The 72,089-nt window shown below is 42.6% G+C and overlaps 1 protein-coding gene and 1 long non-coding RNA gene across 4 annotated transcripts; one reads left to right on the top strand and one right to left on the bottom strand.

The window, feature by feature from the left end:
• Positions 1-13,862: 13,862 nt before the first annotated feature.
• LOC119365959 lies at positions 13,863-19,199 on the bottom strand. 3 transcript variants are annotated; one of them, XR_005175838.1, is made up of 9 exons: positions 18,959-19,199; positions 18,686-18,866; positions 18,073-18,226; positions 17,774-17,869; positions 17,299-17,381; positions 17,088-17,211; positions 15,479-16,349; positions 14,556-14,713; positions 13,863-14,139 (listed from the first exon to the last, which is right to left on the bottom strand). It is a non-coding gene; the product is annotated as an uncharacterized LOC119365959 (long non-coding RNA). The 3 variants fall into 3 exon arrangements; XR_005175839.1 differs by having other exon boundaries at positions 15,479-15,596; positions 18,959-19,198; XR_005175837.1 differs by having other exon boundaries at positions 15,479-17,211.
• A 622-nt stretch (positions 19,200-19,821) lies between these two features.
• LOC119365958 lies at positions 19,822-22,839 on the top strand. The gene is made up of 3 exons (XM_037631612.1): positions 19,822-20,039; positions 20,133-20,288; positions 22,559-22,839. Exons 1-2 carry the CDS (start codon positions 19,967-19,969, stop codon positions 20,282-20,284), a joined length of 225 nt encoding a protein of 74 aa, XP_037487509.1. The 5' UTR covers positions 19,822-19,966; the 3' UTR covers positions 20,285-20,288; positions 22,559-22,839.
• The last annotated feature ends 49,250 nt before the right edge of the window (positions 22,840-72,089 follow it).

Here is a 72,089-nt window from a genome sequence, read left to right as displayed (position 1 = left end):
CTCCTTGGCTGGCTCCGTGGGCTCGGCAAGGGGGATCCTGAAGGGCCACGGTTAGCAAAGGGAACGACAAACAAGGAACAATAGGAAGGAGGGACTTACTCGTCCACGGCGAAGTACTTCCTGTGCTTCAATTGGCGGCACGGGCGATCATCTCCAACGGAAGCCTCCTTCCTCTTGCGAAGGGCCTCGAAATCTATGCGGAACCGGCCCAAGCTCGCGACGTGAGGGCCGGGGCACGACATAGGAGCCGGAGCATCAGGGCGGCCTACATCAAGGGCACCAGCCTGAGGGGAGCGATCACGTGCCACTCCTTGGTGGCCTGCCGAGGCCTCAAGGGCTTCGGCCTTGGGAGCCGCAAGTCGCGCCCCCTCATCAGCCACCACCTCGAGGGGGCCCCTGTAAGCTTCAGAGGATGACGCCTCGGGAACCCCGCGCGACATCAGCACCTCGACATCAGGCCCCCCGGCACCTGCCAATGCTTGCCTCCCTGCAACGACTCTTGAGGCAAGGTCGGCGCGGGCGACTGGGGGAAGGACTGCAGCAACCGGGTTCTCGCGGGGCCCCGCGAAGCCCGCCGGGCACAACCCCCATTCGTCGAAGCGGGGTATCTGCCTCACGAACTTGACCCTGTTCGAGCAGAGATACAAGAGGGCGCCTCCATGACGGACGCTGCCAGGAGAGGGGTCGCCACTCAAAACCTGCAGCACCTTCTTCAGCGTCTCAGGCGCAAGATCCCCTTCCTGGATCCTCATACGGTCCTGGCGACCGGAGAAAGCCCACATTGGGCGGGAATGGCGCTGAAGTGGAGCGATGCGGCTCTGGAGGAACTCCTTCACCACCTGGGGCACCGTCACCCCGAGCTTCCTCAGCCTGTCGAAGCGATGCCAGGCGAAAGCAAGCCGAGGGCTCGTAAGCTCCTCGTGACCCCAACCAGGATTGGGGATAGCAGGCAATGTCGGGTGCGCGAGCAGGGGGCTGGGCACCCCAACGTCCACATACAGCCATCGCTCCCGAAACCCGCTCGCAGAAGGTGGGAGGCCAAAATCGATCCCCATGGCAGCCGTCTCCGGCACGGCCAGGAAGCTCACACATCCCGAACATTGGGAAGGGTCAGTCAGGCACAGAGAAAAGAAGTGGTGAAGGAGAGCAATGGAAGGAGGAATCCCCACCATGGCCTCGCAGACGAAGGCGAAGACAACAAGCAGAGTGATGGATTGGGGGCCAAGATGCATCATGTGGATCTGATAATGGGAAATCACCGCATTGAAGAAATCGGAAAAGGGGGGAACCAGGCCCTCCCACAAGGCGTCGGCAAAGAATCGGACCTCTGTGACGATCCTATCGAAGGAGGCATGGGACGCGGGGCAAACCGTCGTCTTCCCACACTCATTGAAGCTGGAGGCGAGCGCGAAGCAGACCTTCTCCAAGGCTTCCAGATTGAGTATGAGTGACTTGCAGACAGCGGGAGCAGTCGTCGGAGGCGCGCTGGATGAAGGCGCAAGTTTCGTCCCCTTCTCCTTTTCCGTTGGCGCCATGGCAACGGAAAAGGGGAAGAACTCAAGATGGATTGGAGGCGGAAGCAAAGACTCGAGGAGGAAAAGGGAACAGGGAGCACGCAGGCAGCAAGGGGAGAATAACTGAGTACAAGCCTCGTGGCCGCCTAGCCAGGTGCATAATGAGGGAGCATGGGGAAGCGGAGACGCCCACGTCCAATCAACTGCCACGCGGCGCCCCAGGCTGCAGGCTGATGGGGCCCGCGGCGCTCTACACTTGACCCTTTGCTTCTCTGCTAAGCCAAGTCCGAGCGTGCCTTAGGCCCGGGGGCTACTGTCGATGTTCTGGGAACGGGGGTCCCCAGACTTGCCTGCCTGTGGCCTGTGGCGTGGCTCGAGGGGTGGCCCAGTACGGCCCATCTTCGTCAACGCAAGACTCAATACCCTCGCAAGGGGCCAAGCCTCACGGGGCGGATGACACGAGGCTTCTTCAGGAGTGGCCTCGCCAGGCAGGCTCGCGAGGAGGTGGAGAGATGAAGGCAAGGGTACCTCGCGAGGTGCTCGTGACGTAAGCCGTGACGATCAAGACCAGGCGGGCACCAGGCAGGCGCCGGCCCATGCAGTGTCCTTGTTTCCTCTTTGGTGCAAAGGGGGCAAGCACAGGCGTGGAGTACCGAGGCATCAGGTGAAGGTTGCCATTTCAGTGGAACGAGACCAAGACCAGCAGGACGGCAGGATGGAGGTCACCATGGGCCCAAGACGGTATCATCGCCAGTGCCTTTGGCAGACGAAGACCAACTTTAGTCAGGATAACTTGTACTAGATGTTCCCCTTCAAAATGGCCGTTGTTGGCGCCCTTCCTGCTCAATATTTGGGAAGAGGACCAGGGCCTCTATATATAGGGCTAGCCACCACAACAGGAGAGAGGATCGAGTACTCATCTCATCGAGGTTCCCATTAGATAGACAGGCGATCGAACTCACCCAAGCAGTTCATCGCACCAGCTCAAGAACACCTCTCGCGAGGTTGTTCGTCCTTTGTACTGTTCATCATCAGCCCCTGAGGCAATCCACCACACCACATACTGGAGTAGGGTATGACACCACAATGGTGGCCCAAACCAGTATAAATCTTGTGTCCCTCGTGTTGTCCTCCGTTTAGCTTAGATTCTTGCAAGGCGATCAGACGTTGGGTGGTAGGGGGAAGATCTTCGCGCGCTCCCCAGAGTTCAAACCTTAAGGGTCTGCCGGAACCCAACATCCGACAAAAGTTGTTCGGAGTCCCAGATGAGATCAGGGACATGACGAGGAGTCTCGAAATGTTTGAGACATAAAGATTGATATATTGGAAGGTGATAACCCACAAGTATACGGGGTCAATGTAGCCTCTTTCGATAAGTAAGAGTGTCAAACCCAACGAGGAGCTAAAGGTAGAACAAATATTCTCTCAAGTCCTATCTGCCACTGATATGACTCTATGCATGCTTAGTGTTTGCTTTACCTAGAACAAGTATGAAACTAGAAGTAATTTGTAGGTGTTGTTTGATAGGTTTGCTAGATAACAAAGAACACGTAGATAAAAAGTAGGGGTTGTTTAGATAAAGACACAACTAAAGTAAATATAGCGAGTGTGGAAAAGTGGTGGTAGGAGTTGTGAAATTGTCCCTGAGGAATTGACTACTTTACTAGACCGATATCAAGTTTTATGTGGGAGAGGCATAAGCTAATATACTTTCTCTTCTTGGATCATATGCACTTATTATTGGAACTCTAGCAAGCATCCACAACTACTAAAGATTCATTAAGGTAAAACCCAACCATAGCATTAAAGTATCAAGTCCCCTTTATCCCATACACCACAACCCCCTTACTCGGGTTTAAGCTTCTGTCACTCTAGCAACCCACTATAAGTGAATCATGAACGTATTGCAACACCCTACAGCGGGAATCCCTCACGCTTGCGCGACACGGAGGGCACAATAGGACAAGAACATAACCACAAGCAAATTAAACCAATCATAGCAATTCATCAATCACCGATAGGACAACGGAAATCTACTCAGACATCATAGGATGGCAACACATCATTGGATAATAATATGAAGCATAAAGCATGCACCATGTTCAAGTAGAGGGTACAACAGGTTGCGGGAGAGTGGACCGCTGGATATAGATGGGGGAAGGTGATGAAGATGTTGGTGAAGATGGCGGAGGTGGTGGTGAAGATCACGGTGATGATGATGGCCCCCGGCAGCATTCTGACGCCACCGGAAGCAAGGGGGAGAGGCCCCCCCTTCTTATTATTATTGCTTGACCTCCTCCCTAGATGGGAGAAAGGTTTCCCCTCTGGTCCTTGGCTCCCATGGCGTGGGAGGGGCGAGAGCCCCTCCGAGATTGGATCTATCTCTCTGTCTCTCTCTATTTCTGCGTTCTGGAATTCTGCCCTGACACCGTTTCTTTTTATATCTGGAGATCCGTAACTCCAATTGGATAGAAACCTTTGCCCAGATCTTTTTCCAAAAATTAGCTTTCTTGCGGCCAAAGTAGAGCATCAACTGACTTACGGGGTGCCCAGGAGGGTGGGGGCGCGCCCACCTAGAGTGGGCGTGGGCCCCTGTCTTGTGGCCACCTTGGGCATCGTCTCGCGTTGATTTTACTTCCCAAAAATCACAAATATTCCAAAATAGTTCTCCGTCCGTTTTTATCCCGTTTGGACTCCTTTTGATATGGGGTTTCTGCGAAACATAAAACATGCAACAGACAAGAACTGACACTGGGCACTGGATCAATATTTTAGTCCCAAAAATAATATAAAGAGCTGCCAAAAGTATATGAAAGTTGAATAATATTGGCATGGAACAATCAAAAATTATAGATACGACGGAGACGTATCAGCATCCCCAAGCTTAATTCCTGCTCGTTCTCGAGTAGGTAAATGATAAAAAAGATAATTTTTGATGTGGAATGCTACCTAGCATAATCTTGATCATATATCTAATCATGGCATGAATATTAAGACACGAGTGATTCAAGGCAATAGTCTATTATTTGACATAAAAATAATAATACTTAGGGCATCCCAACAAACAATCATGTCTTTCAAAATATCAATGCTTCAGAAAGTTATCCCTACAAAATCATATAGTCTTGTATGCTCCCTTTTCTTAACACAAGGTACCCCTCATGCCCATCCCAGTGTCAGCCAAGCAATTGTTTCATATTTTAGTATTCTCCAACTTTTTCAACCTTCACGCAATACATGAGCGTGAGCCATGGATATAGCACTATGGGTGGAATAGAATATGATGGTGGAGGTTATGTGGAGAAGAAAAAAAGGGAGAAAGTCTCACATCGACGCGGCTAATCAACGGTCTATGGAGATGCCCATCAATTGATGTGAATGCGAGGAGTAGGGATTGCCATGCAACGGATGCACTAGAGCTATAAGTGTATGAAAGCTCAAACTGAAAACTAAGTGTGTGTGCATCCAACTTGCTTGCTCATGAAGACCTAGGGCATTTGAGGAAGCCCATCGTTGGAATATACAAGCCAAGTTCTATAATGAAAATTCCCGCTAGTATATGAAAGTGATAACATAGGAGACTCTCTATATGAAGAACAAGGTGCTACTTTGAAGCACAAGTGTGGTAAAAGGATAGTAACATTGCCCCTTTTCTTTTTATTTTTTCTTTTTTTCTTTTTTTGGGTGGGCTTCTTTGGCCCCCTTTTTTACTTAGGCTTCTTTGGCCTTTCCTTTTTTCTTTCTTTTTTATTTTTTTCATGGGGCAATGCTCTATAATGATGATCATCACACTTTTATTTATTTACAACTCAATATTACAACTCGATACTGGAACAAAGATATGACTCTATATGAATGCTTCTGGCGGTGTACCGGGATGTGCAATGATCTAGCGTAGCAATGACATCAAAAACGGACAAGCCATGAAAACATCATGCTAGCTATCTTACGATCATGCAAAGCAATATGACAATGAATGCTCAAGTCATGAATATGATGATGATGGAAGTTGCATGGCAATATATCTCGGAATGGCTATGGAAATGCCATGATAGGTAGGTATGGTGGATGTTTTGAGGAAGATACAAGGAGGCTTATGTGTGATAGAGCGTATCGTCTCACAGGGTTTGGATGCACCTACGAAGTTTGCACCAACTCTCGAGGTGAGAAAGGGCAATGCGCGATACCGAAGAGGCTAGCAATGATGGAAAGGTAAAAGTGTGTATAATCCATGGACTCAACATTAGTCATAAAGAACTCACATACTTATTGCAAAAATTATTGGACATCAAAACAAAGTATTACACGCATGCTCCTAGGGGGGAGGTTGGTAGGAGTTAACCATCGCGCGCCCCCGACCTTCACGCAAAGATAAACAATCAAAATACAATGCGCGCCAATTTGGTTACATAGTTAGTAGACCATACGTGCATGCTTCGGGAATCACCAACCTTAACACCAACATCCTTACTAAACACAAACATCTACTAGTACCTCCCACATATTATCATCACTATATCGCAAAACTATTGCAAGGAATCAAACATATCATATTCAGTGATCCACAAGTTTATGTAGGATTTTATGACTAACCATGTGAATGACCAATTCCTATCATCTCTCTAAATAGATATAAGTGAAGCAAGAGAGTTTAATTCTTTCTACAAAATATATGCCCACGCTCTAACAAATATAAGTGAAGGAAAAGAGCATTCTACAAATGGCGGTTTTCTATGTGAAGAGAAACAAGCAATCCAAACTTCAAATGATATAAGTGAAGCACATGAAGCATTCTATAAAGCCATACTCAAAAGATTTAAGTGAAGTGCAATGAGCATTCTGTAAATCAACCAAGGACTATCGCATACCAGCATGGTGCATAAAATAAAAGTGAAAACTAAATGCAAAATACGCTCCAAGACTTGCACATATCGCATGAACGAAACGAATACGAAAACATACTGATACTTGTTGAAGAAAGCTTAGACGCTTGAGTCTCCTTGAATATTTACTTGGGATCCCTCAGGAATCCCCAAGCTTGAGCTCTTGCCTCTCTTCCTTTTCCTCATATCGAGACCTTCTCGATCAAACACTTCATCCACACAAAACTTCAACAGAAAACTCGGTAAGATCCGTTAGTATAATAAAGCAAATCACCACTCTAATTACTGTTGCAAACCAATTCATATTTTGTTTTTGCATTGTGTCTACTGTAATATAACTTTTTCATTGCTTAATCCACTAATATAAATTGATAGATTCATCAAAACAAGCAAACTATGCATCAAAAACAGAATCTGTCAAAAACAGAACAGTCTGCAGCAATATGAACATTCACCATACTTCTGGTACCCCAACAATTATACAAAAATTAGGAAAAATAAAAAAATTGTACAGCAAGATATTTCAAAAAGAATCAGAACTATTTGACGTTCCAGTTAAAAATGTAAAATCGCGCACTACAGCCAAAGTTTCTGTCCTGCACCGTACAAACCAACAAGCATTGTAAACATCCTAAAGGCAAACCTTGGCACATTATTTTTATAATACAATGGAATTTTACAAGGGGATAATTATTTTTTATGAAAAGTTTCTGTAATTAAGATTCACAAAGTTTCCGTGAGCATGAACAAAGTTCAAGGAGCTCTCCCACTTCAACAATGCTTGTCTTTCTCACTTTCACTTTCCTTTTTGAAAAGTTTTAGGTTCCCCTCTTTATTTTTTTGTTTTAAAACTATATAAAAGCACTCAACAGAAATAAATGACTCTCTAAAACTTCCGGGTTGTCTCCTTGGCAGCGCTTTCTTTAAAGCCATTAAGCTAGGCATATAGTGCTCAAGTAATGAATCCACCCGGATCCCAAGGTATATCAAAGCCAATTTTAATTAACAATGATTTGTAATTTAGTAGTAAGCACAAAGTAACATATATCAAGCAACAACGAAGTCTAACTCTCTTCCTATGCATCAGCATGTAATAAAAGAACAATTCATGCACACCAAGTAAAGGCTAATGCATAGTATAAGCAGTTTCTTGCAATTTTATCATATTGGAAACATAGAGAGGTGGAGATATAGTTCCTCTCTCATAATAATTGCAAGTAGGATAAGCAAGCACATGCATATCATATCTATCAAAATCATCATGTGCAACGGTAAAAGGCAACCCATCAATATAATCCTTGATAAGCGCAAAGTTCTCCGATATAGTGTAGTTGGGAGAATTCAAAAAGATAATGGGACTATCATGCGTGGGTGCAATAGAAACAATTTCATGTTTAACATAAGGAACTATAGCAAGTTCATCTCCATAAGCATAATTCATATTGGCATCTTGGCCACAAGCATAGCAAGCATCATCAAAAGGGGATATGTCAAGAGAACCAACGGGATCATAACAATCATCATAACAATCATTATAGTAATCATCATAGCAATCATCCTTCGGTAAGCACGAAGGGAAATTAAACAATGTATGAGTTGAAGAGTTACTCTCATTAGAAGGTGGGCACGGGTAGCTAATCCGATCTTCCTCCTTTTGTTCTTCGCTCTCCTCATCATCTTTTTCATCCAACGAGCTCACAGTTTCATCAATTTCTTCTTCCATAGCTTCCTGCAAAATATTAGTCTCTTCTTGGACAGCGGAGAATTTCTCAATATATAGTTTAACATAGGCATTAGAAGCATAATTATCATAACAATATTCAAGTATGGCAAAATTTTCAGATTTGTAGAGAGTAGCATCATACTTTTCAATCAAAGAAGCAATTTCATAAGCACCCTTAAAAGCAACAAATTCTTCAATTTGTTGAACATCATAGTAATTATAACCCTTAACATACGAAGATACGATTCCATTATCACTAGACAAGCATTCATAGGGAAGGTGTTTCTTAGGGTTTTCAGAACAACAAGTAAAATCATATAGTTCACATAAAGTCCAAGCATAGCATTGCAAATGATGAATTAGATCCAGTAAAAGTTTCCCTTTTTCAGATATACAGTGTCGCACATAACAAACATGCTCATCTAAAGATTTGCCCTCAACTAAGCTAGTTGGGGTTTCAGCACGAGCACACAGGGATCAAAGATGATCCAAGTAAAAAACTTCAGGAGTATGATAGATTTTGAGTGGTTCTTCAACCATTGGTGTAGTAGGTACAACTATTTTTTTTGGTATTTTGCGTTTCCTACCCATAACTAAAGATAGAAAACAACTAAGAACATCAAATAAAAATTACTTAGTGATAAAGCAAACAAGCACACACGAGAATATTCACCCCACGCTATGACTCCCCGGCAACGGCGCCAGAAAAAGGTCTGGATAACCTGCAAGTATACGGGATCAATGTAGCCTCTTTCGATAAGTAAGAGTGTCGAACCCAACGAGGATCTAAAGGTAGAACAAATATTCTCTCAAGTCCTATCTGCCACTGATACGACTCTACACACGCTTAGTGTTCGCTTTACCTAGAACAAGTATGAAACTAGAAGTAATTTGTAGGTGTTGTTGGATAGGTTTGCAAGATAATAAAGAACACGTAGATAAAAAGTAGGGGCTGTTTAGATAAAGACACAACTAAAGTAAATATAGCGAGTGTGGAAAAGTGGTGGTAGGAGTTGTGAAATTGTCCCTAAGCAATTGACTACTTTACTAGACTGATAGCAAGTTTTATGTGGGAGAGGCATAAGCTAACATACTTTCTCTTCTTGGATCATATGCACTTATGATTGGAACTCTAGCAAGCATCCACAACTACTAAAGATTCATTAAGGTAAAACCCAACCATCGCATTAAAGTATCAAGTCCCCTTTATCCCATACGCCACAACCCCCTTACTCGGGTTTAAGCTTCTGTCACTCTAGCAACCCACTATAAGTGAATCATGAACGTATTGCAACACCCTACAGCGGGAATCCCTCACGCTTGCGTGACACGGAGGGAACAATAGGACAGCGACATAACCACAAGCAAATTAAACCAATCATAGCAATTCATCAATCACCTGATAGGACAACGAAAATCTACTCAGGCATCATAGGATGGCAACACATCATTGGATAATAATATGAAGCATAAAGCACCATGTTCAAGTAGAGGGTACAACGGGTTGCGGGAGAGTGGACAGCTGGATATAGATGGTGGAAGGTGATGGAGATGTTGGTGAAGATGGCGAAGGTGGTGGTGAAGATCGCGGTGATGATAATGGCCCCCAGCAGCGTTCCGGCGCCACCGGAAGCAAGGGGGAGAGGGCCCTCCTTCTTCTTCTTATTCCTTGACCTCCTCCCTAGATGGGAGAAGGGTTTCCCCTTTGGTCCTTGGCTCCCATGGCGTGGGAGGGGTGAGAGCCCCTCCAAGATTGGATCTATCTCTCTGTCTCTCTCTGTTTCTGCGTTCTGGAATTCTACCCTGACACCGTTTCTTTTATATCTGGAGATCCGTAACTCCGATTGGATTGAAACCTTCGCCCAGATATTTTTCCAAAAATTAGCTTTCTTGCGGCCAAAGTAGAGCATCAACCGACTTACGGGGTGCCCGGGAGGGTGGGAGGCGTGCCCACCTGGAGTGGGCGTGGGCCCCTGTCTCGTGGCCACCTCGGGCACCGTCTCGCGTTGATTTTACTTCCCAAAAATCACAAATATTCCAAAATAATTCTCCGTCCGTTTTTACCCCGTTTGGACTCCGTTTGATATGGGGTTCTGCGAAATATAAAACATGCAACAGATAGGAACTGGCACTGGGCACTGGATCAATATGTTAGTCCCAAAAATAATATAAAACTTGCCAAAAGTATATGAAAGTTGAATAATATTGGCATGGAACAATCAAAAATTATAGATACGACGGAGACATATCAGAAGGCTATATTCGGACATCGGAAAGGTTCTGAGTGGTTCGGGTCTTTATCGGAGTACCGGAGAGTTATGGGAATTTGTCGGGGAGTATATGGGCCTTATTGGGCTTTAGGGGAGCCGCGCGCCCCCCAAGGCCTAGTCTGAATTGGACTAGGGGGAGGGGCGGCGCCCCCTCCTTCCTTCTCTTCTCTCTTTGCCTTCCTTCTCTCCTACTCCTGCTACTTGGAAGGGGGGAATCCTACTCCCGTTGGGAGTAGGACTCCCAGGGCGCGCCATAGTAGAGGGACGACCCTCCCCCTCCTCCACTCCTTTATATACGGGGGAAGGGGGCATCCCAAAAACACACAAGTTGATCATTGATCTTTTAGCCGTGTGTGGTGCCCCCTCCATCATAATGCACCTCGGTCATATCGTCGTAGTGCTTAGGCGAAGCCCTGCGCCGGTAGCTTCATCATCACCGTCATCACGCCGTCCTGCTGACGAAGCTCTCCTCGAAGCTCTATTGGGTCGTGAGTTCATGGGACGTCGCCGAGCTGAATGTGTGCAGATCATGGAGGTGCCGTGCGTTCCGTACTAAGGATCGGTCGATCGTGAAGACGTGCGACTACATCAACCGCGTTGTCATAACGCTTCCGCTTATGGTCTATGAGGGTACGTGGACAACACTCTCCCCTCTCGTTGCTATGCATCACCATGATCTTGCGTGTGCATAGGATTTTTTTTAAATTACTACGTTCCCCAACATCTCCGATGGTACTTGTTGAGTTGGGATAGATTGAGATTAGGATTTGTCACTCCAATTGTCGGAGAGGTATATCTGGGCCCTCTCGGTAATGCACATCACTATAAGCCTTGCAAGCAATGTGACTAATGAGTTAGCTGCGAGATGATGCATTACGGAACAAGTAAAGAGACTTGCCGGTAACGAGATTGAACTAGGTATTGAGATACCGAGGTTTGAATCTCGGGCAAGTAACATACTGGTGACAAAGGGAAACATATGTTGTTATGCGGTTTGACCTATAAAGGTCTTCGTAGAATATGTGGGAGCCAATATGAGCATCCAGGTTCTGCTATTGGTTATTGACCGGAGACGTGTCTCGATCATGTCTACATAGTTCTCGAACCCGTAGGGTCCGCACGCTTAACGTTCAGTGACGATCGGTATTATGAGTTTATGTGCTTTGTTGTACCGAAGGTAGTTCGGAGTCCCGAATATGATCACAGACATGACGATGAGTCTCGAAATGGTCGAGACATAAAGATCGATATATTGGATGACTATGTTTGGACATCGGAAAGGTTTCGAGAGAGTTCGGGCATATGCCGGAGTACCGGGGGGTTACCAGAACCCCCTGGGGAGTCAATGGGCCTTAATTGGCCATAGTGGAAAGGAGGAGGAGGCGGCCAAGGTGGGGGCTCCCCCCCAAGCCCAATCCTAATTGGGAAGGGGGTCGGCCCCCCTTTCCTTCCCTCCCCTACTCCAACTAGGGAAGGGGGAATCCTACTCCCACCGGGAGTAGGAATCCCCCCCTTGGGCGCGCCTAGGAGGCCGGCCCTCTTCCCCTCCTCCACTCCTTTATATACAGAGGAGGGGGGCACCCCATAGACACAAATTGATCATTGATCTCTTAGCCGTGTGCAGTGCCCCCGTCCACCATAATCCACCTTGGTCATATCGTTGCAGTGCTTAGGCGAAGCCCTGCGCCGGTAGCTTCATCATCATCGTCATCACGCCGTCGTGCTAATGAAGCTCTCCCCCGACACTCTACTGGATCATGAGTTCGTGGGACATCATCGAGCCGAACGTGTGCAGACCGCGGAGGTGCCGTACTTTCGGTACTAGGATCGTTCGATCGTGAAGACGTACAACTACATCAACGCGTTGTCATAATGCTTCTGCTTACGGTCTACGAGGGTACGTAGACAACACTCTCCCCTCTCGTTGCTATGCATCACCATGATCTTGCGTGTGCGTAGGAATTTTTTTGAAATTACTACGTTACCCAACAGACGACCCAAACGGGCGTCTCAAATGGGCATCAAACGCCCGGGCTGACCGACACCCCTCATATCCAGCCCAAATCTGGGGCGGATATGTGGAGGTCCAGGCGCGTCTGCCATGTTGGACTGGCAATGGGGTCCCACATGATAATACTCCAAAACCCGGCAGTCCGAAGCTTGTCTCCTCCCATGGACCGATGGCACTGCATGGCGCTGCTCCGGCATGCTGCGTAGTGCCCTAGTCCGGTCATTTAAGCTAACCGCGGACACCGAAACCCTACCCCGTCCACATTTCCCCCCTTTCGCTGCCGCCGCCACTTTTCAATCGTCATCCGCCACCACTAGTAGCCATGACCCCACACCGCCGGGTAGGGAGCTACCAATATCTAACGTCGGAGCGCTGACTACAGCTCCTTGAGTAGATCCGGGCAAGGCACAAACCCCGGATCGCCGCGGGGATTCAGAGGAGGACTTGGCGGTGGAGGAGGAGGAGGAAGAAGAGGAGGAGAATGTGAGGGACGCTGGGGACGCGGATATGCAGGCAGAGCAGCAGGTGATCCTCGGTTCCCTCTGAAGTCGACAAGATGCTTGCATATATGGATGATCATGATGAGGAGCCGGAGCCCTCCTTCGTGCCCAACTACCGGGCGCCCGGCACCGACGTCGTGGACATTTCCGATGATGAAGCGTAGTTAGCTAGCGTGTTCGTAGTACGTATGATTTTTTTTGCATGATTTGTATGGATTTAGGGATGAGATATGATAGACTCGGATGCATAACACCAAGTATGAGGCGTGATCGGTCACTAGACGCGTCCGCCGGGGTTTGAGGGGTCGGATTTGCAAATCCGGGTGTAGCTGACATAGCCGGAGCTGATCTTGTTACAATGTTTTATCTTCTTAGGCCTTTCACAATGTGTTCGATGTCACAACTCTGAAAAGTATGCCACGCAGACGATGATGCCAGATGAAATATATTTAGCACCGCCCGCACACTGTGGAAGAATTGGGCATCGATTGAGAGTCAGACCCACCCATATAAACAAGTGTATATCAGCAACAGTTGCCCCACTAGCAGCGTCTTGCTCCTGGCTCACTGCCGCTTCTTCCCTTGCTCACTGCCGCTTCTTCCCTTGAGCATCAGACTTAGTTTAACAGACTTAGTTTATGGCTTAGTTTATCGAAGCAAGTAGATGCTCCGGTTCCCAGAAAAAAATTTATGGCAGCGTTTGGGCAATGGAGAGCACCGGTGCCAAATGAAGTAAAGGTGAATTTGGCACCACTTTTGGCCTACACTAGTGGTTGGGGCGCGCCCTTGGCGCGCCGCCTGAGGGAAAGCTGGGCGGTGCCAGGTTGGACGCGCCCCTTGCACTTTCCTATGTGTATTACTTGATGTTATTCCATCAGACTCATGGCACAAGGAGATGAAGTATGATACATGCAAGTTCTAACTCAAATAATAAGACAGTTGTGCAAAAGCAACACATTCAGAGAAGTTTCTAACTGAAACAATAAGACAGTTGTGCGAATACAACACATTCAAGGACTGGATTTTTAGAGGTTACATGAACTATGATATAGATAATAAAGCAGAGGCATATTTCCTCACATCATATGGCAGAATTAAAAGGCCTTGGAGAAACAGGAAACACGGCACATGGATTCTATGCATAGACGGTGGTATGGTCGTCAATAGCGTAGAACAGCGAGACCATACAGACTCTTGGTGGCACAGTGCCTCTTCTTTGCAGCCTCAACACGAATATCCTGCAATCTCATCACGAGAATTATAAGCTACAACTTCAAATGCCCATACAATTTGTAGTTGCTTAAAAAAACAAAGCAAGCGAGTACTCAGGAGCTTTGGTTAAAACCCATCTAAACAGAGATGAAAACTGGCAAACTATACATCCACTTACAACAGAGCAAAAGGAAAGAAAATTACACATGATTAAGTAATATAGATCATTCATGTTGGAACAAAGAGCAGACTAACTGACACAATGTGGTAACTAAATCATTCAATCCCTGAGACTGATTGGATGTCAGTTTCTTTTACTGCCAGTACCTATTGGTAAATTAAACTACTAATCAGAGGAAATATTTAAGCAGCCCAATTACCTACCAGATCATTGTACTTACACTTCCTAAGTCAGCTGCTTATTTGCATTTCATCCAATTACCTCAAATTGACGATCGGCCGTTCATAGGAGCCTCAGTAGGAGAATTGGTAGGCGTCAGACTTTTTATTTTTGAGGCAAAAATGTTGAGCAGCGTCGAACTCTTCTCAGCAATGCCAACAAAAATCACGCTAGGCAAGTAGCACCACATTGGACACGTCCTTAGAAAAAAAACAAAAAAAATCCTTTCAGCAACAAAAAGAAAAACTTGATCATCTGGTGCTGGTGACATAGCAAAAACAAAATATGATCTCCAAACTTTTTTTAGATGTATCCCAGAGTTTATATTGACCCTATATTGTTCTCAACAGACAAACTAATCTCAAGGTTTTCACGAGTAAAACTTGAAACGACTGAAACCAACAAATCCTAATTCTCAAGAGCCCTGTGCTTTCCACTATTGTTTATACAGCACCATGTTCCCTTGGGGACTCGACACAATATTGAACAAAGAGAGCAAGTTGGGCGGTGCCAGGTAGGAGGCACCCCTTCCATTTTCTTTTTTTATAGTAGGTATTGTTATTGAATCATAGGCATATTAAGCAGCAAGAAGCCAAGATAAACCAGGAACAAAACTGAAAGTTCATTAGACACTTGATGGAACGAGTGGCACATGCATCTTGGCTCTAACATGACACGGATAAAGAGTACTGAAATCATCTCCATGAAAATAAGGAAAAGAAGCATTGGTCGTGGATGGAGTGGCTGATCTTCAGCTCGAGCTCAATACATCCACCGTCCCAGATCCCGGTCCAGTCTTCGCCGTCGTTGTCGCCGCAAGTAACCATTGTATCTTTCTGAGCCTCGCCTCACAATTTCAATGCAAAATTCAGCCCATCATCTTGCAATTCCTCAATAATATCCTTGCCAAGTGCACCATATATATCTACTCTAGTATGGTTAAAGCTATAAAAGAAGCTGGGTACCTTTTCTTGGATGTCATCCTTGGATTGAAATCCAATGGAGCAGCTCTGTTGAGGGCATGGTTGGTGCTTCCACCTCCTTGGACCTTCAGAGTGAGGCTATAGATTTTGTCGTTTGAACCTAGGGCAGAGCAGGTGTATGAAATTGAACAAATCAAGAATAAAGGAAACATATCATGTCATAGTTTCGTTTAGACAGTCCCAAAGTTCACATTGTGAATAATGAGTAAAAAAAATATCAAAGATGTCGCCTTTCGTTTTCAGTAGTTTCCCTTGAAATGTGAATCCATCAATACATGGATATGGTTTCTATTAACACCCAATCTGAAACAAAGCTAACTATAATAAATTAGAGAACATAATTTAATAGTTTTCAGTGATCTTACCAAAGAATTATAAAATGTTATTGCCACTGTACATCATACCTTTATTGGATTGATATTCATAATTATTTCACAGATGAACTGGGCTTTATTTAAATATTACTCCCTCTGTCCCATAATATAAGGACATTTTTGACACTAGTGTAGTGTTAAAAACGTTCTTATATTATGGGACGGAGGGAGTATATATTTTTGTGTTTCGTCAAAACCTAAAATATAACCTTGGCAAGAGGTATCCCTAAACCTACACAACCTCAGGTTGTAGTTCTGCCCGATCTATCTCCTCTAACACCCACAACAGACCTAAAATCAGTAAACGAAATGATGTATTTATAACAGGGATAATTCTCACGAAAACTATTTTCTCATAAGAACAGGAGGTAACATAATTAACATTCTTACTTCTGCACCAAAGTTCAACCTAAACTACCCAATCAAGAAGTCTCTTACACCTGCTCGCATGATGGGAGTTGTTTGAAGCTAACATTTAGCTGCATCGAAATTATATGTATCAACTACAGTATACATTTTCATGAATGGGATTACATAAGCATTGAAAACTGTTAAATTACTATTTACAATGATTCGTATAAAACAACTCTTATTTTTACCAAGCATGATATCCCTAATTGGAGAGTATATGTAGAATATCTAAATGGAAGGATGGCTACCTTGAGTATACATAAAAAATAATGGCAGACAAGTGTAACTTCATGCTGGATGAGCTATCAGCATATGTATAGAAAAGTTGGTCAATTCGCTCTATTTCCTTTGAAACCGCTTTAGTGGGAACAGGAAAAATAATGGAAATGTAACTTCAAATAGATCTAAGTAACCTGACAGAATTTAGCCTACAAGGAAAAATTATGCATTTGGTAATTATAATGTGCAAGCAAAATTTATGCTTGTGGAAGAAGCAGAAGGAGAAGGCCGACACATAGCTTGACATAAACCAAATAACTAACAGAACATCCCATACTTCTGCTATGATGTGTATATTTAAGGCCTACGTATACCTTTGGCAACAAAGTTAAGAAGTCCAAAAATGGCTGATGGCATAGTAAGAGAAGCAACACTATACCATTGGCTACTTACCATCATAATGATTGCAAGGTATATAAGCAGAACAAATAAAACGTGAAGAGGACCAAAGCATTGTGCTGATATTAGCAATAAATAGGAAAGAGGATGCATGATATCGTAATCTCACTTGGGGCAAAAATACTCACAGCAAGCGATAGCAGCTAGGGCACTCGGATGGTGATGATGTCCTTTGGTGCTCATGTTGCTGCCTGTCAACTTGCTTTACCAGTACGAGCCATCATATATGGGCCTCATGTCCTCCCCTCCGGTCTGCATTAATTTCTAGTTACTTCCCGGCCGGCTACGACAAGTATTATCAAATGTACGTAATTAGCAGTAGGAAATTAATATACATACACAGATCCTTGGATTCGTCTCCTTAATTTTCTACTCCTCTTATTTCCTCCTCTGCAACCCCCTCACCTTCATTCTGATCGCTCCTGAAAAGCAGAAGTGCAAAACGAAACAATGAGTGTGTATTAGAATCTAGCATAGCAGTGAACTAATAAGACGAAATGGAATCAACAAGAGGAGATCAAGTAAACAGATTAAATATAAATATTAGCGCAGTCCAAGATCTAGATTATCATCGATCAGAATATGAACAGCCTGCTCAGTGGTTTCACAGTTATTATAGGTTCTGAATGAGACTTCGAAGATGATATATTGATATGAGATGACAAACCAACACAAAAAGGTTCCTACAGTAGTAGACAGGACAATTGAATATAGCATCATACATCAAATCTAAACCTAAATGAATCTAATAATCTACACACTGGGACTGTAACTGCAATTGCAAAACTAAATGTAAAAGTTTATGCAAAAATACATTGGATGTTACGTGAGCTAGACTCCCAGTTAGCATGCCAACCATGAAATGTGCAGCATGAGATACAACACTATCATCAGATTTCATTGCCAAATCCTGCAGGGCAAATATGCGAGCATGTTAGAAACTTTTCGACTACAGCAAGACAAATGGCTAATAAACATGTACTTCTACGGAAATAGTCCATGGCGTTCATCTTAAGAAAAAGCTCCTTAGTAGTTAAGGTAACTCGGGTGCAGGCTCAGGGTTCATTTTAGTAAATAGTAATACAGTAATGAGCAAACGGCTGCTTCGAATACCTTGCCCAATTGAGACATTGCGTATCCAGCAACGAACCTCACCAAGCTTGAATTGCCTGGCCTGAAAAATTGCTGGGCTGCAGCACGCACATCCGCATCTCGCCATTCCCATCCGTGCTCAGCACCATCATCTCGACCTGCACCCTTTTAGTGTCTGGGCAAACATTACAGAGAATCAGATTACGTGGAGAAACGGTAGCAAACGAATGTGTCATGTCTCTCGTCCCCAGCTCGGCCTATGTCACAAGATAAATAATACAGTTGGAAAGGAATCAGTAAATAAGTTTTACATAAAAGCACCAGACCAGAAGATAAAAAATTACAACTGGAAAGGAGTCAGTAAATAAGTCGCAGATTGTAGTTAAAAGCACCAGACCCTAATCATGCACATCATGTCCTTGAAGCATCACATCCTTACAATTAATCTTCATATAGATTTGTTTTTCTTAGTAAGCCAGTCCCCACGCTGCACCTCTCCTTTTGCATATGTAACGACCATCAACCAAAATAGGTAAAAAAAAAGGTAGATAGAGCACATCGTACACCAAGAATCATAAACTAAAGCATGGATTGCGCAGAAAATCAAAGAACAACCGAGAAGGAGTAGCAATACCTACGGACGGGTTGGAGCCGGTGAGGTTGCCAGCGAGGACAACCAGCACTGGCCGAGGACACCCAATGTTTCCACCACCAGAATCGCCGCCTGCTGCTCCCCTAATTCCGCCTCCGACGATGCAGAGGCGTCCCCGGCGGCTGCCCGTGGCCGCGTCTGTCCCCCACTCGAGATTGAGATCCTGGGATGGGGAGGGGTGGCAATGATGACAACCCTAGGCACGACGAGAAGAGAGAGGATCCCAACTGCCAAAAGGCCGGAGAAGAGAAGTACCTGCTCGTCCCGAGCGCTCGCTTGACGAGAAGGAGACCTACGGGCGGAGGTCCTTGCCGCTGCCGCAGACACGGTCGAGGTTGAGGTCGATGTCGGAGGCGGCGACGGCGACGGCGACGGAGACGGAGACGGCGCCCACCTTCTCCAGTGGCCAGCGCTGGACGAGCAGGGATGGCGCCGGTGGCTGTAGCTGTGGCGGCGCCGGGGAACCCTAGCCGCCGGTTTTGAATTTCGGCCGTAAAAAATGGATTTCGGCCGAATTTCGGCCATCTCGGCCTAGGGCGAAATCTATCTTCTGCCGAAATTGGTCAAATTTGAGAAATTTTGGTCAAATTTTAATCAAATTTCAGTCAAAATTTTGTCAAATTTCGGCCGAAATTTTTAAAAACGACCGAAATTCGGCCATCTTGGCCTAGGGCGAGAAAAATCACAAAACGAAAATCAAAACGCAGTTAAAAAGAACTGCTCTCTCTTTTGTCCCCACCCGTGGAACGACGCGTTTTCTTTCCCCCTCTCGTACACAGCCAGTACGCAATCTAGCTCCCTCGCTTTACAATGGGGAGGAACTTAGAAGTAACATCACACACTCCAATACAACTTTACTTATGTGGCACATATTTAATGAAGAGAGAGGTGCTTGTGGTAACTAGTTAAGTTACCGGAACATCACATACTCCAAAAAACAGTGAGTCTATAACCTAATAAATACATCGTTGCATGACACTACATAGATGTTCCTACCTACTATGAAGGTAGTAACATAGTCTAGAGAAATGTGTAAGTTACTAGCTTATGTTCTTGCCTATTGTGACCAGCCTAGTGAAGGGCCTTACTTCTCTTCTGGAAGCTGATATTACTAAACAATCCTCATAAAACAAGCGAAATGTTACTCTGAAAAAACCCAAAGCCCTTGCTAACTTCGTCGTCCTCCAAGCCGGCCGAAAATCTGCCTGAAATCCGCGCCGCTCCCTCCAGCCCACCACCGCGCTCAAGTTCGTCGCGGCTCCAATGGTGACCAGGTGGAGCCAGAAGAGCCCCGGCCTCAAGATCCTGTGGATCTGGACCCTGGGCACCGCCGCGAGTAAGCCACCCCATCCCCTCCCCTCCTCCCCGTATCCCTAGTCGTGCAATCCACCGCCGCCGCCGGCGCTGATTTCGCTGATTTCGCGCGCAGTCATGATCACCAACGTCGTCCGGACGCGCGTCAACGATATGCAGATGATCCTCCGGGAGGAAGACGAAGCCGCTGGCTCCGGCGGCGGCGGTGGCGGCACCGGGGGCGGGGCCTCCGGCGAGCGCGTCATGAGAGACGACGAGTTGACTTGAGCAGGTATGGGATCCCACCTGTGCCCCAGTGACCGAATCATGTTTATACAGCAGCTAAAGTTAACGATTTAAGAATCGTATCATGTGAAATCCTGTTATTTTTCTTCTCTTGAGAGTGCATTTCAACGAAGGTTAAAGTCGATTCAGTGATCGAAATAGGCCTCAGTCCGGAACTGAATACTCCGGATGTGTTTCGTTTCATCGTCCTTATCGTGTTAAATTGTTGTACTAGCTAGTTTATAAGGACACCATTGTGCTATAATTTAGAGGTATCCCCTGGCCCCTGTCTACAATTTACAAACCAGCTCTATTTCAAGTTCCTGATACTTCCGGTCGACGTAATCCAGAGTACATTCTTCTCTTCGGCCTCTTAAGTATAAACATGGCCGTCCACGGTCCACGTAAGCGTCTTCTATCCATTTCCTTCATGGTAGCAATCATGCGTCAAAGGCTGCAATTTTAGCTAGATTTTGAGCCTTCCAATTCTAGCTACGCAAGGTGTAAGGATCTATTTCTGGTGTTCTGAAAGTATGACATGGCAGCCCAAGTTGATGGCATCTTAAGCCCATCACACAGGATTAGTGCTAATGGATGGTTACATTATTCTTTCATCCATGTATGGCTGAATCTTAATTGATATCTCATGAATCACCAACCTTTTCTCGAGTCATGTGACTTATGAGGTAAGACCAAGAGTTGCCATTTGCCATAGGGCCGGCTATGTAGCCTAGAGCTATTTAGTCCAGATGGTTTCAAGCTGGCATTGATCCCGATTATCAAAACATACACTATTCCTGCATCAAGTTGTATTGCTGTGGTAGAAGCAATTTCATAGTTGTGCCATTTGCCATACGGCATGGATAGTTGCAGCTGGTTCAAATGTCAGTGGAGAACTGGAGATTGAACCAGAGTGCAATGTAACAATTATGTTGCACAAGTCCTGGCTGGGCTGCAACTAGGTGTTCCAAAGCATACACTCCACCGGTCACCTGAAACAGAAAAGGTTCCTCCACTTGTCATGATTGGAAGCCTAAATGACCCGGGTAACTTGTAGTTGTGATGTAGGAAATCAACAGAGGGTTTGTAGGGAGTATTTCAGTGATGTTTGTTTCTGTTAAGAGTGGGTGAAGAGAAAGATGTGAGCAGCAGAAGAGAGTTTCTCCCAAGTTATGATGGAAGTTCTGTTACGCCTGGCGCTCACAGCCAGCACTCTCACATACTCTTATTTATGCGAATAAGTAGCATTGCAAATATTACATTTAATAAATGCTTCTTACAAATGTAAGGATTGCATGACGCTACAAAACGAAGTGGAACACAAGTATATGATAATGCACTCATTTATATATACTCTTAACAGTCTAGATTAAATGTGTATATCTGAATTTGACTCGGGCGTCAGACGTTATGCGAGATGCACTTAGAGTGCAGTACTTACCAGTACATTCAATTCAACTATACATACCCTTTGTATTTACAAGGATTACAAAGTTACAAACATAAACGGGAATAACAACAGCTAATTGACTCTTTAGCTCCCATCGATCTTTTAAATCTTTTGTATTGCTTTCTTCCTACAGCAAGCAGATGTCCTTACTCCATATGCTCATCAGAACTTTCCTAGCAAACTTACTGTTTCATACAGCCTTAATTATGTACTCTCTGAATTCTAAGCCACAACTTGCTCTGAACTTCTTGCATGCCCACCTTGTTCGTTGGCTTATGCCATCTGGTCCTCTTTACTTTGATATTTGCACAATGAGTAGAGTTCACCAAGTCTTGCCTCATGAGATGCTAACCAATTTTGTATGCTTATCACTTGATCAAATGGTACATCTGCCGGACAGTGGACAAGGCAATGCTGGGTAACAGTTACAGCAAACTGATTTACTACTTACTTAGCATCATAGCTGTTATAGCGATCTGAATTCTTTTTCAATCGTTCCTTGTACAAAAAGTACATTAGTACAACCAGGTATGCTAGAGTTGGTCATGCTAAAAGATAAGAGCAATGGCATGGCTGGCAAGGAAAGTAGAGCAATGGCATGGCTGGTGGTGCATCTCCCTGCACAGGGAAATACTAGCATATGCCATTTTTAAATGAAAGTACCCAGCACAGGGATAGAGCTACAGTTCCTCTGACCAACATAACCAAGTCCAGTACCCAGCACAGGGATAGAGCTAGAGTTTTGTTTCACTGTTCTTTTATGTATGCTTGAGCGACTCTACATGGCAAAGTTCGTGGAAGTCCTAACCGAAGTTCTTTTCTTGCAGCAAGTGAAGAGTTTGCTTGAGCTTGAGCGACTCTACATGGCAAAATTCGCGGAAGCCCGCGTTTCGCCAGCCAAGACTAAACGGTTCATCGTTTGATGTCTCCAGAAACTTTTTTTAGGGCATTTTTATTGGTAAAGCAGTGAGGTATGTACCTGCGTGGGGCATGAAACTGTGGAACTGCTTGGTTCCAAATACTGCTGCCTCTTGTACCTGTCTGTTGCTTAGAAATGAATCTGTTACTTTACACGGTCAAGTTTTTTATGGTAAGAAAGAGTGCCAAACGTTTCTGGACCCTTTTCCAGTGGAACTGGGCATCGTTAGTTCGTTTGGTCACCACTTGGCATTGCCAATCTGTTTCCGTCTGTGGTGCGGCTGGTGATGGACAGAGCGTGGCTGTGCTGGGCTGCCATGGTTTTGCTTCTTTTTTTTGAATTGAGGAGCTCTAAAACTAGACAACACTCAAAACAAATCTGCATCAGTTTTAAAAAATGCAACATAATTTCATGAGCAGATTGATACAGCTTCACTCACAGATTTTGGACGCCACCAACTGTGCCATTCACCACTCATACCACTGATGCAGCTTTAAGTGAAAATAAAAGTAAATTTTAATTTCACTTTTTTTTCTAGCCTTTCCACCCACCTTAACACTTGCTGGAGTACAAAACATGCCTAACACACATTTCTTTTTTGCATCTTATTAAGAGTACAGCCTGAAAGCAATGGAAAGGTCATCCTAGAAAGTAGAAGAGAAATTACCGCAAAAAAAGAAAGTAGAAGAGAAATGATAACCCAAAGCACAAGAAAAAAAAAACTACACTTGTTCGCTTAGCTCATTCATTCCACCTTCAAAATCGTCCTATCTTCATTTTGATTGGCGGCTAGCCGCTTCCTAAATATTCTTCTTGGCTTCATCTTCCCTGCGGTTTGCTTCCTTTTCCCCCTCTTCTGCGGTCATATTTTCATCCAGCAAAATAATGACTTCCGTATCTCCTTGATGTTTGGGGGGAATTCCAGACGAGAAAAGCCATTTCCAGCCTCAGCATCTCAAGTTTCGGCAACGATGTTAGCTCAAACTCCAAGGATTCGATTTCCATGCGCTTGTAATAAAGCTCGAGTACCACGAGGCTTCAGACAGGGCACTTTGGAAAGTGATAGGCCCTTCAATCTGCAACGATACATCCTCCAGAAGCAGAATGGATAGGTTTGGTAGGCTCCCAAATGACTTGTATGGTTTCCCACTGGCTCGGGGCATACTTGGTAGCCCGCATAAAGGCCAACCAGCCCGCTCGGAACGAAAATGGTTTGTTTGGCTGTCCGCATACACTATTTGGCCCGCATCGCACGAACATTAAAGTACCTCCCAGCTAGGCCCGCTAGGAACGTTCGAATCGGTAGTTTCTAGCAAGTCATGCTCGTCCGAGGCAGGGGAAGAGAACATGGTGCTAAGCTCGTGCGACCACAGAGATGGCGCGAGCTCGCGCGCATCTCCGAAAAATCGACGGGTGGATTTCGGCTCACCTCCCGCTGATTCGGTCGCCCTATATAGCCCCCTTCGCCTCACCGCCGAGACTCCTGTCACCCTTCTCCCTCCTTTCAAGCTTTCCCACCGACGCGCATCGGCACTGACGAGTAGGTAAGCGTCGCTCCTTCCCCGCCCGACGGCCCACGGCGGTGGCGACTCGTGCACTCATCTTCTCCGACCGTTTCGGCGTCTCCCTCGAGCTGCAGCGATGGCCTCTGTGAGTTCAATCACCCTCTTCTTTGTATTCGTTGTAGCTATATCTGAGACCATGTTTTAGGGTTTGATGTTCGAGTTTGTGGTAGGGTTTGATCTATGAGCATCTTGTAGCATGCTAGGGTTGTATTTGGATACCAATTTGTGGGTTGTGATGGTGTGGTACCTATTGGTGATCGATTTGTGGCATGCTAGGGTAGTGTTGAACACACTTGATTGGTAGCTAGTTGTGATGTATGCAGCTCATATCATGCTATGTTGAGCTAGATTGTCCGGTAATGTGTGCTATGCTCGTTATCAGTGTGTCCTGCGATTGTAGGACATGACCACACAAACACAAGATCTTAGTCAGGCCCTTGTCCTGTCCAAGAGCCAGTTCCCTCCGTCCTATGTTGAGGACTCCCAGCCCCCCTCGATGAACAAATGCCTACTGATTCAGATGTGTTCGAGGTTTCAGGAACGGGTCCTCCTTTTGTGCCAACAACCTTTGTGCTCACTGAGCCAAGTGTTGTTGCTGTTGCCGCTACACAAACGGCAGCAACAAAGGCAAAGAAGGATGGTAGGGGGAACAACAGGAAGTGGAAGCGATCCATGTCCACGTTCGTGCTTAACAAGATGTGTGAGCTCATACCTAGTGGGGTTAGGACTGACTAGGGCTTCAAGGAGGTGCACTTGAACACCGTTGCGAAGCAAGTGTTCGAGTTTTGTAGCCAGGAGGTGACTTCCACCCAGGCCTACAACCACCTCATGAAGTGGAGAGCTCGATGGATCACAGTGTCCAAGCTCAGAGATCTTAGCGGCTCCTCACGGGATTAGAACACTTGCTCGATCGTTCCGGAGGCAGAGCGCTACACCGGCCATGTTGCGGTTAGCTCACGTCTCCCTTGTTTTTCACATTGTCAACCATTACCTTCTTGTAACTAACAACATCGTGTTTCTTTCTTAGGGCCACCTCAAAGACGTTGAATTCCTCAACACACCCATCCAGAACTACAACCAAATGCAACCCATCTTCTTCTTTGGGCTGGCAACCGGCAAGCATGCCATGGGTTCCGGTGAGCCTCTCGGTTCGCCCATGCCTGAGTTCCCAGACACCAAGGACGCAGAGGTAGTCCTTGATTGCCCTGGCAAGCCCTTTGAGCACGTCCCTGTGCTTGATAGGAAGAGGAAGAGGGGCGGCTTGATGGAGGAGGAGATTAGTGTCTTCACCAGCATGACTGAGGCCGTGAAGGAGGTGGCAACTGTCATTAGGGAGAGAAAGTCCCTTGATGTCCACCCTGAGATGTACACCGCCGTCATGGACCAAGGTGGCTTCAACTAGGAGGCTTTGATGGCTGCTTTGAGCCACCTTCTAGACAACAAGAATTGGGGTGTTGAGTTTGTTGCCATGGCAGACGCTCATACGATGCTTTGTCCTAGGAGCCAGCTGGGCAAGCACTACTACTAGACCTAGTGTTGCCTCTGGTTACCGCGTGCATGATCCTCAACGGTGATGGCGTTGGTGACATTGATGATGACGACGACGTACATTTTGTATAGCTAGGGCTTGAAAACTATTTGATGGTTTATATATTTTACTGAGGCGGTATATACTAACCCCTCACGATTATGGCGTACTTGCGGTGGTAGGATTACACCCTCTTTTGGATATGGTGGTAGGATGACAACATAGTAATGCTAGGTTAAACTTGATATGTCGTATGATCATGCATGCTTACTACTGCTCTTCTGCTCCATTTCTTGTTGTTTGTGTGCTCAATTGCTTGCTGCTTCAACTATTGCTCTTGTGCACTGCTAGGATAAGTGGTATGTGGTGTTCATCGGGAGGGCTCCAGGGGTTTACAGTTCATGGGAAGTTTGCAATGAACAAGTTTCAGGGTACAAACACAACAACCAGAGAGGGTTTAAGACTAGGCAGGCAACAAAAGATGCTTAGTCCAAGTTTGTGCAAAAGCAGGCATGCAAGGCTGAAGTTGGAAAGGCGACACCACACTTTGGGGTGAAGAACTTCATCATCATCGTGAAGTTTATCTCCATTGCAGTGTTGTGCCATTGGTGTGGTCGCTGCGATCGTGTATAAGGTGCAACAGGTCAGCTCACCACGTAAGTTACAAGGTTAGCACACCTCGAAGCATGTATGCAACCAAACATTGTCTAGATGTGTGAGTTTATACAATGCAGGATGCCAAACACCACGCACAAACCTATCCCCTAATGCAGGCAATCAAACGAGGAGCAGATGTTGATTTTTTGCCTGTTTTCCCTCGGTCAGGCCCAACTGGAAAGTGTATGCTATACATGCGATGACCACCAAACACGCCCTTGATAGCTGATATGTCTCCATCGTATCTACTTTTCCTAGTGCTTTTGCTCTTCTTTTGGACTCTAATTTGCATGATTTGAATGAAACTAATCCGGACTAACGCTGTTTTCAGCAGAACTACCATGGTGTTATTTTTTGTGCAGAAATAAAAGTTCTCGAAATTGGACGATACTTTTTGGAGAATTATTTTGGAATAAATAAAAAATACTGGAACCATACCCACTAGGCACCAGGGCGTGCCACCTGTTGGAAATATGCCCTAGAGGCAATAATAAAAGTATTATTATTATATTTCCTTGTTCATGATAATTGTCTTTTATTCATGCTATAACTGTATTATCCGGAAATCGTAATACACGTGTGAATACATAGACCACAATATGTCCCTAGTGAGCCTCTAGTTGACTAGCTCGTTGTGATCAATAGATAGTCATGGTTTCCTGGCTATGGACATTGGATGTCGTTGATAACGGGATCACATCATTAGGAGAATGATGTGATGGACAAGACCCAATCCTAAGACTAGCACAAAAGATCGTGTAGTTCATTTGCTAGAGCTTTGCCAATGTCAAGTATCTCTTCCTTCGACCATGAGAGCGTGTAACTCCTGGATACCGTAGGAGTGCTTTGGGTGTATCAAACGTCACAACATAACTGGGTGACTATAAAGGTGCACTACAGGTATCTCCGAAAGTATCTATTGTTTTATGCGGATCGAGACTGGGATTTGTCACTCCGTGTAAACGGAGAGGTATCTCTGGGCCCACTCGGTAGGACATCATCATATGTGCAATGTGACCAAGGAGTTGATCACGGGATGATGTGTTACGGAACGAGTAAAGTGACTTTCCGGTAACGAGATTGAACAAGGTATTGGATACCGACGATCGAATCTCGGGCAAGTAACATACCGATAGACAAAGGGAATTGAATACGGGATTGATTAAGTCCTTGACATCGTGGTTCCTCCGATGAGATCATCGTGGAACATGTGGGAGCCATCATGGGTATCCAGATCCCGCTGTTGGTTATTGACCGGAGAACGTCACGGTCATGTCTGCATGTCTCCCGAACCCGTAGGGTCTACACACTTAAGGTTCGATGACGCTAGGGTTATAAAGGAAGTTTGTATGTGGTTACCGAATGTTGTTCGGAGTCCCGGATGAGATCCCGGACGTCACGAGGAGTTCCGGAATGGTCCGGAGGTAAAGATTTATATATGGGAAGTCCTATTTTGGCCACCGGAAAATGTTCGGGATTTTTCGGTATTGTACCGGGAAGGTTCTAGAAGGTTCCGGAGTGGGGCCCACCTGCATGGGGGGACCCACATGAACGTGGGTAGTGGGGGCAAGGCCCCACACCCCTGGTCAAGGTGCAACAAGATCCCCCCTTAGAAGGAATAAGATCATATCCCGAAGGGATAAGATCAAGATCCCTAAAAAGGGGGGATAACAATCGGTGGGGAAGGAAATAATGAGATTTCTTTCCTCCCACCTTGGCCAACGCCCCAATGGACTTGGAGGGCAAGAAACCAGCCCCTCCACCCCTATATATAGTGGGGAGGTGCATGGGAGCTACAGACGAAGTTCTGGCGCAGCCCTCCCCCTCTCCCAAGTCGTCCTCCTCTCCCGTGGTGCTTGGCGAAGCCCTGCAGGATTGCCACGCTCCTCCTCCACCACCACGCCGTTGTGCTGCTGCTGGATGGAGTCTTCCTCAACCTCTCCCTCTCTCCTTGCTGGATCAAGGCGTGGGATACGTCACCGGGCTGTACGTGTGTTGAACGCGGAGGTGCCGTGCGTTCGGCACTTGATCATCAGTGATTTGAATCACGACGAGTACGACTTCATCAACCCCGTTCACTTGAACGCTTCCGCTTAGCGATCTACAAGGGTATGTAGATGCACTCTCTTTCTACTCGTTGCTGGTCTCTCCATAGATAGATCTTGGTGACACGTAGGAAAATTTTTGAATTTCTGCTACGTTCCCCAACAGTGGCATCATGAGCCAGGTTTATTGCGTAGATTCTTTGCACGAGTAGAACACAAAGTAGTTGTGGGCGTTGATGTTGTACAATATGCTTACCATTACTAGTCCAATCTTGTTTCGACGGTATTGTGGGATGAAGCGGCCCGGACCGACCTTACACGTACTCTTACGTGAGACAGGTTCCACCGATTGACATGCACTTGGTGCATAAGGTGGCTAGCGGGTGCCAGTCTCTCCCACTTTAGTCGGAACGGATTCGATGAAAAGGGTCCTTATGAAGGGTAAATAGCAATTGGCATATCACGTTGTGGTTTTGCGTAGGTAAGAAACGTTCTTGCTAGAAACCCATAGCAGCCACGTAAAACATGCAAACAACAATTAGAGGACGTCTAACTTGTTTTTGCAGGGTATGCTTTGTGATGTGATATGGCCAAGAAGAATGTGATGAATGATATGTGATGTATGAGATTGATCATGTTCTTGTAATAGGATTCACGACTTGCATGTCGATGAGTATGACAACCGGCAGGAGCCATAGGAGTTGTCTTTATTTATTGTATGACCTGCGTGTCATTTAACAACGCCATGTAAATTACTTTACTTTATTGCTAAACGCGTTAGCCATAGAAGTAGAAGTAGTCGTTGGCGTGACAACTTCATGAAGACACGATGATGGAGATCATGATGATGGAGATCATGGTGTCATGCCGGTGACGATGGTGATCATGGAGCCCCGAAGATGAAGATCAAAAGGAGCAAAAATGATATTGGCCATATCATGTCACTATTTGATTGCATGTGATGTTTATCATGTTTATGCATCTTGTTTACTTAGGACGACGGTAGTAAATAAGATGATCCCTTACAAAATTTCAAGAAGTGTTCTCCCCTAACTGTGCACCGTTGCTACAGTTCGTCGCTTCTAAGCACCACGTGATGATCGGGTGTGATGGATTCTTACCTTCACATACAACGGGTGTAAGACAGTTTTACACAGCGAAAACACTTAGGGTTAACTTGACGAGCCTAGCATGTGCAGACATGGCCTCGGAACACGGAGACCGAAAGGTCGAGCATGAGTCGTATAGTAGATACGATCAACATGAAGATGTTCACCGATGATGACTAGTCCGTCTCACGTGATGATCGGACACGGCCTAGTTGACTCGGATCATGTAATCACTTAGATGACCAGAGGGATGTCTATCTGAGTGGGAGTTCATAAGATGAACTTATTTATCTTGAACATAGTCAAAAGACCTTTTGCAAATTATGTCATAGCTCGCGCTTTAGTTCTACTGTTTTAGATATGTTCCTAGAGAAAATTATAGTTGAAAGTTGATAGTAGCGATTATGCGAACAGTAGAAAGCTTATGTCCTTAATGCACTGCTCAGTGTGCTGAACCCCAAACGTCGTTTGTGGATGTTTCGAACATCGAACATACACGTTTTGATAACTACGTGATGGTTCAGTTAAATGGTTTAAGTAGAGGCACCAAAGACATTTTCGAAACGTCGTGGAACATATGAGATGTTTCGAGGGCTGAAATTGGGATTTCAGGCTCGTGCCCACGTCAAGAGGTATGAGACCTCCAGCGATTTTCTTAGCCTGCAAACTAAGGGAGAAAAGCTCAATCGTTGAGCTTGTGCTCAGATTGTCTGAGCACAACAATCACTTGAATCGAGTGGGAGTTGATCTTCCAGATGAGATAGTGATGTTTCTCCAAAGACATTGCCACCAAGCTACTAGAGCTTCGTGATGAACTATAACATATCAGGGATAGATATGATGATCCTTGAGGTATTCGCGATGTTTGACACCGCGAAAGTAGAAATCAAGAAGGAGCATCAATTGTTGATGGTTGGTGAAACCACTAGTTTCAAGAAGGGCAAGGGAACAAAGGGATACTTCATGAAACGGCAATTCAGCTACTGCTCTAGTGAAGAAACCCAAGGTTGAACCCAAACCCGAGACTAAGTGCTTCTGTGATAAGGGGAATAGCCGCTGGAGCAGAATTACCCTAGATACTTGGTAGATAAGAAGGCTGGCAAGGTCGATAGAAGTATATTGGATATACATTATGTTAATGTGCACTTTACTAGTACTCCTAGTAGCACCAGGGTATTAGATACCGGTTCGGTTGCTAAGTGTTAGTAACTCAAAATAAAAGCTACGGAATAAACGAAGACTAGCTAAAGGTGAGCTGACGATATATGTTGGAAGTGTTTCCAAGTTTGATGTGATCAAACATCGCACGCTCCCTCTACCATCAAGATTAGTATTAAACCTGAATGGTTTATTAAATCTCGATCGTAGTGATACACATTTTCATGCCAAAAGATATAAGATAGTAATGATAGTACCACTTACTTGTGGCACTGCCATGTAAGTCATAATGGTATAAACGCATGAAGAAGCTCCATGTTGATGGATCTTTGGACTCACTTGTTTTTGAAAAGTTTGAGACATGCGAACCATGTCTATTGGTGTATATGCATGAAGAAACTCCATGCAAATGGACCGTTTGGACTCACTTGATTTTGAATCACTTGAGATATGCAAATCATACCACATGGGCAAGATGACTGAAAAGCCTCATTTTCAGTAAGATGGAACAAGATAGCAACTTGTTGGAAGTAACACATTTTGATGTGTCCAATCCAATGAGTGCTGAGGCATGCAGTGAATATCGTTATGATCTTACTTCACAGATGATTCGAGTAGATGTTGAGAATATTTACTTGATGAAACACAAGTCTGAATTATTGAATGGTTCAAGTAATTTCAGAGTGAAGTAGAAGATCATTGTGACAAGAGGATAAAATGTCTATGATATGATCATAGAGATGAATATCTGAGTTACGAGTTTTGGCACACAATTAAGACACTGTGGAAATTGTTTCGCAATTAATACCGCCTGGAACACCATAGTGTGATGGTGTGTCCGAACATCATAGTTGCACCCTATTGGATATGGTGCGTACCATGATGTCTCTTATCGAATTAGCACTATTGTCCATGGGTTAGGCATTAGAGACAACCACATTCACTTTAAATAGGGCACCACGTAATTCCGTTGAGATGACACCGTATGAATTATGGTTTAGAGAAACCTAAGTTGTCGTTTCTTAAAAGTTTGGGGCTGCGACGCTTATATGAAAAAGTTTCAGGTTGATAAGCTCGAACCCAAAGCGGATAAAATGCATCTTCATAGGAAACCCAAAACAGTTGGGTATACCTCCTAATTCAGATTCGAAAGCAATATGGATTGTTTCTTGAATCGGGTCCTTTCTCGAGGAAAAGTTTCTCTTGAAAGAATTGAGTGGGAGGATGGTGGAAACTTGATGAGGTTATTGAACCGTCTCTTCAACTAGTGTGTGGCAGAGCACAGGAAGTTGTTCCTGTGGCACCTACACCAATTGAAGTGGAAGCTTATGATATTGATCATGAAACTTCGGATCAAGTCACTACCAAACCTCGTGGGATGACAAGGATACGTACTACATCAGAGTGGTACGTAATCCTGTCTTGGAAGTCATGTTGCTGGACAACAATGAACCTACGAGCTATGGAGAAGCAATGGTGGGCCCGGATTCCGATAAATGGCTCGAGGCCATAAAATCCGAGAACGGATCCATGACTTTGGAAGAAATACTTGATGGTCGTAAGGCCATTGGGTACGGATGGATTTTAAAAGGAAGACAGACAATGATGGTAAGAATTACCATTAAGAAAGCTCGACTTGTCGTTAAGATATTTTCCGACAAGTTCAAGGAGTTGATTACGGTGAGGTTTTCTCACTCGTAGCGATGCTAAGAGTCTGTTGGAATTGGATTAGCAGTTACTGCATGATTGATGAAATCTTGCAGATAGGATGTCAAAACATTGTTTCCTCGACGTTATACTTGAGGAAAGGTTGTATGTGATACAACCGGAAGGTTTTGTCAATCCCAAAAGATGCTAATAAGTATGCAAAGCTCTAGCAATCCTTCTAAGGACTGGAGTGAGCATCTCGGAGTTGGAATGTGTGCTTTGATGATGATCAAAGATTTTGGGTTTGTACAAAGTTTACGGGAAACTTGTATTTCCAAAGAAGTGAGTGGGAGCACTATAGAATTTCTGATGAGTATATGTTGTTGACATATTGTTGATCAGAAATGACGTAGAATTTCTGGAAAGCATATATGGTTATTTTGAAAGTGTTTTTCAATGGAAAGCCTGGATTAAGCTACTTGAACATTGAGCATCAAGATCTATAAGGATAGATCAAAATGCTTAATAATACTTTCAAATGAGCACATACCTTGACATGATCTTGAAGGTGTTCAAGATGGACCAGTCAAAGAAGGAGTTCTTGCCTGAGTTGTAAGGTACGAAGTTAGGACTTAAAGCTCGACCACGGCAGAAAAGAGAGAAAGGACGAAGGTCATCCCCTATACTTTAGACATAGGCTCTACAGTATGCCATGCTGAGTACCGCACCTAAAGTGTGCCTTGCCATGAGTCAGTCAAGGGGTACAAGAGTGATCCAAGAATGGATCACAGGACAGCGGTCAAAGTTATCCTTAGAAATTAGTGGACTAAGGAATTCTCGATTATGGAGGTGGTAAAAGAGTTCGTCGTAAAGGGTTACGTCGATGCAAGCTTGACACCTATCCGGATAGCTCTGAGTAGAGATACCGGATACATATAATGGAGCAACAATTTAGAATAGCTCCAAGTAGAACAGTTATTTGGATTAGCTCCAAATAGAGCGTGGTAGCTACATCTAGGAGATGACATAGAGATTTGTAAAACACACACGGATCTGAAAGGTTCGGACCCGTTGACTAAAACCTCTCTCACAAGCAACATGATCAAACCTAAAACTCATTGAGTATTAATCACATAGTGATGTGAACTAGACTACTGATTCTAGTAAACTCTTGGGTGTTAGTCACATGGCGATGTGACCTGTGAGTGTTAGTCACATGGCGATGTGACCTAGATTATTGACTCTAGTGCAAGTGGGAGACTGTTGGAAATATGCCCTAGAGGCAATAATAAAAGTATTATTATTATATTTCCTTGTTCGTGATAATTGTCTTTTATTCATGCTATAACTGTATTATCCGGAAATCGTAATACACGTGTGAATACATAGACCACAATATGTCCCTAGTGAGCCTCTAGTTGACTAGCTCGTTGTGATCAACAGATAGTCATGGTTTCCTGGCTATGGACATTGGATGTCGTTGATAACGGGATCACATCATTAGGAGAATGATGTGATGGACAAGACCCAATCCTAAGACTAGCACAAAAGATCGTGTAGTTCATTTGCTAGAGCTTTGCCAATGTCAAGTATCTCTTCCTTCGACCATGAGAGCGTGTAACTCCTGGATACCGTAGGAGTGCTTTGGGTGTATCAAACGTCACAACATAACTGGGTGACTATAAAGGTGCACTACAGGTATCTCCGAAAGTATCTATTGTTTTATGCGGATCAAGACTGGGATTTGTCACTCCGTGTAAACGGAGAGGTATCTCTGGGCCCACTCGGTAGGACATCATCATATGCGCAATGTGACCAAGGAGTTGATCACGGGATGATGTGTTACGGAACGAGTAAAGTGACTTGCCGGTAACGAGATTGAACAAGGTATTGGATACCGACGATCGAATCTCGGGCAAGTAACATACCGATAGACAAAGGGAATTGAATACGGGATTGATTAAGTCCTTGACATCGTGGTTCATCCGATGAGATCATCGTGGAACATGTGGGAGCCATCATGGGTATCCAGATCCCGCTGTTGGTTATTGACCGGAGAACGTCTCGGTCATGTCTGCATGTCTCCCGAACCCGTAGGGTCTACACACTTAAGGTTCGATGACGCTAGGGTTATAAAGGAAGTTTGTATGTGGTTACTGAATGTTGTTCGGAGTCCCGGATGAGATCCCGGACGTCACGAGGAGTTCCGGAATGGTCTGGAGGTAAAGATTTATATATGGGAAGTCCTATTTTGGCCACCAAAAAATGTTCGGGATTTTTCGGTATTGTACCGAGAAGGTTCTAGAAGGTTCCGGAGTGGGGCCCACCTGCATGGGGGGACCCACATGAACGTGGGTAGTGGGGGCAAGGCCCCACACCCCTGGTCAAGGCGCAACAAGATCCCCCCTTAGAAGGAATAAGATCATATCCCGAAGGGATAAGATCAAGATCCCTAAAAAGGGGGGATAACAATCGGTGGGGAAGGAAATAATGAGATTTCTTTCCTCCCACCTTGGCCAATGCCCCAATGGACTTGGAGGGCAAGAAACCAGCCCCTCCACCCCTATATATAGTGGGGAGGTGCATGGGAGCTACAGACGAAGTTCTGGCGCAGCCCTCCCCCTCTCCCAAGTCGTCCTCCTCTCCCGTGGTGCTTGGCGAAGCCCTGCAGGATTGCCACGCTCCTCCACCACCACCACGCCGTTGTGCTTCTGCTGGATGGAGTCTTCCTCAACCTCTCCCTCTCTCCTTGCTGGATCAAGGCGTGGGATACGTCACCGGGCTGTACGTGTGTTGAACGCGGAGGTGCCGTGCGTTCGGCACTTGATCATCGGTGATTTGAATCACGACGAGTACAACTTCATCAACCCCGTTCACTTGAACGCTTCCGCTTAGCGATCTACAAGGGTATGTAGATGCACTCTCTTTCTACTCGTTGCTGGTCTCTCCATAGATAGATCTTGGTGACACGTAGGAATTTTTTTGAATTTCTGCTACGTTCCCCAACACCACCCCCCTCTAGCGCGCCTTGGTGGGTAGTGGGGCCCACTAGGCTCCGCTGACCCTAATTCCAACTCTATAAATTTCTATTTTTGGAGAAAAAACAGGAGAGGAAGTTCCATCGAGTTTTACGATACGGAGCCGTCACCGCCTCTTGTTCTTCATCGGGAGGCCAGATCTGGAGTCCGTGCAGGGCTCCGGAGATAGGGATCATTTGTCTTCATCATCATCAACCATCCTCCATCACCAATTTCATGGTGCTCACTGCCGGGAGTGAGTATTTCCTTTGTAGGCTCGCTGGCCCGTGAGGGGTTGGATGAGATTCATCATGTAATGTAGTTAGTTTTGTTAGGGCTTGATTCCAAGTATCCACTATGTTCTAAGATTGATGTTGCTATGACTTTGCTATGCTTAATGCTTGTCACTAGGGCCCGAGTGCCATGATTTCAGATCTGAACCATTTATGTTTCCACCATTATATCTATGTTCTTGATCCGATCTTTCAAGTTATATGCACCTATTATGTGTTATGACCCGTAAACCCCAAGGTGACAATAATTGGGATACTTTCCGGTGATGACCGTAGTTTGAGGAGTTCATGTATTCACTGTCTTAATGCTTTATTTTGGTTCTCTATTAAAAGGAGGCCTTAATATCCCTTAGTTTCCCTTTGGACCCCGCTGCCACGGGAGGGTAGGAAAAAAGTTGTCATGCAAGTTCTTTTCCATAAGCACGCATGACTATTTACAGAATACATGCCTACATTATATTGACGAACTGGAGCTAGTTCAGTGTCACCCTAGGTTATGACTGTTATATGATGAATATCATCCAACAAAATCATTGATCCAAGGCCTACGAGCTTTTCACATATTGATCTTGCTAAGTGACAACTGTTGCTGCTACTGTTACAACTGCTACAAAATTACTGCTACTGTTGTTACCGTTACTATTGCAATTACTACTATTGCCATCACTATCAAACTATCATACTACTGTGCTACTGATCACTTTGCTACAGATATTTAGTCTCCAGGTGTGGTTGAATTGACAACTCAACTTCTAGTACTTACAAATATTCTTTGCCTCCCCTTGTGTCGAATCTATAAATTTGGGTTGAATACTCTACCCTCGAAAACTGTTGCGATCCCCTATACTTGTGGGTTATCAATAGCTTGGTGTGCTGTAGTTTGAGCTTGATGAGATTCCGGAGCCCCTTGATCCATTCTGGCAATTTTTTCAAGCAGCAACTTGAGGCTTTGGAGGTTTTCCGGCGGCAAGGACATGCCATGCAAGTAGTCACAAACATTTTCTCCCGCTGACTCCAATGACAAGGACTCGAGGTGGTTGAGACAATAAATGGCTGAACATAATTCCTGCCCATTTTTGTGTTGGCACCAAACCATACTCCTCTAACTTACGCATGCTTGTGAGACCTTTTATCTCCTATATGACAACATTTTCCCTTGCAAGATCCACACACCCCAGCGTTTGTAGGGTTTTCAGCTTCCCGATTCCTCTTGGCACCTTCAAAGCAAAAGGTTCTACGACACCCATTATGTAGCCAATGAAAGGAGCACATGCACCATGATGCCAACTAAAGCGCATGGGGGCGAGTACATAACATGGTAGTGCCGAACATTCTTTTGGATCACAAAATACGTTGCCAGCAAGCAGAAAAGTAGCTTACTAAGATTGCTGATGGTTTTGGGAAGGATAGATATCCTTGTATACTTTATGTCCAGGGTTTCCAGTTGTTTCAGTTTTCCGAGCGAATCCAGGAGGCAAAAGATGCCTTCACACCATCTTAGAGAAAGGTACCTCAGATGAAGATGCTTACCAATGTGCTCAAGGTGATGATCAACTAGACCTTCTACTTCTTCTAGGTTCAACACCTGAAGAAATTTCATCTTGTTAGAAATGTAAAATGGACTCCAATTGCCAAATACCTTCAATCACCGTATATGGGACAACTCCATGGTGTACTCCAACTCACGCTCATCACCCTCCAGTTGCTTCTTATGGCAAGGTGACACACTGCGCCTTGAGTGTTGGACCTAAACCCTTCCTCCAATCTAAAGACAAGATTTCCCTCCATTGACTTTGCAATGCTTATATCATGGATTAGATCATGTAGTTGACCAGAATCAAATCCTTGTCTTCTACATATTGACTTTTGAGTTGGTAGTATCATGCTTCTCTCTGAGTTCCGCGAAGTATATATCTGCCACTGATATATCATATGTCTTGAGAGTAACCTTCGGCGATCCATCAACATGCCAAACATCTTCGACTAACATTTTGATCTTCAGGGAAGATGGATAGGTACAAAAAACAAGACATGATGTAATAGGGAAGCTATCATAACTTTTTCAGAAGGACTGCTTTTATGACCTCAAACTTTGGATTCACCTCGAGCTCAACATTGATATGCTCATTCAATTTGTTCCACTCTGCAGCTATTTTTCTTGGTTGATATGCTAAGAAACCACCTATAGTGACTATCACAAGAGGAAGTCCATTGCACTTCTTTAGGATGAGTTTTGCTCGTTCAACCAATTCAGGATAGTGCTCAGCCAAATCCGTGACCCTATTCATAAATACCTAAAATTGTGGAAATATGATTAGTACTTTTTACTATGCATCAAATGAATCAGGTGCATGCAAACCAATCCTTCTTGTTTTTATTAACTAATCTATCCCAATTTCGGTGGCGAGTAAACATTAACTTTTTTTCATTAAAGTGAGAAGAGCATAGTTCTTTACCTATTAATTCTCTATGTAGGAAATACAAAGTCTTATTCTATCTGCATGGACCAAATATAAGTTAAGTATTAACTTATTGTGCACATCTCTCAACCAATTTTTTGCTATAAAATTTGTACAAACAATTTTCTATTCATCTTCGCGTATATGAAATATCCATTAAATTCGCAAAATTTCAAAGAAGTGTTTTCTCTAAGTCTAGAAACTGTAAGCAGAGAAAGTTCTACTGTAGCCACGTGTTCATATCACCTTTCTTGAACTAATTGGAAAACACTTCACATATTTTGAAACTCATTTTAACAAAAAGGAAAACTAAAATGAGATAAAGGGAATATAAAAAATACAACAAATGTTTTCATAAAGGGGTATGAGTAGTAATCTTCTAGTACATTCTTTGTGAAGAGGTCACATGCATACGTGTCTTGTAGACCTTGAGCAAGTGTATGCACTCTTGTTCTTGCATGTACTTTGTTTTTCTTTGCAACAATGTTTTGCAATATCCTCTTGCCTGGTTGTGAACTTGTGATCACTATGACCAAGCGATTTTTCATTGCAAGTAAACTTAGCATAATTTTGTCCCATTCCATGGTAGATGGTATGTCATCGTGGACAATCAGAGACTTGTTTCCTTGTGAATGTCTTTCCAACAATTTAGTCAACTCTGCAACTCCCATCAAAGCAATATCTTCTTTGGTATCACCCGCAAAGTCCATGGCGCTTTTCTTTGCTTCTATTACCTCTGTAAACTAATATAAGACGTTTTGGACCACTAGAGGGAGTAACTGATATGCTAGGCTTCTCAAGAGCTCCTCAAGCTTGAAAGGTTGCAAGACTATGGCAAAAGCATGTTTCCCAAATATATGGCTGATCTATTGTCTTTGGCAAACATCTTTGATCAAAGTGGTTTTCCCAAGACCAACCACTCCCCAGATCCCGATCACCTGAAATTGCTGGGTGCAAACGTGTTCCAGAATTAGTTCAGTAATATCATATTTTTCTTTCTCCCCCCAATATGCTAAAATTCTTCAAGAATGCATGCCATTGTGTTGGTTTTTGACTATTTACTGTAGAGCAACAACCCCACAACCCTTTTTATTCCAGAATTTTTTGCCCAGGCCTGTTTAACTCCGCTCCCACCGGGAGTTGAACCCAGGACCTGGGGTGCTATTAAGGTCGATGCAACCACTAGGCTACAAGCCCGTTCGTATGCCATTGTGTTGGTGCGAGTGAGCCTCTCTAGCACTTTTATCTTTCCGTCATTATTATTAGATTGCTCTTCTCGTATCCCATTCTCAGTAGTGTAGGGTACCATTGAGCTAGATGTTGGCTTCAATGAATATCAAATGTCTCAAGACCTGTGGACACAAGAAAATGATATTTACATTAAATTTTGATGATGAACCACTCCAAAAAACATAAATGTTTCATGATGAATCACTCCAAAAAGTATCGCTAGTCAGCTTAGTGCAAGTCTTATTGCTACATAATAATTTAGATGTTAGAATGAACCAAATGTAGTAAATCAAACACGAATAACATGTTTGATCATAGAAAATTGCTTGACCAAAGCATTGCAACATTATGCTTGTCTCTGGGATGTGTTTCAATCCAGTCTGGACAGCTCCATGCACCCTTTCCATGATGCCTCTAGGAGATGCGTCGCCGAGCCTAGTGACCGAATAACGAGCAAGGAGGTTTCGGTGCTTCAACAGATATCTGACCATTAGAAAACACATACCTCTCCCATGGGATCTTGGCAAAGGAAGCCAGTATCAGCAAGCAAATAAGGGTTGACGACAAACATTGGGAGAACTGGGATGGTCTTCGGTGAGGACTGGTGCCAGAGTTTGCATGCTTGAATTGAACAAGAGGTGTGGAATCGTTCCATTCTTAGGGAGCTATTCTCCTCCTAATGGATGTGAGGGATTGGACTGGTAATTCTCCTTCGTGACTTTGTCCGAACTTACGCAAATTACTTTGGTATGGATGCGTGCATTAATTTGATGCAAGTGAGCAAGGAGGTTTTGGTGCTTCAACAAATATCTGACCATTAGAAAACACTTACCTCTCCCTAGGGACCTTGGCAAAGGAAGCCGGTATCAGCAAGCAAATAAGGGTCGATGACGAATACTGGGAGAACTGGGATGGTCTTCGGTGAGGGCTGGCGCTAGAGTTTGCATGCTTGAATTGAACGAGAGGTGTGGATTTGTTCCATGCTTAGGGGGATATTCTCCTCCTAATGGAATGTGAGGGATTGGACTGGTAATTCCCCTTTGCGACTTTGTCCGAACTTACGTAACTTAATTTGGTATGGATGCGTGCATTAATTTTATGCAAAGACCAGGTGCATTATGCCTCTCTTTTTTAACATGAATTAATTTGATCCTGCTTTGGCCAGGCTCCACAACGATCACCCTTCCCATTATATACTACAAGAAGTTGATTTAATGGTTCATATATTGAGGTAAAAAAACTCGTGTTCTTAATTTAAGTATTACCTGCTCGTAGAAAGCATAGATGGTCTGTTCAACTGATAATTCCTTGACCTTCGATACAATACTTTTTTGGCTTGAGCATAGGCTCGCAACTTTGACATGCTCCGTGGATACTGTGATCAACTCTCCCTAGTTTGTTTTTGGGAAGCAAGCTTTGATATTATGTCATTCTTTAATGGTGGATAGTTTGGTAAGAGCGATCAAGTACTCTTCTTGCTGACATATCCATTGTACTCATGAGCCAACTCACGCCTTGTCTTCTTCAGCTCCAAATCCAGTAGAAAATCAACCACCCCCATAGAGGGGGCAGCTCGAAATTGTTCCACTATACTCTGACGAATTCTTTCTGGTGGGAAGGGTGCACCACTCCGACCCATGCTCGGCATGAGAAGTTGAGTTTCACACTTGAATTTTCATACATGTCCCAAATGATGGAGGTATACCCAATGGTACCACTCGTTCCCCACACTCTGATTACTCCAATTTGGCCCGAGTTTCCCAAGCATTTATTGTTGTCGAGGATCACAAGGGCAAGATCTAACCTTGATCCTGGTTGATGCTGATTCACAACATGCCTCCTCGCTTCGTCGACACCGAACAAGCCAGTGATGGTGGTGATGGAGAGCTCGAAGGTGTTGTTAGCTTGTTTAAGCCACGGTCGATGATGCGATGGTGCACGTTCCTCTGACTAACTTCCTCCAAAACGGAGCACAACTCCTTCATCTACTTGGCAACATGGTGCCGGTTGATGTCTACTACACAACTTCTTCTTGTAGACTCGTGTTGGCCTCCAAGGGCAGAGTTTTGTAGGATAGTAGCAAATTTCCCTCAAGTGTATGACCTAAGATTTATCAATCCGTGGGAGGCGTAGGATGAAGATGGTCTCTCTCAAACAACCCTACAACCAAATAATAAAGTCTCTTGTGTCCCTAACACACCAAATACAATGATAAATTGTATAGGTGCACTAGTTCGGCGAAGAGATAGTGATAAAATTATAGTAACGACATTATATATTGATTTTGGTAAGAGGAACAATAAAAACAGCAAGGTAGCAAGTAACAAAAGTGAGCACAAACGGTATTGCAATGCTTGAAAATGAGGCCTAGTGTCCGTACTTTCGCTAGTGCAATCTCTCAACAATGCTAATATAATTGGATCATATAACCATCTCTCAACGTGCGACAAAGAATCACTCCAAAGTTCCTATCTAGCAAAGAACATAAGAAGAAATTGTTTGTAGGGTACGAAACCACCTCAAAGTTATCCTTTCCGATCGATCTATCTAAGAGTTCTTACTAAAATAACACCAGCTTATATTTTTTGATTGATCTATCCAAGAGTTCGTACTAAAATAACACCATATGATACACATCAACCAACTCTAAAGTCACCTAGATACTCCAATGTCATCATGAGTATCCATGAGTTGATTATACGATATGCATCAAACAATTTCAGATTCATAATACTCAATCCAACACAAAGAACCTCAAAGAGTGCCCCAAGATTTCTACCGGAGAAACAAGGACGAAAACATGCATCAACCCCTATGCATAGATTACCCCAATGTCACCTCGGGAATCCGCGAGTTGAGTGCCAAAACATATATCAACTGAATTTATATGATACCCCATTGTCACCATAGGTATTCATAGCAAGACACACTTCAAGTGCTCTCAAATCCATAAAAGTATTCAATCCGATAAAACGAAATCTCAAAGGGAGAACTCAATTCATCACAAGATAGAGAGGGAGAAACACCATATGATCCAACTATATTAACAAAGATCGCGATACATCAAGATCATGCCAACTCAAGAACATGAGAGAGAGAGAGAGAGATTAAACACATAGCTATTGGTATAAACCCTCAGCCCCGAGGGTGGACTACTTCCTCCTCATCATGGTGGCCGCCGGGATGATGAAGATGGCCAACGCTGATGATTTTCCCCTTCGACAGAGTGCCAAAACAGGGTCCATATTAGTTTTTTGTGGCTACCAAGGCTTACAGCGGCGAAACTTCCAATCTAGGGTTATTTCTGGGGGTTTCTGTATTTATAGGGATTTTTGGCATCGGTCTCATGTCCAGATGGGCTTCGAGTGACCCACCACCCACTAGCACACGGGCAAGGCCCCTGGCGCGCCCTGGTGGGTGGTGGCCACATCCTTCACCTTTTGGTCCTCCCGCGAAGCTTCTAGTGCCTCTTTTGTTCCAAAAAAACCCATCAAAAAGTTTCGTTGCATTTGGAATTTTTATATTTTTGCACAAAAAGCAACACCACGGTAGTTCTGCTGAAAATAACGTCAGTCCGGGTTAGTTCCATTCAAATCATACCAAAACCATATAAATTTTTTGTAAACATGGCATGAATACTTCATAAATTATAGATACGTTGGAGACGTATGAGCATCCCCAAGCTTAATTCCTACTCGTCCACGAGTAGGTAAATGATAAAACAAATAATTTATGAAGTGTGAATGCTAGCATTGTGCATAAGTTTGATCAATGATAATTTCAATCACTTTTCCTAGCATCATAACATCAACTCTTTCTAATAAAACTCATCATGATAAAGTAGCAATCAATTCACATGTTATGGTTCAAACAACGCATTCTCTTGAAACTTGACAATCTATGTTCTCAGTCACCAAACAATTATAATTCAAGTTATTCAACAAAGTCTAAGTAAGAGCTCCACATATTCAACCATCATATAGTCTTCTATGATTGCTATTATTCAAAGCATATTTTTAGAACAAATGGCATCCATCGAACACAGAGAAAGATAGGGGCTTAATGTTTTGCCTCCCAACTCATTTATCATAGAGATAATTGTCAACAATAATAATTCATGATCAAATATATTTGATTGGTCATATGTGCCTAGATATTTCCCCACCACATGATGCTTGCCAACTAGAGAATAATTGAGATTGAAGTGAAAATGCATACTATTGACTCTTGCATAAAAGTAAATACCGAAAAGTAAAAGATAGGCCCTTCGCAGAGGGAAGAAGAGGTTTTCATGCGCTTTTTATTTTTGGATCCGCAAGCTCTTAATGCAAAGGAACGTCACATTATATTGCCCCTTATGATAGCAATCTTTATTATGCAGTCCGTCGCTTTTATTACTTTGCCATCCCAAGTTTGTACAACACTTATTTTCCCTTACAATAAAAGATCAAACATATTTAGGAGCAATTTTTATTGCTTTATGCACCGATGAAAACTTAGTTGAAGAATCTTAATCAATCCATAGGTAGGTATGTGAAGGAAATATCCCTATAGGAAATAATAAAGTTGTTATTTTATATTTCCTTATTCATGATAAATGTTTATTATTCATGCTAGAATTGTATTAATGGGAAACTTGATACTTGACTAGCTCGTTAATCAAAGATGGTTAAGTTTCCTACCCATGGACATGTGTTGTCATTTGATGAACGGGATCACATCATTAGGAGAATGATGTGATGGACAAGACTCACCCGTTAGCTTAGCATAATGATCGTTCAGTTCTATTGCTACTGCTTTCTTCATGTCAAATACATATTCCTATGAGATTATGCAACTTCCGGACACCGGAGGAATGCCTTTTGTGCTATCAAACGTCACAACGTAACTGGGTGATTATAAAGATGCTCTATAGGTATCTCCGAAGGTGTTTGTTGGGTCGGCATAGATCGAGATTAGGATTTGTCACTCTAAGTATCAGAGAGGTATCTCTAGGCCCTCTCGATAATGCACATCATAGAAGCCTTGCAAGAAATATGACTAATGAGTTATTTGCGGGATGATGCATTACGAATGAGTAAAGAGACTTGCTGGTAATGAGATTGAACTAGGTATGAAGATACCGATGATCGAATCTCGGGTAAGGAACATACCGATGACAAAGGGAATAACGTATGTTGTCATAGCAGTTCGACAGATAAAGATCTTCGTAGAATATGTGGGAAACAATGTGAGCATCCAGGTTCTGCTATTGGTTATTGACCGGAGAGGTGTCTCGGTCATGTCTACATAGTTCTCGAACCCATAGGGTCCGCACGCTTAACATTCGATGACGATTTGTATTGTATGAGTTATGTGATTTGGTGACTGAATGTTGTTCGGAGTCCCGGATGAGATCATGGACATGACGAGGAGTCTTGAAATGGTCGAGAGGTAAAGATTGATATATTGGAAGGTAGTATTCGGACACCGAAAGTGTTCCAGAATGTATCAGGTACATATCAGAGTACCAGAGGGGTTGCCGGAACCCCCCCGGGGAATATATGGGCATATGTGCCATAGGAGGGAGGCACACCAGCCCACAAGGGGTGGCGAGCCCCCCACCAGGGAAGGAAGCCGAATTGGACTAAGGGGAGGGGGCGGTGCCCCCTCTTTCCTTCTCCCCCTCTCTCTTCCCCTCTTTCCCCTCCTACTTGTGCGCGCTTAGGGCCGACTCCCTCCCCCTCCCTCCTCCATATACATGGGGAGGCGCCGCCTACAACACACACCAATTGTTCCAAGCCGTGTGCGGCGCCCCCCTCCACAGTTTACGCCTCCGATCATATTCTCGTGGTGCTTAGGCGAAGCCCTGCGCGGATCACATCACCATCATTGTCACCATGCTGTCGTGCTGACAGAACTCATCTACTTCCTCGACACTCTGCTGGATCAAGAGCTCGAGGGACATCATCGCGCTGAACGTGTGCAGAAATCGGAGGTGCCGTACATTCAGTACTTGATCGATCAGAACAAGAAGACGTTTGACTACATCAACCGCGTTAAGAAAACGCTTACGCTTTCGGTCTACATGGGTACGTGGACACACTCTCCTCCTCTCGTTGCTATGCATCTCCTAGATAGATCTTGCGTGAGCATAGAAAATTCTTTGAAATTGCATGCTACATTTGCCAACAGTGGCATCCGAGGCAGGTCTATGCGTAGATGATATGCACGAGTATAACACAAAGAGTTGTGGCTGGTGATCGTCATACTGCTTACCACCAATGTCTTATTTTGATTCGGTGGTATTGTTGGATGAAGCTGCCCTGACCAACCTTACATGTCCATGTTCATGAGACCGGTTCCACCGACAGACATGCAACTAGTTTTGCATAAAGGTGGCTGGCGGGTGTTTGTTTCTCCAACTTTAGTTGAATCGAATTTGATTGTGGCCAGTCCTTGTTGAAGGTTAAAACAACAAACTTGATAAATCACTGTTGTGGTTTTGTACCGTAGGTAAGAACGGTTCTTGCTAGAAGCCCATAGCAGCCACGTAAAACTTGCAACAACAAAGTAGAGGACGTCTAACTTGTTTTTGCAGGGCATGTTGTGATGTGATATGGTCAAGACATGATGTGATATACGTTATTGTATGAGATGATCATGTTTTGTAAAAGTTATCGGCAACTGGCAGGAGCCTTATGGTTGTTGCTTTATTGTATGAAATGCAAACGCCATGTAATTGCTTTACTTTATCACTAAGCGGTAGCGATAGTCGTAGAAGCAATAGTTGGCGAGACGACCATGACGCTACGATGGAGATCAAGGTGTCAAGCCAGTGATGATGGAGATCATGACACTGCTTTGGTGATGGAGATCAAAAGCACAAGATGATGATATCCATATCATGTCACACATTTTGATTGCACGTGATGTTTATCTTTATGCATCTTATTTTGCTTAGTACGGCGATAGCATTATAAGATGATCCCTTGACTAAAATTTCAAGGTATAAGTGTTCTCCCCGAGTATGCACCGTTGCGGAAGTTCTTCATGCTGAGACAATCGGGTGTGATTAGCTCTATGTTCAAATACAACGGGTGTAAGCCAGTTTTGCACATGCGAAATACTCGGGTTAAACTTGACTAGCCTAGCATGTACAGACATGGCCTCAGTACACTGGAGACCAAAAGGTCGAACGTGAACCATATAGTGGATATGATCAACATAGAGATGTTCACCATTGTTGACTACTCCATCTCAGGTGATGATCGTACATGGTTTAGTTGATTTGGATCACGTATCATTTAGATGACTTCAGGGATGTCTGTCTAAGTGGGAGTTCTTAAGTAATATGATTAATTGAACTTAATTTATCACGAACTTAGTCCTGATAGTTTTTGCATATCTATGTTGTAGATTAATGGCCCATGCTACCGTTCCCTTGAATTTTAATGCGTTCCTAGAGAAAGCTAAGTTCAAAGATGATGGTAGCAACTACACAGACTGGGTCAATAACTTGAGAATTATCCTCATTGTTGCACAAAAGAATTATGTCCTTGATGCACCGCTAGGTGTACTACCCCCAGCAACTGCAGACATTGTGAATGCCTGGCAGTCGTGTGTTGATGACTACTCAATAGTTCAGTGTGCCATGCTTTACGACTTAGAATCGGGACTTCAAAGACGTTTTGAACGTCATGGACCATATGAGATGTTCCAGGAGTTGAAGTTAATATTTCAAGCAAATGCACGAGTTGAGAGATATGAAGTCTCCAACAAGTACTATAGCTGCAAGATGGAGGTGAACAGTTCTGTCAGTGAACACATACTCAGAATGTCTGGGTATCATAATCACTTGAATCAGTTGTGAGTTAATCTTCCAGATGATCGTGTCATTGACAGAGTTCTTCAATCACTGCCACCAAGCTACAAAGGCTTCATGACGAGCTACAATATGCAAGGGATGGAAAAGACTATTGCTGAGCTCTTCGCAATGCTCAAGGCTATGGAGGTAGAAATCAAGAAGGAACATGAAGTGTTGATGGTTAACAAGGCCACTAGTTTCAAGAAAAAGAGCAAAGGAAAGAAGGGGAACTTCAAGAACAATGGCAATCAAGTTGTCACTCTCGGGAAGAAACCCAAAGCTGGACCCAAGCTTGAAACTGAGTGCTTCTACTACAAAGCGATTGATCACTAGAAGCGGAACTGCCCCAAGTATTTGGCGGATAAGAATGATGGCAAAGTGAACAAAGGTATATTTGATATACATGTTATTGATGTGTACCTTACTAATTCTCGTAGTAGTGCCTGGGTATTTGATACCGGTTCGGTTGCTCATATTTGTAACTCGAAACAGGGACTACGGATTAAACGAAGATTGGCTAAGGACGAGGTGACGATGCGCGTCGGGAATGGTTCCAAGGTCGATGTGATCGCCGTCGGCACGCTACCTCTACACCTACCTTCGGGATTAATTTTAGACCTGAATAATTGTTATTTGGTGCCAGTGTTGAGCATGAACATTATATCTGGATCTTGTTTAGTGCGAGACGGTTATTCATTTAAATCAGAGAATAATGGTTGTTCTATTTATATGAGTAATATCTTTTATGGTCATGCACCCTTGAAGACTGGTCTATTTCTGTTGAATCTCGATTGTGGTGATACACATATTCATAACATTGATGCCAAAAGATGCAAAGTTGATAATGATAGTGCAACATATTTGTGGCACTATCATTTAGGTCATATCGGTGTAAAGCGCATGAAGAAACCCCATGAAGATGGACTTTTGGAATCACTTGATTATGAATCATTTGATACTTGCAAACCATGCCTTATGGGCAAGATGACTAAAACTCCGTTCTCTGGAACAATGGAACGAGCCAACGACTTATTGGAAATAATACATTCCGATGTATGCGGTCCAATGAGTGTTGAGGCTCGTGGCGGGTATCATTATTTTCTAACCTTCACATATGATTTGAGCAGATATGGGTATATCTACTTAATGAAACACAAGCCTGAAACATTTGAAAAGTTCAAAGAATTTCAGAGTGAAGTGGAGAATCATCGTAAAAAGAAAAGAAAGTTTCTACGATCTGATAATGGAGGTGAATATTTGAGTTACGAGTTTGGCCTTCATTTAAAATAGTGTGGAATAGTTTCACAACTCACGCCACCTGGAACACCACAGCGCAATGGTGTGTTCGAACGTCGTAACCATACTTTATTAGATATGGTGCGATCTATGATGTCTCTTACCGATTTACCACTATCATTTTGGGGTTATGCATTAGAGACAACTGCATTCACATTAATGAGGGCATCATCAAAATCCGTTGAGATGACACCGTATGAACTGTGGTTTGGCAATAAACCTAAGCTGTCGTTTCTTAAAGTTTGGGGACGCGATGCTTATGTCAAAAGGCTTCAGCCTGATAAGCTCGAACCCAAATTGGAGAAGTGCGTCTTCATAGGATGCCCTAAGGAAACAATTGGGTACACCTTCTACCACAGATCCGAAGGCAAGATCTGTGTTGCCAAGAATGGAACCTTTCTAGAGAAGGAGTTTCTCTCGAAAGAAGTGAGTGGGAGGAAAGTAGAACTTGATGAGGTAATTGTACCTTCTCTCAATTTGGAAAGTAGCTCATCCGAGAAATCCGTTCCCGTGATGCCTACACCAACTAGAGAGGAAGCTAATGATAATGATCATAAAACTTTAGATCAAGTTACTACAAATTATCGTAGGTCAACCAGAGCACGATCCACACCAGAGTGGTATGGTAATCCTGTTCTGGAAGTCATGTTACTTGACCATGACGAACGTACGTATTATGGAGAAGCTACGATGAGCCCAAATTCCGATAAATGGCTTGCGGCCATGAAATCTGAGATAGGATCCATGTATGAGAACGAAGTATGGACTTTGGTGGATTTTCCCGATGCTCGGCGACCCATAGAGAATAAATGGATCTTCAAGAAGAAGACAAACACTGATGGTAATGTTACTGTCTATAAAGCTCGACTTGTCGCTGATACGTCCATTTTGCATCATGTTTTCCTACTATTATTTATGTTGTTTTATTGTATAGTAATGTTTTTGGAGTAATACTAATGCTTTTTCTCTCATAATATGCAAGGTATGCACAAAGGGGAGAATTTTGGCAGCTGGAAATCTGGACCTGAAAAAGCTACGTCAAGCTACCTATTCTGCACAACTCCAAATGAGCTGAAACTTCCCGAGGATTTTTTATGGAATATTTAAGAATTATTGGAGCAAATAATTACTAGAAGGGGGCCACCAGGTGGGCACAACCCACCTGGGTGCGCCAGGAGGCCCAGGCGCGCCCTGGTGGGTGCTGCCCTCCTCGACCCACCTCCGGTGCCCATCTTCTGGTATATAAGTCATTTTGACCTAGAAAAAAAATCAGGAGAGGACTTTTGGGACGAAGCACCGCCGCCTCGAGGCGGAACTTGGGCAGGGGCACTTTTGCCCTCCGATGGAGCAATTCCGCCGGGGGAACTTCCCTCCCGGAGGGGGAAATCATCGTCATCATCATCACCAACAACTCTCCCATCTTGGGGAGGGCTATCTTCATCAACATCTTCAACATCACCATCTCATCTGAAACCCTAGTTCATCTCTTGTGTTCAACCTTTGTACCAAAACTATAGATGGTGCTTGTGGGTGACTAGTAGTGTTGATTACATCTTGTAGTTGATTACTATATGGTTTTTTGGTGGAAGATTATATGTTCGGATCCATTATGCTATTTAATACCCCTCCGATCTTGAGCATGATTATTATTTGTGAGTAGTTACTTTTGTTCTTGAGGTCACGGGAGAAATCATGTTGCAAGTAATCATGTGAACTTGATATGTGTTCGATATTTTGATGATATGTATGTTGTCATTCTCTTAGTGGTGTCATGTGAACGTCGACTACATGACACTTCACCATATTTGGGCATAAGGGAATGCATTGTGGAGTAGTTATTAGATGGTGGGTTGTAAGAGTGACAAAAGCTTAAACCCTAGTTTATGCGCTATTCCGTAAGGGACCGGTTGGATCCAAAAGTTTAATGCTATTGTTAGAATTTATTCTTAATACTTTTCTCATAGTTGCGAATGCTTGCGAGAGGGTTAATCATAAGTAGGAAATTTTTTCAAGTAAGAACAACACCTAAGCACCGGTCCACCCACATATCAAATTATCAAAGTACCGAACACGAATTAAGACAACATGATGAAAGTGACTAGATGAAATTCCCGTGTACCATCAAGAACGCTTTGCTTATCATAAGAGACCGTTTTGGCCTATCCTTTGCCTCAAAAGGATTGAGCTATCTTGCTGCACTTTTGTTACTACTATCGTTACTTGCTCCTTACAAATTATCTTGCTATCAAACTACTCCGCTACTTACAATTTTAGCACTTGCAGACATTACCTTGCTGAAAACCACTTTTCATTTCCTTCTGCTCCTCATTGGGTTCGACACTCTTACTTATCGAAAAGGCTACAATTGACCCCATATACTTGTGGGTCATCAAGGCTATTTTCTGGCGCCGTTGCCGGGGAGTGAAGCGCTCTTGGTAAGTGGAATATGGTAAGGAAGCATTATTACTACGTGCTGAAATTTATTGTCACTTGCTACTATGGAAAACAATCCTTTGAGGGGTTTGTTCGGGGTATCTTCACCTCGACCGAAACCACAATTAGTTGCCCCTCAACCTACTGCATCTACTGAAAATGTTGAATATGAAATTCCTTCGGGTATGTTAGAACAACTGCTAGCTAATCCTTATGCAGGAGATGGAACCGAACATCTGATATGCACTTGATATATGTGGATGAAATTTGTGGATTGTTTAAGCTTGCGAGTTTGCTCGGAGATGAAGCTAAGAAGAAGGTTTTCCCTTTATATTTTAAGGGAAAAACATTGACATGGTATAGGCTATGCGATGATATTGGATCTTGGAACTGGAATCGGTTGAAATTGGAATTTCATCAAAAAATTTATCCTATGCATCTAGTTCATCATGATCAGAATTATATATATAATTTTTGGCCTCGTGAAGGATATAGTATCGCTCTAGCTTGGGGGAGGCTTAAGTCAATGTTATACTCATGCCCCAATCACGAGCTCTCAAGAGAAATTATTATTCAGAATTTTTATGCTCGGCTTTCTCGTAATGATCAATCCATGCTCGATACTTCTTGTACTGCTCTTTTATGAACAAGGCTATTGAATTCTGGTGGGATCTTTTAGAAAGAATTAAACGCAACTCTGAAGTTTGGGAACTCGACGAAGGTAAAGAGTCAGGTATTGAACCTAAGTTTGATTGTGTTAAATCTTTTATGAATACCGATGCTTTTGAAAAGTTTAGCACTAAATATGGACTTGACTCTGAGATAGTAGCTTCCTTCTATGAATCTTTTGCTACTCATGTTGATATCCCTAAGGAGAAGTGGTTTAAATATCATCCACCAATTAAAGAAGAAGTTAAAGAACCGATGAAAGCTAAAGAAGAAACTATCATTTACAATGTTGATCTAGTTGTTCCCACTACTGATATGTCTCCAACGTATCTTTAATTTTTGATTGTTCCATGCTATTATATTACCCGTTTTGGATGTTTATGGGCTTTATTTTACACATTTATATCATTTTTGGGACTAACCTACTAACCGGAGGCCCAGCCCGTATTGCTGCTTTTTGCCTATTTCAGTATTTCCAAGAAAAGGAATATCAAACGGAGTCCAAACGGAATGAAACCTTCGGAAGCGTGATTTTTGGAACAAACATGATCCAGAGGACTTGGAGTGCAAGTCAAGAAGCTGCCGAGGCGGCCACGAGGGTGGAGGGCGCGCCCCCCTACTAGGCGTGCCCCCTGTCTCGTGGGCCCCTCGGGCGGCCACCGACGTACTTCTTCCTCCTATATATACTCAAGTACCCTGAAAGCATCAAGGGAGCCACCGAAACACAATTTCCACCGCCGTAACCTTCTGTATCCGCGAGATCCCATCTTGGAGCCTTCGCTGGCGCTCCACCGGAGGAGGAATCAACCATGGAGGGTTTCTACATCAACACCATAGCCCCTCCAATGAGTTGTGAGTAGTTTACCACAGACCTTTGGGTCCATAGTTATTAGCTAGTTGGCTTCTTCTCTCTTTTTGGATCTCAATACCATGTTCTCCCCTCTCTTGTGGAGATCTATTTGATGTAACTCTTTTTGTGGTGTGTTTGTCGAGATCCGTTGAATTGTGGGTTTATGATCAAGTTTATCTATGAGAAATATTTGAATGTCCTCTGAATTCTTTTATGTATGATTGAGTTATCTTTGCAAGTCTCTTCGAATTATCAGTTTGGTTTGGCCTACTAGATTGATCTTTCTTGCCATGGGAGAAGTGCTTAGCTTTGGGTTCAATCTTGCGGTGTCCTTTCCCAGTGACAGCAGGGGCAGCAAGGCATGTATTGTATTGTTGCCATCGAGGATAAAAAGATGGGGTTTATATCATATTGCATGAGTTTATCCCTCTACATCATGTCATCTTTCTTAATGCGTTACTCTGTTCTTATGAACTTAATACTCTAGATGCATGCTGGATAGCGGTCGATGTGTGGAGTAATAGTAGTAGATGCAGGCAGGAGTCGGTCTACTTGTCACTGATGTGATGCCTATATACATGATCATGCCTAGATAATCTCATAATTATTCACTTTTCTATAAATTGCTTGACAGTAATTTGTTCACCCACCATAATACTTATGCTATCTTGAGTGAAGCCACTAGTGAAACCTATGGCCCCCGGGTCTATCTTTTATCATATAAGCTTTCAATCTACTTTTATTTGCATCTTTACTTTTCCAATCTATATCATAAAATACCAAAAATATATTTATCTTATCATACTATCTCTATCAGATCTCACTTTCGCATGTGGTTGTGAAGGGATTGACAACCCCTTTATCGCGTTGGTTGCGAGTTCTTTGTTTGTTTGTGTAGGTGCGTGGGACTTTTGAGGAGCCTCCTACTGGATTGATACCTTGGTTCTCAAAAACTGAGGGAAATACTTATGCTACTATTGTTGCATCACCCTTTCCTCTTCAAGGAAAACCAATGCAAGCTCAAGAAGTAGCAAGAAGGATTTCTGGCACCGTTGCCGGGGAGGTCTTCGCTCAAGTCAAGACATACCAAGTACCCATCACAAACTCATCTCCCTTGCATTTACATTATTTGCCATTTGCCTCTCGTTTTCCTCTCCCCACTTCACGCTTGCCGTTTTATTCGCCCTCTCTTTCCCATTCTCCTCTCTCTTTCGCTTGCCTTTTTGTTTGCTTGTGTCTCCATGTTCCTTCTATGTGCTTGCATCTTTGCTTGCTAAAAATCTATTGATGTGGATCCACTTAAATTATTCTACTTGGATCATCTTCGATCCTTATGCGCTTGTGCTGAAACCCCAACTAGCCTAGTTGATGGGAAATCTATAGATGAGCACGCTCATTTTGTGCGTCACCTTTTGTCTGAAAAAGGGAGACTCTTATGGGATCAGATAAACAGATTGATGTGTTATGCTTGGAATCTTTGTGAAATTTGTGATTTGACTTGTTGCTCTAAGAACCCTAAAAAACACCTTCCCTACCTATGTGAGTTTAATGAAAATGAAATCTTATCTTCTTATGCAAAGAGTGTTTACTATTACTATGATATCGAACAAATTGAAGAATTTGTTGCTTTTAAGGGTGCTTATGAAATTGCTTCTTTGTTTGAAATGTATGATATTACTCTCTACGAATCTGAAAATTTTGACATACTTAAATATTGCTATGAAAACTATGCTCATAATGTCTATGTCAAAGAATTTATTGAGAGAATGAATGTTGCTTCGGCAGAAAATAATGATATGAATGAATCTATAGATAATGATTCCGATGATTTGATTGAAATATCCCTTGATGAACATGATGCTTGCTATTCTTGTGGCCATGATGCCAATATTTATGAAGATGAATTTGCTATAGTTCCTTATGTTAAACATGAGATCGTTGCTATTGAACCCATACTTGGTAGTTCCTTCAATGAAAAGCATGATTGCAACGATGTTACTATAAATTCTCTTGATGTCAATTGTGCTAATAATATGGAAAACCCTAAGCTTGGGGATGCTAGTTTTGCTACGTCTACTACTTGTTGCAATGATCATGATTGGGGTGATTCTTCTTTTGATCTTGAAAATTTATTTAACCCCCATGATGAATATGAGATTGATAATAGTGTTTGCAATAATATTGAAAGTGATTTTGGAAGAGTGTCAACTTTAGGTCCCACATATTTGGAGTATGTTCAATCTTATGATATTTTTGATAAAAGTGGGTTTGGAGAGGTCATGACTTTAGTTAATGTTAATCCCACTATCTTGGAAGAGTGTCAACTTTGCATGCATGTGGATCGTGTTGGGAATATGTTTTGTGATAGCTATATTGTTGAATTTTCTTATGATCCTATATGTAATTATTATGAGAGAGAAAAATGTGGGTGTAGAAAATTTTATCTTACTAAATTACCTCTCGTCATGTTGAGATTGCTGTCGTCTTTTTCTTCTTCCTTGCTTATGCTAGTTTTTGCTTGCCTTGCAAATTTGTTTGATTATAATATGCCTATGCATAGGAAGTATGTTATACTTAGATGTGTTTGTCACATGTTTTATGATGCTCTCTTTATGCTTCAATTCTTGTCTTTCATGTGGGCATCATTAAAATTATCAATGCCTAGCTTGGGGCGTTAAACAATAGCGCTAGTTGGGAGGCAACCCAATTTTCTTTGTGTTTTTTGTTTTTATTCCTGTTTAGTAATAAATTTTGCATCTACTCTCTGTTTAGATGTGTTTTCATGTTTTATTTAGTGTTTGCGACAAGTAGAACCTATAGGATATCCTATGATGATAGTTAATTTGATTCTGCTGAAAAACAGAAACTTTGCGCTCATGAGAAAAAATTCAATAAATCACAGAAACGTGCTTTTGCATTGATTATATTTGCTGTAGATCAGTAGACAAAATTTCCAGGACGTCCTATTTTGGTAGGATTTTTAGAGTTCTAGAAGTTTGCGTTAGTTACAGATTACTACACATTGTTCTGTTTTTGACAGATTCTGCCTTTCGTGTGTTGTTTGCTTATTTTGATGCATCTATGGCTAGTATTAAGTGGTATGAACCATAGAGAACTTGGAATACAGTAGGTTTAACACCGATATAAATAAAGAATTAGTTCATTACAGTACCTTATGTGGTGGTTTTGTTTTCCTTCACTAACGGAGCTTATGAGATATCCTGTTGAGTTTTGTGTTGTGAAGTTTTCAAGTTTTGGGTAAAGATTTGATGGACTATGGAATAAGGAGTGGAAAAATACTAAGCTTGGGGATGCCCATGGAACCCCAAGATATTCAAGAGTAGCCAAAAGCCTAAGCTTGGGGATGCCCCGGAAGGCATCCCCTCTTTCATCTTCGTTCATTGGTAACTTTACTTGGAGCTATATTTTTATTCGCCACATGATATGTGTTTTGCTTGGAGCGTCGTGTATGATATTAGCATTTGATTTTTAGTTTACCACAATCATCCTTGCTGTACACACATTTTGGGAAAAGCCTATTTGATTGAAATTTATTAGAATACTCTATGTGCTTCACTTATATCTTTTGAGCTAGATAGTTTTTGCTCTAGTGCTTCACTTATATCTTTTAGAGCATGGTAGTGGCTTAATTTTGAAGAAATTGCTAGTCTCTCATGCTTCACTTATATTATTTTGAGAGACTTTTAGAACATCATGGTATTTGCTATGGTTATAAAATTGGTTCTAGAATGGTAGGCATCCAAGTTGGGTATAATAAAAACTATCATAGGAAGTGAATTGGATTCTATGATCAATTTGATACTTGATAATTGTTTTGAGATATGGAGGTAGTGATATTAAAGTCATGCTAGTTGGGTGATTATGAATTTAAAGAATGCTTGTGTTGAAGTTAGCAAGTCCCTTAGCATGCACGTATGGTTAAAGTTGTGTAACAAATTTGAAACATGAAGTGTCCTTGGATTGTGCATCCTTATGAGTGGCGGTCGGGGACGAGCGATGGTCTTTTCCTACCAATCTATCCCTCTAGGAGCATGCACGTAGTGCTTGGTTTTTGATGACTTATAAATTTTTGCAATAAGTATATGAGTTCTTTTGACTAATGTTGAGTCCATGGATTATACGCACTTTTACCTTTCCATCATTGCTAGCCTCTTCGGTACCGTGCATTGCCCTTTCTCACCTTGAGAGTTGGTGCAAACTTCGCCGGTACATCCAAACCCCGTGATATGATACGCTCTATCACACATAAACCTCCTTATATCTTCCTCAAAACAGCCACCATACCTACCTATTATGGCATTTCCATAGCCATTCCGAGATATATTGCCATGCAACTTTCCACCGTTCCGTTTATCATCATGACACACATTACTTTTGTCATATTGCCATTGCATGATCATGTAGTTGACATAGCATTTGTGGCAAGGCCACTTTGCATAATTTTTCATACATGTCACTCTTGATTCATTGCCCATCCCGGTACACCGCTGGAGGCATTCATATAGAGTCATATCTTGTTCTAGTTTCGAGTTGTAATTCATGAGTTGTAAATCAATAAAAGTGTGATAATCATCATTATTAGAGCATTGTACCCAAAAAGAAAAAAAAGGGAAAGGCCAAAAAAAAGAAAGGCCAAAGAAAAAAAAAGAAAAAAAGAATAAACGCCAAAAAGGAAAAAAAATGAAAGGCCAAAAAAAGGGGGCAATGTTACTATCTCTTTTTCCACACTTGTGCTTCAAAGTAGCACCATGTTCTTCATATAAAGAGTCTCATATGTTGTCACTTTCATATACTAGTGGGAATTTTTCATTATAGAACTTGGCTTGTATATTCCTACGATGGGCTTCCTCAAAATGCCCTAGGTCTTCGTGATCAAGCAAGTTGGATGCACACCCACTAGTTTTCTTTTGTTGAGCTTTCATACATTTATAACTCTAGTGCATCCGTTGCATGGCAATCCCTACTCCTCATGTTGACATCAATTGATGGGCATCTCCATAGCCCGTTAATTATCCTCGTCAATGTGAGACTTTCTCCTTTTTTGCCTTCTCCACACAATCCCCATTATCATATTCTATTCCACCCATAGTGATATATCCATGGCTCATGCTCATGTATTGCGTGAAATTTGAAAAAGTTTGAGATTATTTAAGTACGAAACAATTGCTTGGCTTGTCATCAAGGGTGTAGAATTTGGGAACATTTTTGTGTGACGAAAATGAAGCATAACCTAACTATATGATTTTGTAGGGATGAACTTTCTTTAGCCATGTTATTTTGAGAAGACATGATTGCTTTTATTAGTATGCTTGAAGTATTACTATTTCTTATGTCAATATGAAGTTTTATTTTGAATCATTTGGATCTGAACATTCATGCCACAATAAAGAAAATTACATTGAGAATTATGCTAGGTAGCATTCCACATCAAAAATTCTGTTTTTATCATTTACCTACTCGAGGACGAGCATGAATTAAGCTTGGGGATGCTTGATACGTCTCCAACATATCTATAATTTTTGATTGTTCCATGCTATTATATTACCTGTTTTGGATGTTTATGGGCTTTATTTTACACATTTATGTAATTTTTGGGACTAACCTACTAACCGGAGGCCCAGCCCGTATTGTTGTTTTTTTTGCCTATTTCAGTATTTCGAAGAAAAGGAATATCAAACGGAGTCCAAACGGAATGAAACCTTCGGGAGCGTGATTTTTGGAACAAACGTGATCCAGAGGACTTGGAGTGCAAGTCAAGAAGCTACCGAGGCGGGCACGAGGGTGGAGGGCGCTCTCCCCTACTAGGCGCGCCCCCTATCTCGTGGGCCCCTCGGGCGGCCACCGACGTACTTCTTCCTCCTATATATACCCACGTACCCTGAAAACATCAAGGGAGCCACCGAAACACAATTTTCACCACCATAACCTTTTGTATCCGCGAGATCTCATCTTGGAGCCTTCGCCGGTGCTCCGCCGGAGGGGGAATCGACCATGGAGGGCTTCTACATCACCACCATAGCCCCTCCGATGAGTTGTGAGTAGTTTACCAAAGATCTTCGGGTCCACAGTTATTAGCTAGTTGGCTTCTTCTCTCTTTTTGGATCTCAATACCATGTTCTCCCCCTCTCTTGTGGAGATCTATTTGATGTAACTCTTTTTGCGGTGTGTTTGTCGAGATCCGATGAATTGTGGGTTTATGATCAAGTTTATCTATGAGAAATATTTGAATCTCCTCTGAATTCTTTTATGTATGATTGAGTTATCTTTGCAACTCTCTTCGAATTATCAGTTTGGTTTGGCCTACTAGATTGATCTTTCTTGCCACGGGAGAAGTTCTTAGCTTTGGGTTCAATCTTGCGGTGTCCTTTCCCAGTGACATCAGGGGCAGCAAGGCACGTATTGTATTGTTGCCATTAAGGATAAAAAGATGGGGTTTATATCATATTGCATGAGTTTATCCCTCTACATCATGTCATCTTGCTTAATGCGTTACTCTGTTCTTATGAACTTAATACTCTAGATGCATGCTGGATAGCGGTCGATGTGTGGAGTAATAGTAGTAGATGCAGGCAGGAGTCGGTCTACTTGTCACTGATGTGATGCCTACATACATGATCATGCCTAGATAATCTCATAATTATTCGCTTTTCTATCAATTGCTTGACAGTAATTTGTTCACCCACCGTAATACTTATGCTATCTTGAGAGAAGCCACTAGTGAAACCTATGGCCCCCGGGTCTATCTTTTATCATATAAGCTTTCAATCTACTTTTATTTGCATCTTTACTTTTCCAATCTATATCATAAAATGCCAAAAATATATTTATCTTATCATACTATCTCTATCAGATCTCACTTTTGCAAGTGGCCATGAAGGGATTGACAACCCCTTTATCGCGTTGGTTGCGAGTTCTTTGTTTTTTTGTGTAGGTGCGTGGGACTTTTGAGGAGCCTCCTACTGGATTGATACCTTGGTTCTCAAAAACTGAGGGAAATACTTACGCTACTATTGTTGCATCACCCTTTCCTCTTCAAGGGAAACCAACGCAAGCTCAAGAAGTAGGAACTACCTATATTGAAAACCCACCTTTCCCTGTTAGGATGAAGGAACATGCTAAAGCTTGAACTGTGGTTAACAAAAGTTATGTTAGAACACCCACACCATCTGAAAAAATCAGAGTTGAACTTAGTGTTGCTATGGTTAAAGATCTCTTAGTCGATAATATTGATGGGAATGTTATTTACTTCTGTGATGAAGCTTATAGAATTGCCAAACCTGATAAAAAAGGATAAACATAGACCAGTTGTTGGCATGCTTCTTTTCTCAGTTAAGATAGGAGATCACTGTTATCATGGGTTATGTGACCTAGGTGCTAGTGTGAGTGCTATTCCTTTTTCCCTATATAAAGAAATTAAGGATGAAATAACACCTGCTGAAATAGAAGGCATAGATGTCACTATTAAACTTGCTAATAGAGATACTATATCACCAATTGGGATTCTTAGAGATGTTGAAGTCTTGTGTCGGAAAATAAAATACCCTACTGATTTTCTTGTTCTTAGCTTTCCACAAGATGATTTTTGTCCCAGTATTTTTGGTAGACCTTTCTTGAACACCGTCAATGCCAAAATAGATTGTGAGAAACAAACTGTCGATGTTAGCTTTGGTGATGAATCCCATGAATTTAATTTTTCCAAGTTTAGTAGACAACCTCATAAGAAAGATTTGCCTAGTAAGGATGAAATTATTGGTCTTGCTTCTATTGTTGTGCCTCCTACTGATCCTTTGGAACAATACTTGTTAGACCATGAAAATGATTTGCATATGCGTGAAAGAAATGAAATAGATAGAATCTTTTTCAAACAACAACCTTTGCTTAAACAAAATTTGCCTATTGAAACTCTAGGAGGTCCCCCTCCACCTAAAGGTGATCCTGTGTTTGAATTAAAACAATTCCCAGACACTTTGAAATATGCTTATCTTGATGAGAAAAAGATATATCATGTTATTAACCTTTCAGAACATGAAGAAGAAAGATTATTGAAAGTTCTAAGGAAGCACAAAGCTGCTATCGGATATACTCTTGACGATCTTAAGGGCATTAGTCCCACTCTATGTCAGCACAAGATTAATATGGAACCTGATGCTAAACCCGTTGTTGATCACCAACGCCGGTTAAATCCGAAAATGAAAGAAGTGGTAAGAACGGAAATATTGAAACTTCTGGAAGCAGGTATAATCTATCCTATAGCTGATAGTAGATGGGTAAGTCCTGTTCATTGTGTCCCTAAGAAGGGAGGTATTACTATTGTTCCTAATGATAAGAATGAGCTCATTCCACAAAGAATTGTCACAGGCTATAGAATGGTAATTAATTATAGAAAATTAAACAAAGCAACTAGAAAAGATCATTACCCTCTGCCTTTTATTGATCAAATGTTAGAAAGATTATCTAAGCACACACATTTTTTCTTTCTTGATGGATATTCTGGATTTGCACAAATACCTGTTTTACAACCTGATCAAGAAAAGACCACTGTTACTTGTCCTTTTGGAACTTTTGCTTATAGACATATGCCTTTTGGTCCATGTAATGCGCCTGCTACCTTTCACAAATACCTGTTTTACAACCTGATCAAGAAAAGACCACTTTTACTTGTCCTCTGATTTTTGTGAAAAGATTGTTGGGGTTTTCATGGATGACTTTTCCGTTTATGGGAAGTCTTTTGATGATTTTTAAATCAATCTTGATCGAGTTTTGCAGAAATGTGAACAAACAAATCTTGTCTTGAAATGGGAGAAGTGCCACTTTATGGTTAACGAAGGTATTGTTTTGGGCCATAAAATTTCTGAAAGAGGCATTGAGGTGGACAAAGCGAAGGTTGACACAATTGAGAAAATGCCATGCCCTAAGGATATCAAAGGTATTCATAGTTTCCTTGGTCATGCTGGTTTCTATAGGAGGTTTATCAAAGACTTTTCTAAAAATTCTAGGCCTCTTACGAATCTTTTGAAAAAGGATATTCCCTTTGTGTTTGATGATGATTGCTTGGAAGCCTTTGAAACACTAAAGAAAGCCTTAATTACTGCACCTGTTGTTCAACCACCTGTTAGAACTTACCTTTTGAGATTATGTGTGATGCTAGTGATTATGCTGTTGGTGCTGTTCTATGACAAAGAGTTGATAAGAAACTGAATGTTATTCATTATGCTAGTAAAACTCTAGACAGTGCTCAACAAAACTATGCTACTAAAAAGGATTCTTAGAAGTGGTGCTTGCTTGTGATAAATTCAGATCTTACATTGTTGATTCTAAAGTGATTGTTCACACCGATCATGCTGCTATTAAATATCTTATGGAAAAGAAAGATGCTAAACCTAGACTCATTAGGTGGGTTCTTCTGCTACAAGAATTTGATTTGCATATCATGATAGAAAAGGAGAAGAGAACCCCGTAGCTGATAACTTGTATAGGCTTGAAAATATTCTTGATGACCCACAACCTATTAATGATAGCTTTCCTGATGAACAACTAGCTGCAATAAATGTTTCTAATAGTACACCTTGGTATGATGACTATGCTAATTATATTGTTGCTAAATACATACCACCTAGCTTCACATACCGACAAAAGAAAATATTCTTCTATGATTTAAGACATTACTTTTGGGATGACCCACATCTTTATAAAGGAGTAGATGGTATTATTAGACGTTGTGTACCTGAGAATGAACAGGAAAAATCCTACGGAAATGTCAATCTGAAGCTTATGGAGGACATCATGCGGGAGACATAACCGCTCATAAGGTATTGCAATCTGGTTTTTATTGGCGTACTCTTTTCAAATATGCCCATAAGTTTGTCTCTTCTTGTGATGAATGCCAAAGAATAGGTAATATCGGTAAGCATCAAGAAATGCCTATGAATTATTCACTTGCTGTTGAACCATTTGATGTTTGGGGATTTGGTTTCATGGGACCATTTCCTTCCTCTAATGGGTATACACATATTTTGGTTGCTGTTGATTATGTTACTAAGTGGGTAGAAGCTATTCCAACCAGTAGTGCTGATCACAACACCTCTATTAAAATGCTTAAAGAAGTTATTTTCCCAAGGTTTGGAGTCCCTAGATATTTAATGACTGATGGTGGTTCACACTTTATTCATGGTGCTTTTCATAAAATGCTTTCTAAGTATGATGTTAACCATATAATTGCATCACCTTATCATCCTCAATCTAGTGGTTAAGTTGAACTTAGCAATAGAGAAATAAAACTAACCTTACAAAAGACTGTCAATAGGTCCCGAAAGAACTAGTCTAAGAAATTAGACGATGCACTTTGGGCTTATAGAACATCTTATAAAAATCCTATGGGTATGTCTCCATATAAAATGGTCTATGGAAAAGCTTGTCATTTGCCTCGTGAGTTAGAACATAAAGCATTTTGGGCAATTAAAGAACTCAGTTATGATTTCAAACTTGCTGGTGAAAAGAGGTTATTTGATATTAGCTCATTAGATGAATGGAGAACCTAGGCTTATGAAAATGCAAAGTTATTCAAAGAAAAAGTTAAAAGATGGCATGACAAAAGAATCCAAAAGTGTGAGTTCAAAGTTGGAGAATATGTTCTTTTGTACAACTATCATTTTAGATTCTTTGCAGGAAAACTCCTCTCCAAATGGGAAGGACCCTATGTCATCGAGGAGGTCTATCGGTCCTGTAGCGACCCGACCTTAGGCGGTCAAGTCTCTGTGCTTAAGTGTCATCCCTGGATCGGTATGCTGACACACACAGTACTCGAGGATTTACAGAGGTAAATCACATGCATAAAGTAACGTAAATACTATTACCTCAATCCATATAGCATAAGTAACAACAAGTTGTGGATTACCATCAACACCAACGGCAAAGGTTGAGTGTAGAAATCGTAACCCTAATGTATCACTTACTCGTTGTAAGGTTCCTGCAACATGAGACGTTGCAGCCATGTAGGTCAGTACATTGAATGCACTGGCAAATTCACACCATAGGACAATGATGAATAATAACTATCACTACATGCATATAAGGCTGGTGGAAAGCTATATGGTTACAGTTTTGCATAAAGCCAATTTTTCCATACAACAAAGGAATATATTTTATTTAACTACAAAGTTTTTTGAAAACATTGAGAAGGTTCGTAATAATCATCAACCCAACAAATTAATTAAGTAACATGATGAGATCAACATGATAATCCAAGAACCAGATACTCAAGATGTCCATAACCGGGGACACGACTAACCATGATTGGTTTGTACACTCTGCAGAGGTTTGTGCACTTTTCCCCACAAGACTCGATCTCCTCCGTTAGATTTCTCACACTACATGGTGTTTGAGAAACGGATGACTGAGACACAGTCTTTCAGAAGCATTAACTCTCTATTCCGGGTAGACAGTACCACCTACATCCCCTACATCTGCTAGTCTACCTCTTCAAGAGCTCACGCAACATACTCAACTATGCCCGAGCCCATAATGGCTTGTGGCTGCACACGGAAGTTTCTAGCGTGAATAATCTTATGATCCCTTTGAGCCTGGGTGGCATTCCATAGGGTAATCACATGGGTACTCTGGGATCCCCTTGGGCAAGCACTGGGTTCTCCAGGTGCTCAAACAACCACTGGGTGCTCCAGGGTGCCTCAACCAATCCACCCATATGTGTATTAAAGTAGCCACCTTAACTTAACCATTAATTAAAACTCTCACATCTGTCATGAATTCTCTCAAAACCAAACCACTTCTACGAGCATAGCATAGTAGTATAAGCATAACGTAGAAGTAACTCCCAAAGGTTTGATAATGAATAGGGCAATAGGTTCTACCTCATCGTCTACTTCCCAAACCCACATGTTATTCAGATCCTAACCATGCAATGTTTGAGGGTTGAAACTAATGCATAAAAACTGGGTATGAAAAGTATGATCAAAGTGTGAACTTGCATGTACTGTTGAAGAAGATTGATTCGCACTCATAACTCCTGATAGGTCTATTCATCACACTCTGTTCAATCTATCGAGAGCAAGCAATTGCATACATAAGCACTCAAGCATAAAATTCGAAGAAAAGATCTCGGAAGACTTCGAAAACAAGCAATTAACTCTTGAAACAGAAAACAATTGCTAACAGTACCAAAATTAAGTGAATTTGGCCTTATAAGAAAGCTTAGGTCAAGAGCTTCAATTTGCAAAAAGAATCAACTAAACCGGAGTTAAAAACTCAAGTTATGAACAAAAGAAGTTTGAATACAAATCTGTTTGAAACCAAATTTTAAGCTTTCAAAAATATGTTTAAGTTGGTTATCTGGACAGAGGAGATCATAACGAAGAAGTGGGCGTTGGTTTTGTTGGATTTGGATAAACAAGCAAAGAGTTGAGAGCGTTTGAAAACCAGGGGCTAATCTGCAGAAACAATATTCACAGATAGGTCGCTGACATAAATAAACACAAAAAGAAAAGACTAAATAACGAACATTCGCTACCGAACGCTAACGAACGAACTCGTTCACTACAGAGGCTAAACCGATGAACGTTCACTAACTAAACAAACTCAATAAATAAAATCGGGTTTTAAAGAAAAACGAACCCTAAAAGGGAAACCGGACCGGACCGGGAAAACCGGCGGGTCAAGCGGCTCGGCGGTCAACTCCGGCGATGGGGCTGTGCGGTGTCGGTGGCGGACTGCAGCGGCGGCGGGGCGAGGCAGCGGCGGGCTCCGGCGGCATGGGCGGCAACGTCTAGCGGCGCAACGAGATGCGGCAGTAGGCGGCGGCGGTGGACTACAGCGGCAGCGGCGCGAGAGGGGCGGCGGTGTGAAGCGAGGAGAGAGAGGGGGTCCGAGCGGCGGATTTATAGGAGGAGGGGAGGCCTCGGGAGGCGTGGCGAAGGGGCCACGAGGAGGCGTGCCCTGCCGGGACTCGGACGACGGCGACGGCGATATCCCAAGCGGAGTCCCGCTCGGGGACGGAGGCGGCGCTACTTGGGCTGCGGCCTGGCTGGAGCTGGGTCGGCCCAGTCGGCGGGAGAAGACTTTTTTTTTATAAAACGTTTTTTCTAGAAAGCAAGAATAAAACCAGATAAAATAAAATATACTATAGGCATATAATATATCAAAATTTTCAGAAAAAGATTTTCTATAACATGAACATTTTTCTAATCTCAAATAAAATCTATAGAAATTTAAATAAAACAAAGAGTGCTACTGTTGCACTAAAATCCAATAAAAATCATTTTAAAAATACCAAAATGATTTCAAATTAATTTCTATCCAATTTTCTATTGTAGGGAATCATTTTACCCTATTTTCTGTATATTCTATTTTTGGAGAAAAATAATTTGAAAAAACCCAAATAAGGGCAAATTGAAAATAATTTTCAAAGGGGCTTTAAATTGGATTTCTTTTAAACTCTCAACTCATATTTCATATGTTTTGAAGAAGTCATTTTATCTTCTCTCTTGAAAATCATTGAGTTGCTTAAAGTTTTTGAACTTGAAATATTTCCAAATGAAATTCAAATATTTTCAAAAACCCTTTTCATTTATTTAAATGGAAGAAGTCATGTCATCTTCTCTCTAGGGTTTTGTATTTGAAAAGAATTTGAATTCACGAAGATCATAAATGCAAAAATATGAAAGTTCGGGAAAGTCCTTTTATTCCCTCTCATTTAACTTCCAAAAAGTTTCGAATTTCACTCACTTTCAGTCAATCAGTCACACAACAATCAAACAAACAATCAAATCTATTTATTTAATATAACATTCCAAAATTTAGAATTTTGGAATGTTACAAACCTACCACCCTTAAAATGAATCTCGTCCTCGATATTCGGAGAGGCTAGCAAGAAATAGGTTAGGTTCGGGGGGTATTCTCAAAATCCATCGATCATCACAGGGGGTCTGGGGTGCTACCACCCTTAGAAGCATGGTTGCGGTTCCGTCAAAACTCATATACTCCATCCTTATTTTTGACAGTGTCGGTCTTCTCAGATCTTCAGGATCATTCCCTCTCTGGGCTCTTCCGGTAGTGGCATACCCTTATCCTCAATTCTTCTTTCCTTCCATCTTGGTACAGTTTTTCTGTGACTGGGTCTTCTTAGCTGACAGGTCTGATGCCAATACTAAACAACTATCGATATCTCAGGGTGGTCAATAAACAATTTGATTGGGTCCCTGCAGAAAATGGGTCTGGGCTTGAACCTCACCGTATATCCTACGATTTTGGTAGCAGCTGCCTTGTACAAGGGAAAATTGCCATACCATTCTAAGGTTTAAACAAGGTTTTGATTGTTGTCTCTCTACTATGGGTAATTCACTCAGATTTACCATCCCGTATAACAAGGTGAACAATAAGAGTAAGTCGGTATGGTGATCAATCCATCCCGCACCCAAATCATTTCCTTGTATATGGTTTAGCGAATCTCGTATTCTAACACTCAGTCATCCTCACAAGCATTGCATAATTTCTCTTGTTGACGGACCAAGTTCGGAATAAATCCATTGATTCTGCAAGCCAAACAAAACATCAATCATTCCTTCACAACTCTCAGGTTTTGCGTAACTCCTATAAGATCATTTGTTGATAAAGGCATATCCTCTTCCATGGTTTTTCCTTCAGCAAGAGTGTGCTTGCTTCTTGGCAGGTCCTAGGGCCTATGGTTTATGGCCCATCTCCTCACTTGTAAACCCTGAGCTCATTATCGGGGCAACTGATCATTATTCCAACATCCCGCTTCCCAGCATTCTTAAATCCATCCAATTGTACTGTCCCTGTTCCTTCTATTGGTACCAAGATGTGATTACTCCGACTCATCATGGAGTTACAATTGCTCCATATTACCAACATTATACCTCCTTTATATCCAATAATACTTCATCCCTTCATATTATTGGGGTATCCCACATATCGAGACAATAACTCGTACTTATTTTGTCCGTAGTCCACTCCGTGGAATATCCTTATCCTTTCCAGGGGTCAAGGGTTCTCACAGGGTACTACCACACTTAAAATGGTCCAATTCTTCCATAGATCATATTTCTCATATCCTTGAAAATGGTCAAAATGTTCCTTCATAGAGTAACAACTCATAAAATCCAAATCAGTACCAATGATGCTAACTTCATTGATTCTCGAATAATTTCAATCTCCTGCATTTCCATTACATGCCTCAACTCCACACTTCAATATAAAATAATTGTTCCCACTACTACTACTATATTCCTTTTGTTGCAAACTCCACTACTTAGCACAAGCCTCCTTCTCTTTGGGGCAATCTCTGGCAAAGTGCCCTGCTTCATTACAACAAGAACATATTACTTCTGAAAAGTCTCAAGGTTTCCTTTTTGGGCAACGACTGAAGTAGTGCCCTAATTCCTTGCACCTGTAGCAGGTGATATGACTCAGGTCCTTCCTGGTATCCAATCTACTTCTCTTCCTGGACTTTTCCGTTCCAATCAGAGCTTCTATTTCCTGTGGGTCATACTCTACTTCCTCTATCAGGAATTCTACTAGATCCCCATTCACACAATTCTGGGAGATGTGTCCTTCTTCTCCACAAGAATAGCAAGACTTGGTGCAGGGTTTAATTGGGTTTTCTTCGGGTGTGTCCTCCACCTCTTCCTTCATCACAGGTCTTTCTAAAATTTCCATGAGGGCTCCTTTCATTGCTTCTTTCTTATGCTGGATGGTTCTTTGTACCATGGGGTAAATGTGACACTGAACAGGGTAGTGGGTAGTTCCTTCACACAAGAAACAAGTAATCTGCCTAGTTGGGCATTGTTCAGCTGGGTGACTTCCTTCACAATTAAGGCATTCATCCTTGTGTTCTTTATGGTTGTGTCCTATTTCTACACAAAGTTTGCATGCATAGAGTTTCTTCATATACTTTCCATAAGGCTTCATCTTTTGGAACACAAGCCGAGACTTTAGCAAAGTCAACTTAAATTCCTTCCAAGTGGTTACTCCTTTCCATCCATTGATGTTTTGGTACATCCTCCACCAAGTAGCAGCACCTCTTTCAAAGCACTGAAGAGCATGCTGGGTCATATCCTTTCCGACTATAGGGTTATTATTCATGTGATCCTCCATGTTCTGAATCCATCGGTCCGTGTCCAATTGAGTCATTGGTCCAGATAATATGAGATCATCTCCATTCATCCTCTATTGGGTCCAGGGGTTTTGGGGTGAGATAAGAGAGATAGGGAGGGATACACACAATACAAACAATAATTTTGAAAAGGCTGATTTTATTTTGTGGCTGCTGGAAAAACATTAAACAAATGACAGCTCACAATCGTCGCATCTAACATAAGTATATAACAGGGGTTTGGTCTTGTAAAGGTCAATAAATATTCAAAGTTACCAAACTCTTCTTGTTCATGTCTCCGATGGCTTCTTTCGATCGTGCTTGCTGATCTACTCAAGTTCTTTTGCCAGACCATCTCTGTTGACGTGAAGTCTCTCATGACGTCCTTTAATATTCTGGAGTTGCGTTCCAAACTTATGGGTTTCAACATCCTTGGCATGAACCATGGTCCTACTGTCCTTCAGTTCCTGATGAATCTTCGGTATCTTGATGTTTTGCTCCTCCAGCTTGGCTACTTTCAGTTTCTCGGGCCTGAGTTCTTCACAAAATGATCCTTTGTCAAATACGGCTTCCTAATGGGCCACCCTAAACTTCTTAATGTAATACTCCAGATCCTGGCTAAGGTTAAAACTTCATTTTTGCTGACAGGTGCTCCATCAGCCTTCTACCATCCAATCTTTTCGAGGAAATGCATGCTTACCTCAGCATGGTGACAATAGCATAAGCGGGCGATATCATCTTGGATATCCATGTTTCTGCCCTGGTCATTGACATGAACTATCATTCCATAGTTGATATCTCCTGCCTTAGGGTTTTCTTAACAAAACTTTAAGTTTTATGCTCCATGTTCCGGTCTTTCTCCAACACCTTGATCTCAGGTATTGACAGCTCTAATAGTCTCACAAGTCCCATAAAGGTAACTTTCCTAGGTCATACTAATCTGGGAATTCTTCAGAGCCTTCAAATTTTCCTAGTCTTCGTAGTCTTCAACAGTTGCAGTTTCCATTATTATATTGCATGGTAAAATCCTCTTCATTCCGAAGTGGTCTTAATTGTCCAATATCTTGTACTTCTTGGAGTGGTCTCATCAGTCGAATCTTCATGTGGTCAAAAGGGGAAAGGGGTATTGTCTAACTAAAAGGGAAATATTTGATACATCTCAGAAAAGAAGAGAGGTAAAAGATCTTTTAAAAAATAAAGTTTTTAGAGAAAATCTTTCCTATGGCTTGCCAGTCTCTAGGGTCACGTCTTACAGTCAACATGTGCTATGATACCATCTTGTAGCGACCCGACCTCAGGTGGTCAAGTCTCTGTGCTTAAGTGTCATCCCTGGATCGGTATGCTGACACACACAGTACTCGAGGATTTATAATAGAGGTAAATCACATGTATAAAGTAACGTAAATACTATTACCTCAATCCATATAGCGGAAGTAACAACAAGGTTGTGGGTTCCCATCAACACCAACGGCAAGGGTTGAGTGTAGAAATCATAACCCTAACGTATCACTTACTCATCGTAAGGTTCCTGCAACATGAGACGTTTCACCCATGTAGGTCAATACATTGAATGTACTGGCAAATTCACACCATAGGACAATGATGAATAATAGCAATCAGTACATGCATATAAGGCTGGTGGAAAGCTCTATGGTTACAGTTTTGCATAAAGCCAATTTTTCCCTACAACAAAGGAATATATTTTATTTAACTACAAAGTTTGTTGAAAACATTGAGAAGGTTCCTCCAACTCAATCCCAAATTAATAATCATCAACCCAATAGATTAATTAAGTAACGTGATGAGATCAGCATGATAATCCAAGAACTAGATACTCAAGATGTCCATAACTGGGAACATGGCTAACCATGATTAGTTTGTACACTCTGCAGAGGTTTGTGCACTTTTCCTCACAAGACTCGATGTCCTCCGTTAGATTTCTCGCACTACATGGTGTTTGAGAGACGGATGACCGAGAAAAAGTCTTTCAGAAGCATTAACTCTCTACTCCGGGTAGACAGTACCACCTACATCCCTTACATCTGCTAGTCTACCTCTTCAAGAGCCCACGCAACATAATCAACTATGCCAGAGCCCATAATGGCTTGTGGCTGCATATGGAAGTTTCTAGCATGAATAATTTTATGATCCCTTTGAGCCTGGGTGGCATTCCATAGGGTAATCACACGGGTACTCCAGGATCCCCTTGGGCAAGCACTGGGATCTCCAGGTGCCCAGACAACCACTGGGTGCTCCAGGGTGCCTCAACCAATCCACCCAAATGTGTATTAAAGTAGCCACCTTAAGTTAACCATTAATTAAAACTCTCACATCTGTCATGAATTCTCTCAAAACCAAACCACGTCTACGAGCATAGCATAGCAGTATAAGCATAACGGAGAAGTTACTCCCAAAGGTTTGATAATGAACAGGGCAATAGGTTCTACCTCATCGTCTACTTCCCAAACCCACATGTTATTCAGATCCTAACCATGCAATGTTTGAGGGTTGAAACTAATGCATAAAATGTGGGTATGAAAAGTATGATCAAAGTGTGAACTTGCATGTACTATTGATGAAGATTGATTCGCACTCATAACTCCTAATAGTTCTATATTTCACACTCCATTCAATCTATCGAGAGCAAGCAATTGCATACATAAGCACTCAAGCATAAAATTTGAAGAAAAGATCTCGGAAGACTTCGAAAACAACCAATTAACTCTTGCAACAGAAAACAATTTCTAATAGTACAAAAATTAAGTGAATTTGTCCTTATCAGAAAGTTTAGGTCAAGAGCTTCAATTTGCAAAAAAGAATCAACTAAATTGGAGTTATAAAACTCAAGTTATGAACAAAAGAAGTTTGAATACAAATCTGTTTGAAACCAAATTTTAAACTTTCAAAAATATGTTTAAGTTGGTTATCTGGACAGAGGAGATCATAACGAATAAGTGGGCGTTGGTTTCGTTGGATTTGGATAAACGAGCAAAGAGTTGTGAGCGTTTGAAAACCAGGGCTAATCTGCAGAAAAAATATTCATGGATAGGTCCCTGACGTAAATGAACAGAAAAAGAAAAGACTAAATAATGAATGTTCGCTACTGAACGCTAACGAATGAACTCGTTCACTATAGAGGGTAAACCGATGAACATTCACTAACTAAACTAACTCAATAAATAAAACCGGGTTTTAAAGAAAAACGAACCCTAAGAGGAAAACCAGACCGGACCGGGAAAACTGGCGGGTCGGGCTGCTCGGCGGTCAACTCCGGCGGCTCGACGATGGCAGGGCTGTGCGAAGTCGGTGGCGGACTGCAGTGGCAGCCGTGGGCTCCGGCGGCGCGGGCGGCAATGGCTAGCGGCGCGAGGGGATGTGGCAGTAGGCGGCGGACTACAGCGGCGGCGCGATGTGGGAGGGGCGGCGGCGCGAAGCGAGGAGAGAGAGGGGCTCCGGCGACGGATTTATAGGAGGAGGGGAGGCCTCGGGAGGC

This window comes from Triticum dicoccoides, chromosome 2B, assembly GCF_002162155.2.
Source record: "Triticum dicoccoides isolate Atlit2015 ecotype Zavitan chromosome 2B, WEW_v2.0, whole genome shotgun sequence".
Lineage (NCBI taxonomy): Eukaryota > Viridiplantae > Streptophyta > Magnoliopsida > Poales > Poaceae > Triticum > Triticum dicoccoides.
This window is presented reverse-complemented; position numbering and strand designations above follow the sequence as displayed.

Coding starts and splice junctions, on each gene's coding strand:
- LOC119365958 (XM_037631612.1), top strand. CDS start 19,967: ATGGTGACCAGGTGGAGCCAGAAGAGCCCCGGCCTCAAGATCCTGTGG. Junction 20,040..20,132: donor GACCCTGGGCACCGCCGCGA/GTAAGCCACCCC, acceptor TTTCGCGCGCAG/TCATGATCACCAACGTCGTC.